Source organism: Nerophis lumbriciformis, linkage group LG30 (genome assembly GCF_033978685.3).
Source record: "Nerophis lumbriciformis linkage group LG30, RoL_Nlum_v2.1, whole genome shotgun sequence".
Taxonomy (NCBI): Eukaryota; Metazoa; Chordata; class Actinopteri; order Syngnathiformes; family Syngnathidae; genus Nerophis; species Nerophis lumbriciformis.
In genome coordinates, this window is record NC_084577.2 from 11365138 (window position 1) to 11437226 (window position 72089).

Here is a 72089-nt window from a genome sequence, read left to right on the forward strand (position 1 = left end):
GACAATATAACTGCCACATTCAAAATGACATTTATTTAAACATAACTCCTAAACCAAACATGCTCAAAGGCTAATAATGCCTGGAAAAATGTATATTTGTGAGTTTTACTGGAAAACAATAATTTGTAAGGTTTGTAAAGACACAAGTTAGTTTTTTTTTACTCAATATGATGGTATAATTGTCATACTAAAAATTAAAGTTATATAAACATGACTCCAAAACCAAACATGCCTTATATTTAAAAATGCGTAATTTTTGAATCCATGTGAATTTCACTAGAAACAGGTATTTTGGTAAAGTTTACAAATACAAAAAATAGGTTTTACTCATAATGACAGTATAACTGCCACATTCAAAATGACAGTTATTTAAAGATAACTCCTAAACAAAATATGCTAAATGGCTAATAATGCCTGTAGAAAAGTATCTTTGTCAGTTTTACTGGGGGGAAAAAAATTGTAAGGTTTTTAAATACACTAGTTAGTTGTTGTTTGTTTACTCTATTTGACAGTATAACTGTCATAATAAATGTAAAAGTTATATAAACATAACTCCAAAACCAAACATGCATTATGTCTAAAAATGCCTGTAATATTGTATCCATGTAAGTTTTACTAGAATCATATGTTTTTGTAACTTTTGCAAATACAAAATATTGGTTTTACTCACTAGGACAGTTTTAAAAATAACTGTCACATTCAATCTGACAGTTATCTCTCCTAATCCAAACAAGCTAAATGGCTAATAATGCCTGGAGAAATGAATCTTTGTGAGTTTTGCTGGAAAAAAAATATTTTGTAAGGTTTGTAAAGACACAAGTTTTATAACTGTCATACTAAATATGAAAGTTAAATAAACATAACTCCAAAACCAAACTCGCAATCCGTCTAAAAATGCCTGTGGTATTAAATCTATGTGAGTTTTACCAGAATCAGATATTTTGGTAAGGTTTACAAATACAAAACTTGGGTCATACTCATAATGACAGTATAACTTCAATATTTGATATGACAGTTATTTAAACATAACTCCTAAACCACACATGCAAAATGGCTAATAATGCCTGGAGAAATGTATCTTTGTGATTTTTATTGGGAAAAAAAATATTTTGTAAGGTTTGTAAAGACACAATTTCCTTTTTTTACCTCAACATGACAGTATAACCGTCATACTGAATTTGAAAGTTATATAAACATAACTCCAAAACCAAACATGCATTATGTCTAAAAATGCCTGTAATATTGTATCCATGTGAGTTTTACTAGAAACAGTTGTTTTTGTAAGGTTTGCAAATACAAAATATTGGCTTTACTCACTATGACAGCATACTGTCACATTCAATCTGACAGTTATTTAAACATAACTACTAAACCACACATGCAAAATGACAAAAAACGCCTGGAGAAATGTATCTATGTGAGTTTTACTGGAAAAAAAGAATTCGTAAGGTTTATAATGACACAATTTTTTTTCTTTTTACTCAATATGACAGTATTACTGTCATACTAAATGTAAAAGTAATGTAATTATAACTCCAAAACCAAACATGCATTATGTCTAAAAATGCCTGTAATATTGTATCCATGAGAATTGTACTAGAATCAGTTGTTTTTGTAAGGTTTGCAAATATTACATTTTGGTTTTACTCACTATGACAGTATACTGTCACATTCAATCTGACTGTTATTTAAACATAAATTCTAAACCACAGATGCAAAATGGCTATCATAACTGGAGAAATGTATTTTTGTGAGTTTTAATGGAAAAAAACATTTTTGTAAAGTTTGTATAGACACAAGTTAGTTTTTTTTACTCAATATGATGGAAAAATGCTTTATGTCTAAAAAAATCCTGCAATATTGTATCTATAGGAGTTTTATCAGAATCAGGTATTTTGGTTAGGTTTACAAATACAAAAAATAGGTTTTACTCATAATGACAGTATAACTGCCACACTCAATATGACAGTTATTTAAACATAACTCCTAAACCAAACATGATTAATGGCTAATAATGCCTGGAGAAATGTATCTTTGTGAGTTTTACTGGAAAAAAAACATTTTTTAAGGTTTAAAAAGACACAAGTTAGTTTTTTTTACTCAATATGATGGCATAACTGTCATACTAAATATGAAAGTTATATAAACATAACTCCAAAACCAAACATGCATTATGTCTAAAAATGCCTGTAATATTGTATCTATGTGAGTTTTACCAGAATCAGGTAAATTGGTAAGGTTTACAAATACAAAAAGTAGGTTTTACTCACTATGACAGTATACTGTCACATTCAATCTGACAGTTATTTAAACATAATGTAACTCCTAAACCACACATAAAAAATGGCTAATAATCCCTGGAGAAATGTATCTTTGTGAGTTTTCCTGAAAAAAAAAAACAATTTGTAAGGTTTGTAAAGACACAAGTTCGGTTTTTTTTTACTCAATATGATTGTATAACTGTCATACTAAATATGAAAGTTTTATAAACATAACCCTAAAACCAAACATGCATTATGTATAAAAATGCCTGTAAAATTCTATATTTGTGAGTTTTACCAAAATCATGTATTTTGGTAAGGTTTAAAAATACAAAAAATAGGTTTTATTCATAAAGACAGTGTAACTGCCACACTCAATACGACAGTTATTTAAACATAACCCTTAAACCTCACATGCAAAATGGCTAATAATGCCTGGAGAAATGTATCTTTGTAAGTTTTACTAGAAAAAAATATTTTGTAAGGTTTGTAAAGACAAAAGTTCGTTTTTTTTTACTCAATATGATGGTATGAATGTCATACTAAATATGAAAGTTATATAAACATAATTCCAAAACCAAACTCCTAAACCAAACTTGCAATATGTCTTAAACTGCCTGTAATTATGAATCTATGTGAGTTTTACCAGAATCAGGTATTTTGGTAAGGTTGACAAATACAAAGCCTGGGTTTTACTCATAATGACAGTATAACTGCAACATTTGATTTGACAGTTATTTAAACATAACTCCTAAACCACACATGCAAAATGGCTAATAATGCCTGGAGAAATGTATCTTTGTGAGTTTTACTGGGAAAAAAAAAATTGTAAGGTTTGTAAAGACACAAGTTAGTTTTTTTTACTCAATATGATTGTATAACTGTCATACTAAATATGAAAGTTATATAAACATAACTCCAAAACCAAACATGCAATCCGTATAAAAATGTCTGTAATATTGAATCTATGTGAGTTTAACTAGAATCAGGTATTTTGGTAAGGTTTACAAATACAAAAATTAGGTTTTACTTATAATGACAGTATAACTGCCACACTCAATTTGACAGTTATTTAAACATAACTCCTAAACCACACATGCAAAATGGCAAAAAAATGCCTGGAGAAATGTATCTTTGTGAGTTTTACTGGTAACAAATATTTTGTAAGGTTTGTAAAGACACAAATTAGTTGTTTGTTTTACTCAATATGATGGTATAACTGTCATACTAAATATGAAAGTTATATAAAAATAACTCCAAAACCAAACATGCAATTTGTATAAAAATGGCTGTAAAATTGAATTTATGTGAGTTTTACTAGAATCAGGTATTTTGGTAAGGTTTACAAATATAAACAATATTTTTTTACTTATATTGACAGTATAACTGCCACACTCATTATAACTTAACTCCAAAACCAAACAGGCATTATGTCTAAAAATGCCTGTAATATTGTATTCATGTGAGTTTAACTAGAATCAGTTGTTTTTGTAAGGTTTGCAAATACAAAATATTGGTTTTACTCACTATGACAGTATACTGTCACATTCAATCTGACAGTTATTTAAACAATAATCCTAAACCACAAATACAAATTGGTTATGAAATTTATCTTTGTGAGTTTTACTGGAAAAAAATATTTTGTAAGGTTTTTAAAGACACAAGTTAGTTTTTTTTTTACTTAATATGACAGTATAACTGTCATACTAAATATGAAAGTTATATAAACATAACTCCAAAACCAAGCATGCAATCTCTCTAAAAATGCCTGTATTATTGAATCTATGTGAGTTTTACTAGAATTAAGTATTTTGGTAAGGTTTACAAATACAAAAATTAGGTTTTACTCATAAATACAGTATAACTGCCACACTCAATATAACAGTTATTTAAACATAACTCCAAAACCAAACATGCATTATGTCTAAAATTCCTATAATATTGTATGTATTCATGTGAGTTTTTAGAATCAGTTGTTTTTGTAAGGTTTGTGAATACAACATTTTGGTTTTACTCACTATGACAGTATACTGTCACATTCAATCTGACTGTTATTTAAACATAAATTCTAAACCACAGATGCAAAATGGCTAATAATAACTGGAGAAATTTATTTTTGTGAGTTTTACTGGAAAAAAAAAATATTTTGTAAGGTTTGTATGGACACAAGTTAGTTGTTTTACTCAATATGATCGAAACATGCTTTATGTCTAAAGAATCCTGTAATATTGTATCTATGTGAGTTTAATCAGAATCAAGTATTTTGGTCAGGTTTACAAATACAAAAAATAGGTTTTACTCATAATGACAGTATATCTGCCACAGTCAATATGACAGTTATTTAAACATAACTCCTAAACCAAACATGATAAATGGCTAATAATGCCTGGGGAAATGTATCTTTGTGAGTTTAACTGGAAAAAAAAATTTTTTGTAAGGTTTGTAAAGACACAAGTTAGTTTTTTTTACTTATAATGACAGTATAACTGCCACATTCAAAATGACAGTTATACAAACATAACTCCAAAACCAAACATGCAATCCGTCTAAAAATGCCTGTATTATTGAATCTATGTGGGTTTTACTAGAATCAAGTATTTTGGTAAGGTTTACAAAAACAAAAATTTGGTTTTACTCATAAATACAGTATAACTGCCACACTCAATATAACAGTTATTTAACATAACATACCTCCTAAACCAAACATGCTAAATGGCTAATAATGCCTGGGGAAATGTATCTTTGTGAGATTTACTGGAAACAACTTACTAGAAAAATTATCTTTTGTAAGTTTTGCAAAGACGCAAGTTAGTTTTTTTAATTCAATATGACAGTATAACTGTCATACTAAATGTAAAAATTATATAAACATAACTCCAAAAATGAACATGCATTATGTCTAAAAATGTCTAAAATATTGTATCAATGTGAGTTTTACCAGAATCGGGTAATTTGGTAAGGTTTACAAATACAAAATTAGGTTTTACTCATACTGACATTATTACTGCTACATTTAGTTTACATTTACATTACTTCCTAACCACACATGCAAAAAGGCTAAAAAAGCCTAAAACAATGCATCCTTGTGAGTTTTACTCAAAACATATGCTTTTTTAAGGCTTGCAAACACAAAATGTAGTTTCTTACTCAATATGACAGTAATATTCTTAAAATCCTAAGGTAATGCGAAATAAGCAATAAAAATGTTTTTCAATATAATTCCTAAATTAAACATGCAACATGTCTAATAATGCCTAGAGACATGTATCTTTGTTGGTTTTACTAAAAAACATATATTTTGTAAGTTAGTTTTTTTAATTCAATATGACAGTGAAACTGTCATACTAAATATGAAAGTTATATCAACATAACTACAAAACTGACCATGCATTAACTTTCATATTTAGTATGACAGTTATACAATCATATTGAGTAAAAAAAACTAAATTGTGTCTTTACAAATCTTGCAAAATATTTGTTTCCAGTAAATCTCACAAAGATACATTTCCCCAGGCATTATTAGCCATTTAGCATGTTTGGTTTAGGAGTTAGGTTTAAATAACTATCAGATTGAATGTGGCAGTTATACTGTCATTATGAGTAAAACCAAATTTTTTTATATGTAAACCTTACCAAAATACTTGATTCTAGTAAAACTCACATAGATTCAATATTACAGGCAATTTTAGACGGGTTGCATGTTTGGTTTTGGAGTTATGTTTATAAAACTTTCATATTTAGTATGACAGTTATACTGTCATATTAAGTAAAAAAAACTAACTTGTGTCTTTAAAAACCTTACAAAATATTTTTTTCCAGTAAAACTCCTAAAGATACATTTCTCCAGGCATTATTAACCAATTTGCATTTGTGGTTTAGGAGTTATGTTTAAATAACTGTCAGATTGAATCTGACAGTATACTGTCATAGTGAGTAAAACCAATAGTTTGTATTTGCAAACCCTACAAAAACAACTGATTCTAGTTAAATTTACATGAATACAATATTACAGGCATTTTTAGACATAATGCATGTTTGGTTTTCGAGTATTGTTTATATAACTTTTACATTTAGTATGACAGTTATACTGTCTTTTTGATGTAAAAAAACGAACTTATGTCTTTACAAACCTTACAAAATATTTGTTTTCCCAGTAAAACTCACAAAGATACCTTTCTCCAGGCATTATTAGCCATATTGCATGTTTGGTTTAGGAGTTATGTTTAAAAAAACTGTCATTTGGAATGTGGCAGTTATACTGTCATTATGAGTAAAACCCAATTTTTGTATTTGTAAACCTTACCAAAATACCTGTTTCTAGTAAAACTCACATAGATTCAAAATTCAAGCATTTTTAGACATAAGGCATGTTTGGTTTTGGAGTTATGTTTATATAACTTTCATATTTAGTATGACAGTTATACAATCATATTGAGTAAAAAAATTGTGTCTTTACAAACCTTACAAAATATTTGTGTCCAGTACAACTCACAAAGATACATTTCCCCAGGCATTATTAGCCATTTAGCATATGTTGTTTAGGAGTTATGTTTAAATACATTTGTATTGCTTTTTTCGCTTCACACTCTGCTGCGAACCTGGGATGGGAATCAGCACCTCCAAGTCCGAGTCTATGGTTCTCTCCCGGAAAAGGGTGGAGTGCCATCTCCGGGTTGGGGGGGAGATCTTGCCCCAAGTGGAGGAGTTCAAGTACCTCGGAGTCTGTAGTAAAACTCACATGGATTCGATATAAAAGGCATTTTTAGACATTTTGCATGTTCGGTTTATATCAGGATTTTAAGAACATTACTGTTATATTGAGTAAAAAACTACTTTTTGTATTTGCAAGCCTTAAAAAATCTTATGTTTCGAGTAAATTTCACAAGTTTGCATTGTTTTAGGCATTATTAGCCTTTTTGCATGTGTGGTTTAGGAGTTCATTTTAAATAACTGCCAAATTGAATGTATCAGTTATACTGTCATTATAAGTAAAACCTAATTTTTGTATATGTACACCTTACCAAAATACCTGATTCTGGTAAAACTCACATAGATAGAACGTTACAGGCATTTTTAGACACAATGCATGTTTGATTTTGGAGTTATGTTTCTATAACTTTCATATTTAATATGACCGCTATACTGTCATATTGAGTAAAAAAAACTAACTTGTGTCTTTACAAACCTTACAAAATATTTTTTTCCAGTAATCTCACAAAGATACATTTCTCCAGGCATTATTAGCAATTTTGCATGTTTGGTTTAGTAGTTATGTTTAAATAACTGTCAGATTGAATGTGACAGTATACTGTCATAGTGAGTAAAACCAATATTTTGTATTTGCAAACCTTACAAAAACAACTGATTCTGGTAAAACTCACATAGATTCAATATCACAAGTATTTTTAGACCGATTGCATGTTTGGTTTTGGAGTTATGTTTATATAACTTTAATATTTAGTGTGACAGTTAAAATGGCATATTAAATAAAAAAAACTATCTTGTCTCTTTATAAACCTTACAAATTATTTTTTTCCAGTAAAACTCACAAAGATACATTTCTCTAGGCATTATTAGCCATTTATCATGTTTGGTTTAGGAGTCATGTTAAATAACTGTCATATCAAATGTTGCAGTTACTGTCATTATGAGTAAAACCCAATTTTTTATTTGTAAACCTTACCAAAATACCTGATTCTGGTAAAACTCACATAGATTCAATATTACAGGCATTTTTAAACGGATTGCAAGTTTGGTTTTGGTGTTATATTTATTCAACTTTTATATTTAGTATGACAGTTATACTGTCATATTGAGTACAAAAAAAGCGATCTTGTGTCTTTACAAACCTTACAAACTATTTTTTTCCAGTAAAACTTACAAAGATACATTTCTCCAAGCATTATTAGACATTTTGCAAGCATGGCTTAGGAGTTATGTTTAAATAACAGTCAGATTGAATGTGACAGTATACTGTTATAGTAGTTTTTTACTCAATATGCCAGTAATGTTCTTAAAATCCTGAGATAATGCGAAAAAAGTAATGAAAATGTTTTTCAACATAATTCCTACACCAAACATGCAACATGTCTAATAATAACTGGAGACATGTATATTTTGTTAGTTTTACTAGAAAATGTATCTTTTGTAAGTTTTGCAACGACGCAAGTTAGTTTTTTTAATTCAATATGACAGTATAACTGCCAAACTAAATGTAAAAGTTATATAAACATTACTCCAAAACTAAACATGCATTATGTCTAAAAATGCCGAAAATATTGTATCTATGTGAGTTTTACAAGAATCAGGTAATTTGGTAAGGTTTAAAAAAACAAAAATTGGGTTTTACTCATAATGACAGTATATCTGCTACATTCAATTTTGACAGTTATTTAAACATAATTTCCTAACCACACATGCAAATAGGCTAATAAAGGCTAAACCAATGCATCCTTGTGAGTTTTACTCGAAACAAATGCTATTTTAAGGCTTGCAAACACAAAAAGTAGATTTTTACTCAATATGACAGTAATGTTCTTAAAATCCTGGGATAATGTGAAATAAGCAATACAAATGTTTTTCAACTTAATTCCTACACCAAACATGCAACATGTCTAATAATAACTGGAGACATGTATATTTTGTTAGTTTTACTAGAAAATGTATCTTTTGTAAGTTTTGCAACAACGCAAGTTAGTTTTTTAATTCAATATGACAGTATAACTGTCAAACTAAATGTAAAAGTTATATAAACATTACTCCAAAAATGAACATGCATTTTATCTAAAAATGCCTAAAATTTTGTATCTATGTGAGTTTTACCAGAATCAGGTAATTTGGCAAGGTTTACCAATACAAAAATGGTGTTTTTCTCATAATGACAGTATAACTGCTACATTCAATTTGACAGTTTTTTAAACATAACTTCCTAACCAAACATGCAAATAAATGGGTTATACTTGTATAGTGCTTTTCTACCTTCAAGGTACTTAAAGCGCTTTGACAGTATTTCCACATTCATCCATTCACACACACATTCACACACTGATGGCGGGAGCTGCCATGCAAGGCGCTAACCAGCAGCCATCAGGAGCAAGGGGTGAAAAGTCTTGCCCAAGGACACAATGGACGTGACTAAGATGGTAGAAGGTGGGGATTGAACCCCAGTAACCAGCAACCCTCCGAATGCTGGCACGGCCACTCTACCAACTTCGCCACGCCTAATAAAGCCTAAAACAATGCATCCTTGTAAGTTTTACTCGAAACATATGCAATTATAAGGCTTGCAAACACAAAAAGTAGTTTTTTCCTCAATTTGACAGTAATCTTCTTAAAATCCTGAGATAATGCGAAAAAAGCAATAAAAATGTTTTTCAACATAATTCCTACACCAAACATGCAAAATGTCTAATAAAGCCTGGAGACATGTATCCTTGTTAGTTTTGCTAGAAATATAATCTTTTGTAAGTTTTCCAAAGACGCAAGTTAGTTTTTTTAATTCAATATGACAGTATAAAAGTCATACCAAATATGAAAGTTATATAAACATAACTCCAAAACTGAACATGCATTATGTCTTAAATGCCTGTAATATTGTATCTATGTGAGTTTAACCAGAATCAGGTAATTTGGAAAGGTTTACAAATGCAAAAATTGGGTTTTTGTCATAATGGCAGTATATCTGCTAAATTCAATTTGACAGTTATTTAAACATATCTTCATAATAACACATGCAAATAGGCCAATAAAGCCTAAAACAATGCATCTTTGTGAGTTTTACTCGAAACATATGCTATTTTAAGGCTTGCCAAAACAAAAAGTAGTTTTTTCCTCAAAATGACAGTAATATTCTTAAAATACTGAGATAATGCGAAAAAAGCAATAAAAATGTTTTTAACATCATTCCTACACCAAACATGCAAAATGTCTAATAATGCCTGGAGACATGTATCTTTGTTAGTTTAACTAGAAAAATAATCTTTTGTAAGTTTTGCAAAGACGCAAGTAAATTTTTTTAATTCAATATGTATAACTGTCATACCAAATATGAAAGTTATATAAACATAACTCCAAAAGTAAAGATGCATTTTGTCTAAAAATGCCTGTAATATTGTATCTATGTGAGTTTAACCAGAATCAGGTAATTTGGAAAGGTTTACAAATACAAAAATTGGGTTTTTGTCATAATGACAGTACATCTGCTAAATTCAATTTGACAGTTATTTAAACATATCTTCATAATAACACATGCAAATAGGCCAATAAAGCCTAAAACAATGCATCTTTGTGAGTTTTATTCGAAACATATGCTATTTTAAGGCTTGCCAAAACAAAAAGTAGTTTTTTCCTCAAAATGGCAGTAATGTTCTTAAAATACCGATATAATGCCAAAAAAGCAATAACAATGTTTTTCAACATAATTCCTACACCAAACATGCAAAATGTCTAATAATGCCTGAAGACATGTATCTTTGTTAGTGTTACTAGAAAAATAATCTTTTGTAAGTTTTGCAAAGACACAAGTTAGTTTTTTTAATTCAATATGAGAGTATAACCGTCATACCAAATATGAAAGTTATATGAACATAACTCCAAAAGTAAAGATGCATTAAGTCTAAAAATGCCTGTAATATTGTATCTATGTGAGTTTTACCACAATCAGGTAATTTGGTAAGGTTTTCAAAATACAAAAATTAAGTTTTTCTCATAATGACAGTAAAACTGCTACATTCAATTTGACAGTTATTTAAACATAACTTTCTAACCATACATGCAAAAAAGGCTAATAAAGCCTAAAACAATGCATCCTTGTGAGTGTTACTCGAAATATATGGTATTTTAAGGCTTGCAAACACAAAAAGTAGTTTTTTTACTCAATATGACAGTAATATTCTTAAAATCCTGAGATAATGCGAAAAAAGCAAAAAAAATGTTTTTTAACATAATTCCTACACCAAACATGTAATATGTCTAATAATGCCTGGATACATGTATCCTTGTTAGTTTTACTAGAAAAAGTATCTTTTGTAAGGTTTGCAAAGACACAAAATGTTTTTTATTTATTTAATATGACAGTATAGCTGTCATACTAAATATGAAAGTTATTTACACATAACTCCAAAATTAAACATGCATTATGTCTAAAAATGCATGTAATATTTTATATCCGTGAGTATTATCAATCCGTTATTTTGGTAAGGTTTACAAATACAAAAATTAAGGTTTTACTCATATTGACAATATAACTGCCACATTCAAAATGACAGTTATTTAAACATGACTCCTAAATCACATGCAAATTGGTTAATAATAACTGGAGGAATGTATTTTTGTGAGTTTTACTGGAAAGAAATAATTTGTAAGGTTTATAAAGACACAAGTTTTTTTTTTTTTTAATATGATGGTATAATTGTCATACTAAATATGAAAGTTATATAAACATAACTCCAAAACCAAACATGCAACCCGTCTAAAAATGCCTGTATTTTTGAATTTGTGTGAGTTTTACTAGAATCAAGTATTTTGGTAAGGTTTACAAATACAAAAATTAGGTTTTACTCATAATGACAGTATAACTGCCACATTCCAAATGACAGTTTTTTTAAACATAACTCCTATACCAAACATGCTAAAAGGCTAATAATGCCTGGAGAATTGTATATTTACTGGACAAAAAACATTTTGTAAGGTTTGTAAAGACACAAGTTAGTTTTTTTAACTCAAAAAGAAAGTATAACTTTCATACTAAATGTCAAAGTTATATAAACATAACTCCAAAACCAAACATGCATTATGTCTAAAAATACCTGCAATGATGTATCTATGTGAGTATTACTAGAATCAGTTGTTTTTGTATGTTTTGCAAATACAAAATATTGGTTTTACTCACTATGACAGTATACTGTCACATTCAATCTGACAGTTATTGAAACATAACTCCTAATACACAAATTCAAAATGACTAATAATGCCTCGAGAAATATATCTCTGTGTATTTTTCTGGAAAAAAATATTTTGTAAGGTTTGTAAAAACACAAGTTAGTTTTTTTTACTCAATATGACAGTATAACTGTCATACTAAATATGAAAATTATAAAAACATAACTCCAAGACCAAACTTGCAATCCGTCTAAAATTGCCTGTAATATTGAATTTTACCAGAATCAGTTGTTTTTGTAAGTTTTGCAAATACAAAATACTGGTTTTACTCACTATGACAATATACAGAAATGTGCCTTTGTGAATTTTACTGGAAAAAAAAATGTAATGTTTGTAAAGACACAAGTTAGTTTTTTTTACTCCATATGACAGTATAACTGTCATACTAAATGTAAAAGTTATATAAACATATCTCCAAAACCAAACATGCATTATGTCTAAAAATGCTTATAATATTGTGTCAATGTGAGTTTTAGTAGAAACTTTTTTTTAAAAGTTTGCAAATACAAAATTTTGGTTTTACTCACAATGACAGTATACTGTCACATTCAATCCTAATGTTATTTAAACATAAATTCGAAACCACAGATGCAAAATGGCTAATAATGCCTGGAGAAATGTATTTTTGTGAATTTTACTGGACAAAAATATTTTGTAAGGTTTGTAAAGACACAAGTTAGTTTTTTTTACTCAATATAATGGTATAACTGTCTTACTAAATTTGAAAGTTTATAAACAAATCTTCAAAACCAAACATGCAATCCGTCTACAAATGCCTGTAATATTGAATCTATGTGAGTTTTACTAGAATCAGGTATTTTGTTAAGGTTTACAAATACAAAAATTAGGTTTTACTCATAATGACAGTATAACTGCCACACTCAATATGACAGTTACTTAAATATGACTCCTAAACCACACATATTGGCTAATAATCCCTGGAAAAATGTATCTTTGTGAGTTTTACTGGAAAAAAAAATATTTTGTAAGGTTTGTAAAGACACAAGTTACTTTTTTTTTTACTCAATATGACAGTAAGCTCTCTTACTAAATATGAAAGTTATATAAACATAATTCCAAACTAAAACATGCATTATGTCTAAAAATGCCTGTAATATTTTTTATACATGAGTTTTACCTGAATTATGTATTTTGGTAAGGTTTACAAATACAAAAATTAGGTTTTACTCATAATGACAATATAACTGCCACATTCAAAATGACATTTATTTAAACATAACTCCTAAACCAAACATGCTCAAAGGCTAATAATGCCTGGACAAATGTATATGTGTGAGTTTTACTGGAAAACAATGCTTTGTAAGGTTTGTAAAGACACAAGTTAGTTTTTTTTTACTCAATATGATGGTATAACTGTCATACTAAATATGAAAGTTATATAAACATAACTCCAAAACCAAACATGCCTTATGTTTAAAAATGCATGAATTTTGAATCCATGTGAGTTTCCTTGAAACAGGTATTTTGGTAAGGTTTACAAATACAAAAAATAGGTTTTACTCATAATGACAGTATAACTGCCACATTCAAAATGACAGTTATTTAAACATAACTTCTAAACAAAATATGCTAAATGGCTAATAATGCCTGGAGAAAGGTATCTTTGTGAGTTTTACTGGAAAAAAAATATTTTGTAAGGTTTGTAAAGTCACTAGTTAGTTGTTTTTTTTAACTCAATTTGACAGTATAACTAACTGTCATATTAAATGTAAAAGTTATACAAACATAACTCCAAAACCAAACATGCATTATGTCTAAAAATGCCTGTAATATTGTGTCCATGTAAGTTTTACTAGAATCATATGTTTTTGTAACTTTTGCAAATAAAAATACTGGTTTTACTCACTAGGACAGTTTTAAAAATAACTGTCACATTCAATCTGACAGTTATCGCTCCTAATCCAAACATGCTAAATGGCTAGTAATGCCTGGAGAAATGAATCTTTGTGAGTTTTGCTGGGAAAAAAATATTTTGTAAGGTTTGTAAAGACACAAGTTTTATAACTGTCATAATAAATATGAAAGTTAAATAAACATAACTCCAAAACCAAACTTGCAATCGGTCTAAAAAAGCCTGTAGTATTGAATCTATGTGAGTTTAACCAGAATCAGATATTTTGGTAAGGTTTACAAATACAAAACTTGGGTCATACTCATAATGACAGTATAACTGCAACATTTGATATGACAGTTATTTAAACATAACTCCTAAACCACACATGCAAAATGGCTAATAATGCCTGGAGAAATGTATCTTTGTGAGTTTTACTGGGAAAAAAATATTTTGTAAGGTTTGTAAAGACACAAGTTACTTTTTTTTACTCAATATGACAGTATAACCGTCATACTAAATTTGAAAGTTATATAAACATAACTCCAAAACCAAACATGCATTATGTCTAAAAATGCCTGTAATATTGTATCCATGTGAGTTTTACTAGAAACAGTTGTTTTTGTAAGGTTTGCAAATACAAAATATTGGCTTTACTCACTTTGACAGTATACTGTCACATTCAATCTGACTGTTATTTAAACATAGCTACTAAACCAATGTAAAATGGCTAAAAACGCCTGGAGAAATATATCTATGTGAGTTTTACTGGAAAAAAAGAATTCGTAATGTTTATAAAGACACAAATTTGTTTTTTTTTACTCAATATGACAGTATCATACCAAATGTAAAAGTAATATAAGCATAACTCCAAAACCAAACATGCATTATGTCTAAAAATGCCTGTAATATTGTATCTATGTGAGTTTTACCAGAATCAGGTAATTTGGTATGGTTTACAAATACAAAAAGTAGGTTTTACTCACTATGACAGTATACTGTCACATTCAATCTGACAGTTATTTAAACATAATGTAACTCCTAAACCGCACATAAAAAATGGCTAATAATCCCTGGAGAAATGTATCTTTGTGAGTTTTCCTGAAAAAAAAAAAAAAAATTGTGATGTGTGTAAAGACACAAGTTAGTTTTTTTTACTCAATATGATTGTATAACTGTCATTCTAAATATGAAAGTTGTATAAACATAACCCTAAAACCAAACCTGCATTATGTTTAAAAATGCCTGTTTCTTCATCTTACTCGTCGTCGGCGTCGCCATGGCTGTATCTTCCGCTTTCTTCTGCTTTGTCTCCTTGTTGTGTGCGCAGTTGTGCACTGCACTCTCTAAAAGCCCTGGATGTTATTGGCACACATGCATGTACAGTAGATGGCAGTATTGCCCTGTTTAAAGAGTGTCACAACATTGCTGTTTACGGCAGACAAACTGCTTTACGGTAGACGAAAACGTGACTGCTGTTGTTTTGTGTTGTTACCGCGCTGGGAGGACGTTAATGAAACTACCTAACAATAAACCCACATAAGAAACCAAGAACTCGCCCTCGATCATTCTACAGTTATAACGTGATTGGGCAGGCATGCTGTTTATATCGTGGGAAAGCAGACGTGAATACAGGCTGTCCTCACTCAGATCAGCCTGAATTTCGGGAGATTTTCGGGAGAAAATTTGTCCCGGGAGGTTTTCGGGAGAGGCGCTGAATTTCGGGAGTCTCCTGGAAAATCCAGGAGTATTGGCAAGTATGCCTAAACTACACATACAAAATGGCTAATAATGCCTGAAATAAGGCATTCTTGTGAGTTTTACTCGAAACATATGCTTTTTTAAGGCTTGCAAACACAAAAAGTATTTGGCTTCCTCTATATGACAGTAAAGTTCTTAAAATCCTGAGATAATGCGAAATAAGCAAAAACAATGTATTCCATCATAATTCCTACACCAAATAAGCAAAATGTCTAAAAATGCCTGTAATATTGAATCTGTGTGAGTTTTACTAAAATCAGTTGTTTTGGTAAGGTTTACAAATACAAAAATGAGGTTTTACTCTTTATGACAGTTATTTAAACATAACTCCATCCATCCAGCCATCCATTTTCTTCCGCTTATCCGAGGTCGGGTTGCGGGGGCTGCAGCCTAAGCAGGGAAGCCCAGACTTTCCTCTCCCCAGCCACTTCGTCCAGCTCCTCCCGGGGGATCCTGGGGCGTTCCCAGGCCAGCCGGGAGAGATAAGCTTCCCGTTTCCTGGGTCTTCCTGGGCCTCCTACCGGTCGGACGTGCCCGAAACACCTCCCTAGGGAGGCGTTCGGGTGGCATCCTGACCAGATGCCCGAACCACCTCATCTGGCTCCTCTCGAAATGGAGGAGCAATGGCTTTACTTTGAGCTCCTCCCGGATGACAGAGCTTCTCACCCTATCTCTAAGGGAGAGCCCCGCCACCCGGCGGAGGAAACTCATTTCGGCCGCTTGTACCCATGATTTTGTCCTTTCGGCCATGACACAAAGCTCATGACCATAGGTGAGGATGGGAACGTAGATCAACCGGTAAATCGAGAGCTTTTCCTTCCGGCTCAGCTCCTTCTTCACCACAACGGATCAATACAGCGTCCGCATTACTGAAGACGCCGCACCGTTCCGCCTGTCGATCTCACGATCCACTCTTCCCTCACTCGTGAACAAGACTCTGAGGTCCTTGAACTCCTCCACTTGGGGCAAGATCTCCTCCCCAACCCGGAGATGGCACTCCACCCTTTTCCGGGCGAGAACCACGGACTCGGACTTGGAGGTGCTGATTCACATCCCAGTCACTTCACACTCGTCTGCGAACCGATCCAGTGAGGGCTGAAGATCTTGGCCAGATGAAGCCATCAGGACCACATCATCTGCAAATAGCAGAGACCTAATCCTGCAGACACGAAACCGGATCCCCTCAACGCCCTGACTGCGCCTAGAAATTCTGTCCATAAAGGTTATGAACAGAATCGGTGACAAAGGGCAGCCTTGGCGGAGTCCAACCCTCACTGGAAACGGGTTCGACTTACTGCCGGCAATGCGGACCAAGCTCTGACTCTTGCAAAGGGAGCGAACCGCCACAATAAGACAGTCCGTTACCCCATACTCTCTAAGCACTCCCCACAGGACTTCCAGGGGTAAATGGTCGAATGCCTTTTCCAAGTCCATAAAGCACATGTAGACTGGTTGGGCAAACTCCCATGCACCCTCAAGGACCCTGCCGAGAGTATAAAGCTGGTCCGCAGTTCCACGACCAGGACGTAAACCACACTGTTCCTCCTGAATCCGAGGTTCGACTATCCGGCGTAGCCTCTTCTCCAGTACACATGAATAGACCTTACCGGGAAGACTGAGGAGTGTGATCTCACGATAGTTGAAACACACCCTCTGGTTCCCCTTCTTAAAGAGAGGAACCACTACCCCGGTCTCCCAATCCAGAAGTACCGCCTCCGATGTCCACGCGATGTTGCAGAGTCTTGTCAACCAAGACAGCCCCACAGCATCCAGAGCCTTAAGGAACTCCGGACGGATCTCATCCACCCCCAGGGCGTTGCCATTGAGGAGCTTTTTAACTACCTTGGCATCCTCAGCCCCAGAAATAGGAGAGCCCATCACAGATTCCCCAGGCACTGCTTCCTCATAGGAAGACATGTTGGTGGGATTAAGGAGGTCTTCGAAGTATTCCCTCCACCGATCAATAACAGCTGCAGTAGAGGTCAGCAGCGCACCATCCTCACCATACACGTTGTTACAGTGCACTGCTGCCCCCACCCCCCCCCCTTGAGCCGGCGGATGGTGGTCCAGAATCGCTTCGAAGCCGTCTGGAAGTCGTTTTCCATGGTTTCTCCAAACTGCTCCCATGTCCGAGTTTTTGCCTCTGCGACCGCTGAAGCCGCACTTCGCTTGGCCTGTCGGCTGCCTCTGGAGTCCCATGAGCCAAAATGACCCGATAGGCTCTTTCTTCAGCTTGACGGCATCCCTCACTGCTGGTGTCCACCAGCGGGTTCTAGGATTACCGCCACGACAGGCACCAAACTCCTTGCGGCCACAGCTCCAATCAGCCGGCTCGACAAGAGAGGCACGGAACATGGTCCACTCAGACTCAATGTCCAGCGCCTCCCTCGTGACATGTTCAAAGTTCTTTCGGAGGCGTTCCCAGCAAACCCTCACAATGTGTTTGGGCCTGCCAGGTCTGTCAGGCATCCTCCCCCACCATCGCAGCCAACTCACCACCAGGTGGTGATCGGTAGAAAGCTCCGCCCCTCTCTTCACCCGAGTGTCCAAAACATGAGACCGCAAATCCGATGACACAACTACAAAATCGATCATGGAACTGCGGCCTAGGGTGTCCTGGTGCCAAGTGCACATATGGACACCCTTATGTTTGAACTTGGTGTTTGTTATTGACAATCTGTGACGAGCACAAAAATCCAATAACAAAACACCACTCGGGTTCAGATCCGGGCGGCCATTCTTCCCAATCACGCCTCTCCAGGTTTCACTGTTGTTGCCAAGATGAGCGTTGAAGGCCCCCAGTAGAACGAGGGAATCACCCGGTGGAGCACTTTCCAGTACTCCCTCGAGTGAATCCAAAAAGGGTGGGTACTCTGAGCTGCCGTTTGGCGCGTAAGGCCAAACAACAGTCAGGACCCGTCCCCCCACCCGAAGGCGGAGGAAAGCTACCCACTGGTCCACTGGGTTGAACTCCAACGTGCAGGCTTTGAGCCGGGGGGCAACAAGAATTGCCACCCGAGCCCGTCGCCTCTCAATGCAAGCATTATAACTCCAAAACAACAAATGCTAATAATGCTTGGAAAAATGTATCTTTGTTAATTTTACTAGAATAATAATCTTTTGTAAGGTTTGCGGACACAAGTTTTTTTTTTTTTACTCAATATGACAGTATAACTGTCATACTAAATATGAAAGTTGTATAAACATATCTCCAAAACCAAACAAGCAATCCATCTAAAGATGCCTGTATTATTGAATCTATGAAAAATAGTTTTTTTACTCAATATGACAGTATAACTGTCATACTAAATCCATCCATTTTCTTCCGCTTATCCGAGGTCGGGTTGCGGGGGCAGCAGCCTAAGCAGAGAAGCCCCAGCCACTTTGTCCAGCTCTTCTCGGGGGATCCCGAGGCGTTCCCAGGCCAGCCTGAGACATAGTCTTCCCAATGTGTCCTGGGTCTTCCCCGTGGCCTCCTGCCGATCGGACTTGCCCTAACGAAAAAAGCAATAAAAATGTATTCAAACATGTAAAATGTCTAAAAATGCCTGTAATATTGAATCTATGTGAGTTTTACTAGAATCAGTTGTTTATGTAAGGTTTGCAAATACAAAAATTTGGTTTTACACATAATAACAGTATAACTGCCACATTCAATATGACAGTTATTTAAACATATTTCCTAAACCACACGTGAAAAATGTCTAATAATGCCTGGAAAACATTATTTTTGTGAGTTTTACTGGAAAAACATAGTTTGTAATGTTTGTAAAGACACAAGTTAGTTTTACTCAAGATGACAGTATAACTGTCATAATACATATGAAAGTTATATAAACATAATTCCAAAACCAAACATGCATTATGTCTAAAAATACCTGTAAAATTGTATCCATGTGAGTTTTACTAGAATCATTTTTTTTTGTCGTTACTAAATCCATCCATTTTCTTCCGCTTAACCGAGGTCGGGTTTGGGGGGGCAGCAGCCTAAACAGAGAAGCCCAGACTTCCCTCTCCCCAGCCACTTCTTCCAGCTCTTCTCGGGGGATCCTGAGGCGTTCCCAGGCCAGCCGGGAGACATAATCTTCCCAATGTGTCCTGGGTCTTCCCCGTGGCCTCCTGCCGGTCGGACTTGCCCTAAACACCTCCCTCGGGAGGCGTTCGGGTGGCATCCTGAGCAGATGCCCGAACCACCTCATCTGGCTCCTCTCAATGTGGAGGAGCAGCGCTTTACTCTGAGTTCCTCCCGGATGACAGAGCTTCTTATCCTATCTCTAAGGGAGAGACCCGCCACCCGGCGGAGGAAACTCAATTTGGCCGCTTGTACCCGGGATCTTGTGTTTTCGGTCATAACCATGACCATGGGTGCAGGATGGGAATGTAGATCGACCGGTAAATTTAGAGCTTTTAATTCTGGCTCAGCTCCTTCTTCACCACAATGGATCGATATAGCGTCCTCATTACTGAAGACGCCGCACCGATCCGCCTGTGGATCTCATGATCCACTCTTCCCTCACTCGTGAACAAGACTCCTAGGTACTTGAACTCCTCCACTTGGGGCCATCTAGTATGTGCCATCGCCTCCTCAACCTGGAAATGGCACCCCACCTTTTACCGGGCGAGAACCATGGACTCGGACTTGGAGGTGCTGATTCTCATCCCAGTCGCTTCATACTCGGCCATCCAATGAGAGCTGGAGATCCTGGCCAGTTGAAGCCATCAGGACAACATCAACTGCAAAAAGCAGAGACCTAATCCTGCAACCACCAAACCGGATCCCCTCAACGCCATGACTGCAATTCTGTCCATAAAAGTTAACAACAGAATCGGTGACACTGATCATAACCGCCACAATCAGACAGTCCGATACCCCATACTCTTGTCTTTGAGCCGGGGGGACAACAAGAATTGCCACCCCAGCCTCTCATTGCTTGCAACGCCATAGTGGAAGACTGTCGAGGGAACAGGTTCCTGTACCTCGCACCTCGCACACCAGCTCAGGCTCCTTCCCTCCCAGCGAGGTGACATTTCACGTCAGAAGAGCTAGCTTATGTAGCCGATGATCGGACCGCCAAGTGCCCTGCCTTCGGCTGCCGCTCAGCTCACACTGCACCCGACCTCTATAACCCAGCCCATGAGTGGTGAGCCCATTGGAGGAGGGAACCACGTTGCTTCATTGAGCTGAGCCAGCCAACAGGCGCTCGCCATCGTGCCCCACCTCTGGGCCTGGCTCCACAGGGGAGCCACGGTGACCCGCGTCCGGGCGAGGAAAAATCTAGGACCTCGATTTGTACTTTTCATAAAGGTCTTTGAGCTGCTCTTTGGCTGATCCCTCACCAAGGACCTATTTGTCTTGGGAGAACCTACGAGGGGGCACAGAAGCCCACAGACAGCATAGCTCCTAGGATCAGTGGGACACGCAAACTCCTCTACCACGATAAGGTGGCGGCTCAGAAAGGAGGTTATATAAACATAACTCCAAAACCAAACATTCATTATGTCTAAAAATGCCTAAAATATTGTATCTGTGTGACTTTTACTAGAATGAGTTGTTTTTGTAAGGTTTGTAAATACAAACATTTGGTTTTACTCACTATGGTAAATGGGTTATACTTGTATAGCGCTTTTCTACCTTCAAGGTACACAAAGCGCTTTGACACTATTTTTCCATTCATCCATTCACACACACACACTGATGGCGGGAGCTGGCATGCAAGGCCCTAACCACAACCCATCAGGAGCAAGGGTAAAGTGTCTCCCTCAAGGACACAACGGACGTGACGAGGTTGGTAGAAGGTGGGGATCGAACCAAGAACCCTCAGGTTGCTGGAATGGCCACTCTCCCAACTGCGCCACGCCTTCCCCATGTATACTGTCTCTGTCTCTGTATCTGACAGTTATTTAAAAACCACACATGCAAAATGGCTAATAAGAGAAATGTATCTTTGTGAGTTTTACTGGAAAAAAATCTTTTGTAAGGTTTGCAAAGACACAAGTCTTTTTTTTTTTTTTTTTTACTTAATATGACAGTATAACTGTCATACTAAATATGAAAAGTTATAAACCTAACTCCAAGGTGAATTTTACTAGAATCAGGAGGTTTATAAGGTTTAAAAATACAAAAATTAGGTTTTACTCATAATGACAGTAAAACTGTCACACGCAATATGACAGTTATTTAAAAACTCCTAATCCACACAAGCAAAATGGCTATTGATGCCTGAAATAATGCATCCTTAGGAGTTTTCCTCGAAACATATGCTTTTTTAAATCTTGCAAACACAAAAAGTAGTTTTTTACACAATATAACAGTAATGTTCTTAAAATCCTGAGATAATACGAAAAAAGCAAAAAAAAAAAAATGTATTCCATTATAATTCCTAAAACAAACATGCAAAATGTGTAAAAATGCCAGTAATATTGAATCAATGTATGTCTTACTAGAATCAGTTGTGTTTGAAAGGTTTGCAATTAGAAAAATTAGGGTGACAGTAAATTAAACATAACTCCTAAACTACACAGAACAATGAGCTAATATCCATCCATCCATCCATCCATCTATCCATCCATCCATCTTCTTCCGCTTATCCGAGGTCGGGTCGCGGGGGCAGCAGCCTAAGCAGGGAAGCCCAGACTTCCCTCTCCCCAGCCCCTTCGTCCAGCTCCTCCCGGGAGATCCCGAGGCGTTCCCAGGCCAGCCGGGAGACATAGTCTTCCCAACGTGTCCTGGGTCTTCCCCGTGGCCTCCTACCGGTCGGACGTGCCCTAAACACCTCCCGAGGGAGGCGATCGGGTGGCATCATGACCAGATGCCCGAACCACCTCATCTGGCTCCTCTCGATGTGGAGGAGCAGCGGCTTTACTTTGAGCTCCCCCCAGATGACAGAGCTTCTCACCCTATCTCTAAGGGAGAGCCCCGCCACCCGGCGGAGCTAATATTGCATGAAATAATGCATTCTTGTGAGTTTTACTCGAAACATATGCTTTTTTAAGGCTTGCAAACACAAAAAGTAGTTTTTTACTCAATATGACAGTAATGTTCTTAAAATTCTGAGATAATGCGAAAAAAGCAATAAAAATGTATTCAATCATAATTTCTAAACTAAAAATTGCAAAATGTGTAAAAATGCCTGTATTATTGAATCCATGTGAGTTTAACTAGAATCAGTTGTTTTAGTAAGGTTTGCAAGAGCAAAAATTATGTTTTACTCTTTATGAAAGTAAACTGTCACACTCAATATGACATTTATTGAATCATAACTCCTAAACTACACATGCAAAATGTCTAATGATGCCTCAAATAATGCATTCTACGGAGTTTTACTCGAAACATATGTTTTTTCAAATCTTGCAAGCAAAAAGTAGTTTTTACTCAATATGACAGTAATGTTCTTAAAATTCTGAGATAATGCGAAAAAAGCAATAAAAATGTATTCCAACATAATTCCTAAACCAACAATGCAAAATGTCTAAAAATGCCAGTAATATTAAATCCATGTGAGTTTCACTAGAATCAGTTGTTTTAGTAAGGTTTGCAAGAGCAAAAATTATGTTTTACTCTTTATGAAAGTAAACTGTCACACTCAATATGACAATTTTTTAATCATAACTCCTAAACCACTCATGCAAAATGGCTAATAATGTTTGAAATAATGGATCCTTGGGAGTTTTCCTCGAAACATATGCTTTCTTAAGGCTTGCAAACACAAAAAGTATTTTTTACTCAATATGACAGTAATGTTCTTAAAATCCTGAGATAATGCGAAAAAAGCAATAAAAATGTATTCAATCATAATTTCTAAACTAAACATGCAAAATGTGTAAAAATGCCTGTATTATTGAATCCATGTGAGTTTTACTAGAATCAGTTGTTTTAGTGAAGTTTGCAAAAACAAAAATTAAGTTTTACTCTTTATGAAAGTAAACTGTCACACTCAATATGACAGTTTTTTAATCATAACTCCTAAACTACTCATGCAAAATGGCTAATAATGTTTGAAATAATGGATTCTTGGGAGTTTTCCTCGAAACATATGCTTTCTTAAGGCTTGCAAACACAAAAAGTATTTTTTTTACTCAATATGACAGTAATGTTCTTAAAATCCTGAGATAATGCGAAAAAAGCAATAAAAATGTATTCAATCATAATTTCTAAACTAAACATGCAAAATGTGTAAAAATGCCTGTATTATTGAATCCATGTGAGTTTAACTAGAATCAGTTGTTTTAGTAAGGTTTGCAAACACAAAAATTAGGTTTTACTCTTCATGAAAGTAAACTGTCACACTCAATATGACATTTATTGAATCATAACTCCTAAACTACACATGCAAAATGTCTAATGATGCCTCAAATAATGCATTCTACGGAGTTTTACTCGAAACATATGCTTTTTCAAATCTTGCAAGCAAAAAGTAGTTTTTACTCAATATGACAGTAATGTTCTTAAAATTCTGAGATAATGCGAAAAAAGCAATAAAAATGTATTCCAACATAATTCCTAAACCAACAATGCAAAATGTCTAAAAATGCCAGTAATATTAAATCCATGTGAGTTTCACTAGAATCAGTTGTTTTAGTAAGGTTTGCAAGAGCAAAAGTTATGTTTTACTCTTTATGAAAGTAAACTGTCACACTCAATATGACAATTTTTTAATCATAACTCCTAAACCACTCATGCAAAATGGCTAATAATGTTTGAAATAATGGATCCTTGGGAGTTTTCCTCGAAACATATGCTTTCTTAAGGCTTGCAAACACAGAAAGTATTTTTTACTCAATATGACAGTAATGTTCTTAAAATCCTGAGATAATGCAAAAAAAGCAATAAAAATGTATTCAATCATAATTTCTAACTTAAACATGCAAAATGTGTAAAAATGCCTATTATTGAATCCATGTGAGTTTTACTAGAATCAGTTGTTTTAGTAAGGTTTGCAAAAACAAAAATTAGGTTTTACTCTTTATGAAAGTAAACTGTCAATATGACAGTTTTTTAATCATAACTCCTAAACTACTCATGCAAAATGGCTAATATTGTTTGAAATATTGGATCCTTGGGAGTTTTCCTCGAAGCATATGCTTTCTTAAGGCTTGCAAACACAAAAAGTATTTTTTTACTCAATATGACAGTTATGTTCTTAAAGTCCTGAGAAAATGCGAAAAAGGCAATAAAAATGTATTCAATCATAATTTCTAAACTAAACATGCAAAATTTGTAAAGATGCCTGTAATATTGAATCCATGTGAGTTTTACTAGAACCGGTTGTGTTTGAAATTTTTGCAAATAAAAAAAATTAGGTTTTTTTCACCATGACAAGTACACTCAATATAACAGTAAATAAACATAACTCCTAAACTACACATAAAAATGAGCTATTATTGCCTGAAATAATGCATTATTGTGAGTTTTACTCGAAACATATGCTTTTTTTAAGGCTTGCAAACACAAAAAGTAGTTTTTTACTCAATATGACAGTAATGTTCTTAAAATCCTGAGATAATGCGAAAAAAGCAATAAAAATGTATTCCAACATAATTCCTAAACCAACAATGTAAAATGTCTAAAAATGCCTGTAATATTAAATCCATGTGAGTTTTACTAGAATCAGTTGTTTTTGTAAGGTTTGTAATTACAAAAAATAGGTTTTACTCTATATGAGAGTATACTGTTACATTTAATATGACAGTTATTTAAACATAACTCCTAAACTACAAATGCTAAATGGCTAATGATGCCTGAAATAATGCATCCTTAGGAGTTTTACTCGAAAAATATGCTTTTTTAATCCTTGCAAACACAGAAAGTAGTTTTTACTCAATGTGACAGTAATATTCTTATAATCCTGAGATAATGCGAAAAAAGCAATAAAAATGTGTTCCATCATAATTTCTAAACCAAACATGCAAAATGTGTAAAAATGCCTGTTATATTGAATCCATGTGAGTTTCACTAGTATCAGTTGTTTTTGTAAGGTTTTCAAATACAAAAAATAGGTTTTACTTACTATGACAGTTATTTAAACTCCATGTATCTTTGTGAGTTTTACTAGAAAAAATATATTTTGAATGTTTACAAAAACAAAAGTTAGTATTTTTTTACTCAATATGATAGTATAACTGTCATACTAAATCCATCCATTTTCTTCCGCTTATCCGAGGTCGTGTTGCGGGGGCTGCAGCCTAAGCAGAGAAGCCCAGACTTCCCTATCCCCAGCTACTTCGTCCAGCTCCTCTCGGGGGATCCCGAGGCGTTCCCAGGCCAGCCAGCTGATATAATCTTCCCAATGTGTCCTGTGTCTTCCCCGTGGCCTCCTGCCGTTTGGACTTGCCTTAACGAAAAAAGCAATACTAATGTATTCAAACACAACTCCTAAACAAAACATGTAAAATGTCTAAAATGCCTTTAATATTGAATCTATGTGAGTTTTACAAGAATCAGTTGTTTTTGTAAGGTTTGCAAATACAAAAATTAGGTTTTACACTTAACTTTATAACTCAATATGTGTGGCAGTTATACTACCACACTCAAAATGACAGTTATTTAAGCATAACTCCTAAACTACACATGACCATTTTCTAATAATGCATGAAGAAATGTATCTTTGTGAGTTTTACTAGTAACATTTTCTTTTGTAAGGTTTGCAAAGACACGAGTTAGTTTTTTTTTACTCACTTTGACAGTATACTGTCACACTCAATTTCAGTTATTTAAACATAACTCCTAAACCACACATACAAAATGGCTAATAATGTCTGTAGAAATGTATCTTTGTGAGTCTTACTGGGAAACAATATTTTGTAAGGTTTGTAAAGACACAAGTTACTTTTTTTTTACTCAATATAACAGTATAACTGTCATACTATATATGAAAGTTATATAAACATAACTTCAAAACTACACATGAACATTTTCTAATAATGCATGAAGAAATGTATCTTTGTGAGTTTTACTAGTAACATTTTCTTTTGTAAGGTTTGCAAAGACACAAGTTAGTTTTTTTTACTCAATATAACAGTATAACTGTCATACTATAAACACAAGTTATATAAACATATCTCCAAAACCAAACATGCATTATGTCTAAAAATTCAGCACTGCAACTACACATGCACCGGATTTAAACTAAATGTCCCTGCTGCTGAGATCCGAGTTGCAGGGCTGGCCACCACGCCAACATCATCCAGGGCTCCAGAAACATTTGTAGGTCAATGCCCCACAATACAAGTAGATGCTGGAGGCACTATTCTGCCAGGACTTTTAGACACCGGGTCCCAAGTGACGCTAATGTCCGAAAGCCTATTTAATGCTCACTTTACCGAAGCTAAGCTCTTAAGGACCCCTACCCTTTTTCGTCTAAGAGCAGCTAATGGCCTGGAAATCCCCTATATCGGCTATGCGGTTCTTGATTTTGAGGTAGAGGGTGTTAAAGTTCCCGAAAGAGGAGTAGTAATTGTTGCGGATCAAAACTGTACACACCCCTTCATAATAGGTATGAATCTAATCGTGGGTTGTTGGGATGCCGTTTTTAAATGTCCTAAGACCTCTACTCTTCGGCATCTTCAAAAGCAAAAGGTGTGGAGGGAAGCTTTTGCTACATGTTCCCGTATAGAAGCTGTTGCTGCTGAAGATGGCTTGCTAGGCCACGTGAGATTGGCCTCGAAGACTAGTATTACATATCCCCCAAAGGAGATGTTGGTGCAGGGCTAACTACTGCGCCCTGCCACGCCAACTGCCGGTGCAGTTGGCGTGGCAAAATCACTGGTCGTGGTGAACAGAGGTAGGCTGCCCCTCCGTGTTTATAACCCCCATTCCTACAGTATTTCCTTAAAACGATTTGAGAAGCTAGGGCAGCTGTTCTGTGTTGATGATAGTGATGTGCATGGAGCTGAGGATCTGTGTTTATCTCTAGTAGAGGAGGGTGTGGTAGAAGTGTCACTCATTGATGCCACAGCCCAAACCAATCCAGAACTGTCCCCAGATGTTAGGGATTTGAGTGATAAGCCGGATCTGTCTGAGCAGCAACAGGTGCAGCTACGCGCCCTGCTGGCGAAGTGGGAGAAGGTGTTTGCACAACATGAGGACTTTGGAAGGACCAGTGTTGTGCAACACAGGATACTGACTGGAGATTCCGCCCCTACCAGGGAGAGATACCGACCCATCCCGCCTCTGTTGCATAAGGAAGTGAAGACACTGCATGCTTTCAGGTATGCTTGAACAGAGAGTGATAAAAGAAAGCTGCAGTCCCTGGGCAGCGCCTATAGTGTTAGTCCGCAAAAAGGATGGGAGTTGGCGCTTTTGTGTAGACTACCGGAGGTTAAACTCAGTTACACATAAAGACGCCTTTCCGTTCCCCTGAATCGAAGAGACCCTAACTGGTCTGAGCAAATCTGAATGGTTTTCGACCTTAGACCTCGCTAGTGGGTATTGGCAAGTGGAGGTGCACCCGGACGATCGTGAAAAGACTGCATTTACAACTCTCCTCGGACTGTTCGAGTTTGAACGCATGCCATTTGGTCTATGCAATGCACCTGCCACTTTCCAACGGCTTATACATCATTGTTTGAATGGTCAAATAGCGGAATCATTGTTGGTTTATCTTGATGACATAATAATTTTTTCTGTTGATTTCACTGCCCATCTACAGCACCTGGACCAGGTGTTTGAACGGTTGCAGCGACATGGACTTAAACTCAAGCCCTCTAAGTGCAAGCTCTTTCAGCGTGAGGTGAAATTCTTGGGACACGTGGTGGATCGGGATGGAGTGAGACCGGACTCAGGTAAAATTAAGGCAGTACCGCTCCGACCACTGTCAAGGAAGTGAGAGCGTTTCTTGGATTGGCATGCTATTACCAACGTTTTGTGGCTGGGTTTGCTAAAATAGCCCGTCCCCTAAATAAATGTCGGTGGGACGTCCTCACTGGCCGTCCCACCGACAAGAAGGCACAGGCCCACAAAATAGTGTGGACACCAGAGTGTCAGACGTCCTTTGAAGAGCTAAAAAAGGCTTTGACCGACAGTTGCCTGCCCGCTATGCAGACGAGAGTTCCCCCCGTTGAGGGACTGACAACGATAATGTATGGGGGGGATGTGATGGGACACAAGTAGGGGATTTTATTTTTTTTGTTTCATTGTCATGCATGTCTGAGTGTTTTTATTGTTGTAGATTTTAATTGCATGTTTTTACATTTTACAATTTGATTGCATGTTTTGACACTTTGAGGACTTTGACTGTATTTTTAATTGCATAAATTTATTCCTTGTGGACTTTGCTGGCATTTTAAGACGTTGCCCCTTTTAGCTTGTTGCCCCTGACAACCAAAGTGCCCAATCGAACGGCACCTGAAATCAGACGCACCTGTGGAGCATTAGGGCTGCACACATTTAAAAAGGAGCGACCAGGAGGATCGTCAGGCTTGACAAGGAGGACCGGGTGAACGCGCGCAGGTTGAGAAGGAATCCCCAAGACTACCCAGCAGACCCGCAGGCTACCGAAAAGAACCCCCAGAATCCCACAATACGCAGGGGCAGAGGAAACTCTGACTCCAAAGTAAGTGTCGTGCCTTGTGGATTTGCAGGGGTATTTAACTGCCTTGGGCTGTGGGCTTGTGGCTCGTGTGTTGTGCGCTGGCTGTGTGGTTCTGTGAGCAGGAGCAATCGAACACGATTCATAAACCAAAGATGTATTATGTCTAAAAATGCCTGTAATATTTTATCCATGTGAGTTTTACTACAATCAGTTGTTTTTGTAAGGTTTGCAAATACAACAATTAGGTTTTACACATAATGACAGTATAACTGCCACACCCAATCAGTAGTTTTTTACTCGATTTGACTAATATTTTTACAATCCTGAGATAATGCAAAAAAAGCAATAAAAATGTATTGCAACATAATTCCTAAACCAACAATGCAAAATGTCTAAAAATACCTGTAATATTAAAACTATGTGACAATTACTGTAATCAGTTGTTTTTGAAAGATTTGCAAATACAAAAATTAGGTTTTACGCATAGACATATAACTGCCACCTAAATATGACAGTTGTTTAAAACATATCTCCTAAACCACACATGCAAAGTGGCTAATAATGCCTGGAGGAATGTATCTTTGTGAGTTTTACTAGAATAATGATCTTTTGTAAGGATTGCAAAGACACAAGTTAGTTTTTTTTACTCAATATGACAGTTTTACTGTCATACTAAATATGAAAGTTATATAAACATAACTCTAAAACCAAACATGCATTATGTCTAAAAATGCCTGTAATATTGTATCCATGTGAGTATTACTAGAATCAGTTGTTTTTGTAAGGTTTGCAAATACAAAAATTAAGTTTTACTCACTATGCCAGTTATTTAAACATAACTCCTAAACAACAAATGCAAAATGGCTAATAATGCCTGGAGATGTATCTTTGAGTTTTACTAAAATGTTCTTTTGTAAGGTTTGCAAAGACACAAGTTAGCTTTTTTTACTCAATATGATAGTATCACTGTCATACTAAATAAGAAAGTTGTATAAACATAATTTCAAAACTACACATGCAATCCGTCTAAAAATGCCTGTAATATTGAATCTATGTGAGTTTTACCAGAATCAGGTATTTTGGTAAGGTTTACAATTACAAAAATTAGGTTTTACTCATGACAGTATAACTGCCACATTCAATATGGCAGTTATTTAAACATAACCCCTAAACCACATGCAAAAAGGCTTATATTGCCTGGAGATGTATCTTTGTGAGTTTTACTAGAAAACATATAATTTGTAAGGTTTTTTAAAGACACAAGTTAGTTTTTTTTACTCAATATAATAGTATAACTGTCATACTAAATGTATCCATTTTCTTCCGCTTATCCGAGGTCGGGTTGCGGGGGCAGCAGCCTAAGCAGAGAAGCCCAGACTTCCCTCTCCCCAGCCACTTCGTCCAGCTCTTCTCGGGGGATCCCGAAGCGTTCCCAGGCCAGCCGGCTGACATAGTCTTCCCAATGTGTCCTGGGGCTTCCCTGTGGCCTCCTGCCGGTCGGACTTGCCCTAACGAAAAAAGCAATTAAAATGTATTCAAACACAACTCCTAAACCAAACATGTGAAATGTCTAAATGCCTGCAATATTGAATCTATATGAGTTTTACTAGAATCAGTTGTTTTTGTAAGGTTTGCAAATACAAAAATTAGGTTTAACACTTAATGACAGTATAACTGCCATACTCAATTTGACAGTTATTAAAACATAACTCCTAAACTACACATGAACATTTTCTAATAATGCATGAAGAAATGTATCTTTTGTGAGTTTTACTAGTAACATTTTCTTTTGTAAGCATTGCAAAGACACAAGTTAGTTTGTTTTACTCACTATGTCACACTCAATATGACAATTATTTAAACATAAATCCTAAACCGCACATGCAAAATGGCTAATAATGCCTGTAGAAATGTATCTTTGAGTTTTACTGGGAACAATATTTTGTAAGGTTTGTAAAGACACAAGTTAGTTGTTTTTTCTTTACTCAATATGACAGTATTACTGTAATACTAAATATGAAAGTTATATAAACACAACTCCAAAACCAAACATGCATTATGTCTAAAAATGCCTGTGATATTGTATCTGAGTTTTCCTCGAATCAATTGTTTTTGTAAGGTTTGCAAATACAAAATTTAGGTTTTACTCACTATGACAGTTATTTAAACATAAATCCTAAACAACAAATGCAAATAGCTAATAATGCTTGGAGAACTGTATCTTTGTTATAGAGAGCCTGCTGACCAACAGCATCTCTGTCTGGACTGGAGCCTGCAGTGCCTGATCAGACTGGAAGTATCTCCAGAGAGTGGTGAGGACCGCGGAAAAGATCTTCAGGAATCCTCTTCCTCTTATCCAGGAGATCGCAAAAAGCGCTGCCTGACCAGGGCTCAGAAAATTTGCAAAGACTCCTCCCACCCCCACCAAGGACTGTTTTCACTGCTGGACTCTAGAAAGAGGTTCCGCAGACTCCGATGCAGAACCTCCAGCTTCTTCACTCAGGCCGTAAGACTCTTGAACGCATTATAATTAAATTATCCCCTCAACTCCCCTCAAAATGGATTAACTCGCTGGAATAAACAAAAAACAATATAACATACACCCATAAACGTGGGCGCATGTGGAAAAAGTGCAATATATTTATCTGCACAGTAATCTTTTTATTTATTTATATATATTTAAGTATATTTATTTATTTTATATATATATTTATATATTATTTTTATTTATTTATAAATGCACCTTATTGCTTTTTTATCCTGCACTACCATGAGCTTATGTAACGAAATTGTGTTATCTATGCTGTAAAGTTCAAATTTGAATGACAATAAAAAGAAAGTCTAAGTCTTTACCAGAATAATGATCTTTTGTAAGGTTTGCAAAGACGCAAGTTATTTGTTTTTTTTACTCAATATGACAGTACAACTGTCATACTAAATATGAAAGTTGTAAAAACATAACTCCAAAACCAAACAAGCAATCCGTCTAAAAATGCATGTAATATTCAATCTATGTGAGTTTTACCAGAATCAGGTATTTTGGTAAGGTTTACAATTACAAAAATTAGGTTTTACTCATGACAGTATACCTGCCACATTCAATTTGACATTTATTTAAACATAACTCCTAAACCACACATGCACAATGGCTAATAATACCTGGGGAAATGTCTCTTTGTGAGTTTTACTAGAAAAAATATATTGTGTAAGGTTTGTAAAGACACAAGTTAGTTTTTTTTACTCAATATAACAGTATAGCTGTCATACTATATATAAATAAATAAATAAATGGGTTGTACTTGTACAGCGCTTTTCTACCTTCAAGGTACTCAAAGCGCTTTGACACTACTTCCACATTTACCCATTCACACACTGATGGAGGGAGCTGCCATGCAAGGCGCTAACCAGCACCCATCAGGAGCAAGGGTGAAGTGTCTTGTTCAGGACACAACGGACATGACGAGGTTGGTACTAGGTGGGGATTGAACCTGGGACCCTCGGGTCGCGCACGGCCATTCTTCCACTGCGCCAAACATTACTCCAAAACCAATGTCTAAAAATGCCTGTAATATTGTATCTGTGTGAGTTTTACTAGAATCAGTTGTTTTTGTAAGGTTTTCAAATACCAAAATTAGGTTTTATTTACTTTGACTGTTATTTAAACATAACTCCTAAACAACAAATGCAAAATAGCTAATAATGCTTGGAGAGATGTATCGTTGTTATAGCGAGCCTGCTGACCAACAGTATCTCTGTCTGGACTGGAGCCTGCAGTGCCTCAGACTGGAAGTATCTCCAGAGAGTGGTGAGGACGGCGGAAAAGATCATCAGGACTCCTCTTCCTCCTATCCAGGAGATCGCAAAAAGTGCTGCCTGACCAGGGCTCAGAAAATTTGCAAAGACTCCTCCCACCCCCACCAAGGACAGTTTTCACTGCTGGACTCTAGAAAGAGGTTCCGCAGCCTCCGAAGCAGAACCTCCAGCTTCTGTAGCAGCTTCTTCCCTCAGGCCGTAAGACTCTTGAACGCATCATAATTAAATTATCTCCTCAACTCCCCTCAAAATGAATTAACTCGCTGGAATGAAATAAACAATATAACATACACCCATAAACGTGGGCGCATGTGAAAAAAGTGCAATAAATTTATCTGCACAGTAATCTATTTATCTATTTATATATATTTATATATATTTATTTATTATATATATGTATATATATATATATATATATATATATATATATATATATAGTATTTATATATTATTTATATATATTTATTTATCGAAATATGCACCTTATTGCTTTTTTATCCTGCACTAAGACATTTCGTTCTTATCTGTGCTGTAAAGTTCAAATTTGAATGACAATAAAAAGAAAGTCTAAGTCTAAGTCTTTACTAGAATAACGATCTTTTGTAAGGTTTGCAAAGACACAAGTTAGGTTTTTTTTTACTCAATGGTAATATACAGTATAACTGTCATACTAAATATGAAAGTTGTATAATCAAAACTCCAAAACCAAACATGCAATCCGTCTAAAAATGCATGTAATATTGAATCTATGTGAGTTTTACCAGAATCAGGTATTTTGGTAAGGTTTACAATTACAAAAATTAGGTTTCACTCATAATGACAGTATAACTGCCACGTTCAATTTGACATCTACTTAAACATAACTCCTAAACCACAAATGCACAATGGCTATTAATGCCTGGAGAAATGTCTCTTTGTGAGTTTTACTGGAAAAAAATATTTCGTAATGTTTGTACCGACACAAGTTAGTTTTTTTTACTCAATATGACAGTGTTACTGTCATACTAAATATGGAAGTTATATAAACATAACTCCAAAACCAAACATGCATTATCTCTAAAAATGCCTGTAATTTTGTATCCATGTGAGTTTTACTAGAATCAGTTGTTTTTGTAAGGTTTGCAAATACAAAATATGGGTTTTACTCACAGTATACTGTCACACTCAATCTGACAGTTATTTAAACATAACTCCTAAACCACACATGCCAAATGGCTAATAATGCCTGGAGAAATGTCTCTTTGTGAGTTTTGCAGGAAAAAAAAAATTTTGTAAGGTTTGTAAAGACACAAGTTAGTTTTTATTACTCAATATGACAGTATTACTGTAATACTAAATATGAAAGTTATATAAACACAACTCCAAAATCAAACATGCATCATGTCTAAAAATGCCTGCAATATTGCATCCATGTGAGTTTTACTAGAATCAGTTGTTTTTGTAAGGTTTTTGCAAATACAAAAATTAGGTTTTACTCACTATGACAGTTATTTAAACATAACTCCTAAACAAATGCAAAATGACTAATAATGCTTGGAGAAATGTATCTTTGTTAGATTAACTAAAACAATGATCTTTTTTATGGTTTGCAAAGAAACACATTTTTGTTTTTTGTACTCAATATGATAGTATAACTGTTATACTAAATATGAAAGTTGTATAAACATAACCCCAAAACCAAACATGTAATCTGTCTAAAAATGCCTGTAATATTGAATCTTTGTGAGTTTTACCAGAATCAGGTATTTTGGTAAGGTTTACAATTACAAAAATTAGGTCATGATGACAGTATTACTGCCACATTCAATATGACAGTTATTTAAACATAACTCCTAAACCACACATGCAAAATGGCTACTAATGCCTGTAGATATGTATCTTTGTGAGTTTTACTAGAAAAAATATATTTTGTAAGTTAGTTTTTTTTACTTAATATGACAGTATAACTGTCATACTAAATCCATCCATTTTCTTCCGCTTATCCGAGGTCCGGTTGCAGGGGCAGCAGCCTAAGCAGAGAAGCCCGGACTTCCCTATCCCCAACCACTTCGTCCAGCTCATCTCGGGGGATCCCGAGGCGTTCGACAGCCCAGCCGGGAGACATAGTCTTCCCAATGTGTCCTGGGTCTTCCCCGCGGCCTCCTGCCCGTCGGACTTGCCCTAATGAAAAAAACAATACAAATGTATTCAAACACAACTCTAAACCAAACATGTAAAATGTCTAAAAATGCCTGTAATATTGAATCTATGTGAATTTTACCAGAATCAGGTATTGTGGTAAGGTTAACATTTACAAAAATTAGGTTTTACTCATAATAACAGTATAACTGCCACATTCAATTTGACAATTATTTAAACATAACTCCTAAACCACATGTGCACAATGGCTAATAATGCCTGGAGAAATGTCTCTTTGTGAGTTTTACTGGAAAAAAAAATATTTTTTAAGGTTTGTACAGATACAAGTTAGTTTTTTTTATTCAATATGACAGTATTACTGTCATACAAAATATGAAAAATATATAAACATTACTCCAAAACCAAACATGCATTATGTCTAAAAGTGCCCGTAATCAGGGCCGGCCCGTGGCATAGGCCGTATAGGCAAATGCTAAGGGCGCCGTCCATCAAGGGGCGCCACGCCAGTGCCACAAATGTTGGAGAAAAAAAAAGAAAAAAAAAAAGTTGATACTATTATTTCTAAATACAAAAAATAATCCCACGTTAATTAAAATGCAAATTAAAGCCTATTTAATAGAAATATTATTTGTTACAACATTACGCCCCCCCCCCCCTTCCCCCCGCACGGCCCCCCCCCCCCTTTCCCGTATCATGACTCTTTTTGGACATCACCACATCAAAAAATCAACACAAGATGTCAAAACGGCCAAAACTGTCACGTGCCCAGGGAAGAAAAAAGAGAAAAGAAGAGGAGGAGAAACGAGAAAAGACAGAGGTAGCAGGTAGGTAACGTTAGCCTACATGAAATTTTTTGTCTGTTACAGAATTAGATAGTAACCTGGCTTTTTAGCATTAAGCTAATGTTACATGATTCGGCAATTGCTAATCAATAAATAGCTAGTTCTGTTTTAACGTCGGGTTAATATTGTGGAGGGGGCTAAATTGTTATGGAAAATAATAATGTAACGTTAGGTAATTACAGTACTCCCACCTTACATTCCTCAGGGACATTTGTATTAGATCTTTTAAGCAGGTGTTTTTGTTTACATTGTTATTGCCTTCTGGTTAGCTAATGTTTGCCCTGCAGGTAATAGTCACTTTTCCACCCCTTTATATATTAGGTATAGTTGTAAGCAGAGGTGGCTAGAGTAGCCAGAAATTCTACTCAAGTAAGAGTACTGTTACTTTAGAGATTTATTACTCAAGTAAAAGTAAGGAGTAGTCACCCAAATATTTACTTGAGTAAAAGTAAAAAGTATGTTGTGAAAAAACTACTCAAGTACTGAGTAACTGATGAGTAACATACACATACACACACACATATATATATATATATATATATATATATATATATATATATATATATATATATATATATATACACACATACATATACATTGATATATACAGTATATAATTTATATGTATTTATTTTGCTGTTTTTGTTTACATGTTAAAGATGTTTTAATGAATATACATGCATGTTTAACATATAGATTATTTTCTTTCATGCAGACTAGAATATAAGTTGGTGTATTACCTGATTCTGATGACTTGCGTTGACTGTAATCAGACAGTAGTGATGATAACGTCCACGTTTTCAAATGGAGGAGAAGAAAAGTTCCTCCTTTCTGTCTAATACCACATGAAAGTGGTTGGTTTTTGGCACCTTGTTTGTCCAGCTTCCATATTCGTTTTTATACACTTTACAAGAAATATATTGGCGTCAAACTCCGTAGCTTGCTAGCTTGTTTGCGCTGGCTTTCGGAGACTCTTGTTTTGAAAGCGCAGGCGCGATGGAGCGGCACTTTTATTGTGAAGACAGGAACGTCCTCATGTGCGGTCAGTCTTGAGGCTTTTGACGGGATGTACGGTTGAAATAAAAAAAGTATATTTTTTCCTTCACACTTTTGATTGATTGATTGGAACTTTTATGATTAGATTGCACAGTACAATAAATATTCCGTACAATTGACCACTAAATGGTAACACCCCAATAAGTTTTTCAACTTGTTTAAGTCAGGTCATGTGACCACCTGGCTCTGTTTGATTGGTCCAACGTCACCAGTGACTGCATCTGATTGGTGGAACGAAGTGAAACGTCACCAGGAAGGCAGGCACTTTGAAGGTCTGTCTGACAGACCAAAACAAACAAAGCGTGCATTAACAGATCGATACAAATTAGTAGCGAGTAGCGAGCTGAATGTAGATAAAAGTAGCGGAGTAAAAGTAGCGTTCCTTCTCTATAAATATACTTAAGTAAAAGTAAAAGTATGTTGCATTAAAACTACTCTTGGAAGTACAATTTATCCCAAAATTTACTCAAGTAGATGTAACGGAGTAAATGTAGCGCGTTACTACCCACCTCTGGTTGTAAGTAAAAAAAAAAGGTCAAAGACAAAGCTATTCGGTTTCTTGTGAGTATATACACTTCCCTGCCGATGTGGGGGGGCGCCACCTAAAATCTTGCCTAGGGCGCCAGATTGGTTAGGGCCGGGCCTGCCCGTAATATTGTATCCATGTGAGTTTTAGTAGAATCATTTGTTTTCATAAGGTTTGCAATTACAAAATATGTGTTTTACTCACTATGACAGTATACTGTCACACTCAATTTGACGATTATTTAAACATAAGTCCTAAACCACACATGCAAAATGGCTAATAATGCCTTGAGTTATGTATCTTTGTGAGTTTTACTAGAAAAAATATATTTTGTAATGTTTGCAAATACCCAAGTTATTTTTTTACTTAATATGACAGTATAACTGTCATACTAAATCCATCCATTTTCTTCCTGCTTATCCGAGGTCAGGTTGCGGGGGCAGCAGCCTAAGCAGAGAAGCCCAGACTTTCCTCTCCCCAGCCACTTTGTCCAGCTCTTCTCGGGGGATCCCGAGGCATTTACAGGCCAGCCAGGAGACATAAATAGATAGATACATAGATAGTACTTGATTGATTCCTTCAGGAGAGTTCCCTCAGGAAAATTTAAATTCCAGCAGTAGTGTACAAAATTGTAAAAAGTGAAAAGTAAATAATGGGGGTATAAATTGAAACAAAATAGAAACATATTACAATAGAATAAAAATAAAAAGCAACAATGAGAATAAAAAATAAAAAATGTATTCAAACACAAGGACAGCCGCCTCAGGAAGTACAGCTCTGTCCTTTCCTGTACAAGTGGTCTGTGTTAACAGTCCAGTCCAGTTTATTGTCCACCCACACCCCAAGGTACTTGAATGATAGTCTTCCCAATGTGTCCTGGGTCTTCCCCGTGGCCTCCTGCCGGTCGGCCTTGCCCTAACGAAAATAGCAATAAAAAATGTATTCAAACACAACTCCTAAACCAAACATGTAAAATGTCTAAAAATGCCTGTAAAATTGAATCTATGTTTAACTAGAATCAGTTGTTTTTATAAGGTTTGCAAATACAAAATTAAGTTTTACACATAATGACAGTATAACTGCCACACTCAATATGACAGTTATTTAAACATAATTCCTAAACCACACATGAAAAATGTCTAATAATGCGTGAAGAAATGTATCTTTGTGATTTTTATTAGAAACGTTTTCTTTTGTGAGGTTTGCAAAGACAAAAGTTAGTTTTTTTACTCAATATGACAGTGTAACTGCCACACTCACTATGACAGTTATTTAAAAATAACTCCTAAACTCATACTTGCCAACATTGAGACCTCCGATTTCAGGAGGTGGGGGTGGGGAAGGCATGGTCGGGGGTGGGGTGGGGGCGTGGTTGGGGGTGTGGTTAAGAGGGGAGGAGTATATTTAGAGCTAGAATTCACCAAGTCAAGTATTTCATATATTTATATATACATATATATATATATATATATATATATATATATATATATATATATATATATATATATATATATATATATATATATTTATATATATATATATATATATGTATATATATATATATATATATATATATATATATATATATATATATATATATATATACATATATATATATATATATATATATATATATATATATATATATATATATATATATATATATATATATATATATATATATATATATATAAATATATATACACACATATATAAAAAAAACTTGACTTTCAGTGAATTCTAGCTATATATATATATATATATATATATGTATGTGTGGGGAAAAAAATCACAAGACTACTTCATCTCTACAGGCCTGTTTCATGAGGGGTTCCCTCAATCATCAGGAGATATAAGACATATATATATATATATATATAAAATAAATACTTGAATTTCAGTTTTCATTTATTTACACATATACACACACATAACACTCATCTACTCATTGTTGAGTTAAGGGTTGAATTGTCCATCCTTGTTCTATTCTCTGTCACTATTTTTATAACCATGCTGAACACCCTCTCTGATGGTGCATTGCTGTGTGGCACGCACAAAAGTGCTTTCATCAAATGCACGAGAGTCTGGAATTTTCCATCCCTCCCGAGCATGGCCAAAACCGGTCAATCTTTGCTTCCTGAGGAAGATCTTCACTGCCAAGCACTTGGTATTCCACTACTTCTTCTATCCAGGTCCAATCGCAGCTGCGGCTTGGAACTTATAAGCGTGTTTCTTCATCTTACTCGTCGTCGGCGTCGCCATGGCTGTATCTTCCGCGTTCTTCTGCTTTGTCTCCTTGTTGTGTGCGCAGTTGTGCACTGCATTCTCTAAAAGCCCTGGATGTTATTGTCACATATGCATGTACAGTAGATGGCAGTATTGCCCTGTTTAAAGAGTGTCACAACATTGCTGTTTACGGCAGACAAACTGCTTTACGGTAGACGAAAACGTGACTGCTGTTGTTTTGTGTTGTTACCGCGCTGGGAGGACGTTAATGAAACTACCTAACAATAAACCCACATAAGAAACCAAGAACTCGCCCTCGATCATTCTACAGTTATAACGTGATTGGGCAGGCATGCTGTTTATATCGTGGGAAAGCAGACGTGAATACAGGCTGTCCTCACTCAGATCAGCCTGAATTTCGGGAGATTTTCGGGAGAAAATTTGTCCCGGGAGGTTTTCGTGAGAGGCGCTGAATTTCGGGAGTCTCCTGGAAAATCCAGGAGTATTGGCAAGTATGCCTAAACTACACATAAAAAATGCCTAATAATGCCTGAAATAAGGCATTCTTGTGAGTTTTACTCGAAACATATGCTTTTTTTAAGGCTTGCAAACACAAAAAGTATTTGGTTTCCTCTATATGACAGTAAAGTTCTTAAAATCCTGAGATAATGCGAAATAAGCAAAAACAATGTATTCCATCATAATTCCTACACCAAATAAGCAAAATGTCTAAAAATGCCTGTAATATTGAATCTGTGTGAGTTTTACTAAAATCAGTTGTTTTGGTAAGGTTTACAAATACAAAAATGAGGTTTTACTCTTTATGACAGTTATTTAAACATAACTCCATCCATCCAGCCATCCATTTTCTTCCGCTTATCCGAGGTCGGGTTGCGGGGGCTGCAGCCTAAGCAGGGAAGCCCAGACTTTCCTCTCCCCAGCCACTTCGTCCAACTCATTTCCGCCGCTTGTAACCGTGATTTTGTCCTTTCGGCCATGACACAAAGCTCATGACCATAGGTCAGGATGGGAACGTAGATCGACCGGTAAATCGAGAGCTTTGCCTTCCGGCTCAGCTCCTTCTTCACCACAACGGATCAATACAGCGTCCGCATTACTGAAGACGCCGCACCGATCCGCCTGTCGATCTCACGATCCACTCTTCCCTCACTCGTGAACAAGACTCTGAGGTCCTTGAACTCCTCCACTTGGGGCAAGATCTCCTCCCCAACCCGGAGATGGCACTCCACCCTTTTCCGGGCGAGAACCATGGACTCGGACTTGGAGGTGCTGATTCACATCCCAGTCACTTCACACTCATCTGCGAACCGATCCAGTGAGGGTTGAAGATCTTGGCCAGATTAAGCCATCAGGACCACATCATCTGCAAATAGCAGAGACCTAATCCTGCAGACACCAAACCGGATCCTCTCAACGCCCTGACTGTGCCTAGAAATTCTGTCCATAAAGGTTATGAACAGAATCGGTGACAAATGGCAGCCTTGGCGGAGTCCAACCCTCACTGGAAACGGGTTCGACTTACTGCCGGCAATGCGGACCAAGCTCTGACTCTTGCAAAGTGAGCGAACCGCCACAATAAGACAGTCCGTTACCCCATACTCTCTAAGCACTCCCCACAGGACTTCCAGGGGTAGATGGTCGAATGCCTTCTCCAAGTCCATAAAGCACATGTAGACTGGTTGGGCAAACTCCCATGCACCCTCAAGGACCCTGTAGAGAGTATAAAGCTGGTCCGCAGTTCCACGACCAGGACGTAAACCACACTGTTCCTCCTGAATCCGAGGTTCGACTATCCGGCGTAGCCTCTTCTCCAGTACACATGAATAGACCTTACCGGGAAGACTGAGGAGTGTGATCTCACGATTGTTGAAACACACCCTCTGGTTCCCCTTCTTAAAGAGAGGAACCACCACCCCGGTCTCCCAATCCAGAAGTACCGCCCCCGATGTCCACGCGATGTTGCAGAGTCTTGTCAACCAAGACAGCCCCACAGCATCCAGAGCCTTAAGGAACTCCGGACGGATCTCATCCACCCCCAGGGCGTTGCCATTGAGGAGCTTTTTAACTACCTTGGCATCCTCAGCCCCAGAAATAGGAGAGCCCACCACAGATTCCCCAGGCAATGCTTCCGCATAGGAAGACATGTTGGTGGGATTAAGGAGGTCTTCGAAGTATTCCCTCCACCGATCAATAACAGCTGCAGTAGAGGTCAGCAGCGCACCATCCTCACCATACACGGTGTTACAGTGCACTGCTGCCCCCCCCTTGAGCCGGCGGATGGTGGTCCAGAATCGCTTCGAAGCCGTCTGGAAGTCGTTTTCCATGGCTTCTCCAAACTCCTCCCATGTCCGAGTTTTTGCCTCTGCGACCGCTGAAGCCGCACTTCGCTTGGCCTGTCGGCTGCCTCTGGAGTCCCATGAGCCAAAAGGACCCGATAGGCTCTTTCTTCAGCTTGACGGCATCCCTCACTGCTGGTGTCCACCAGCGGGTTCTAGAGTTTGGTGCCATGACAGGCACCAAACTCCTTGCGGCCACAGCTCCAATCAGCCGGCTCGACAAGAGAGGCACGGAACATGGTCCACTCAGACTCAATGTCCAGCGCCTCCCTCGTGACATATTCAAAGTTCTTCCGGAGGCGTTCCCAGCAAACCCTCACAATGCGTTTGGGCCTGCCAGGTCTGTCAGGCATCCTCCCCCACCATCGCAGCCAACTCACCACCAGGTGGTGATCGGTAGCAAGCTCCGCCCCTCTCTTCACCCGAGTGTCCAAAACATGAGACCGCAAATCCGATGACACAACTACAAAATCGATCATGGAACTGCGGCCTAGGGTGTCCTGGTGCCAAGTGCACATATGGACACCCTTATGTTTGAACTTGGTGTTTGTTATTGACAATGTGTGACGAGCACAAAAGTCCAATAACAAAACACCACTCGGGTTCAGATCCGGGCGGCCATTCTTCCCAATCACGCCTCTCCAGGTTTCACTGTTGTTGCCAAGATGAGCGTTGAAGGCCCCCAGTAGAACGAGGGAATCACCCGGTGGAGCACTTTCCAGTACTCCCTCGAGTGAATCCAAAAAGGGTGGGTACTCTGAGCTGCCGTTTGGCGCGTAAGGCTAAACAACAGTCAGGACCCGTCCCCCCACCCGAAGGCGGAGGAAAGCTACCCACTGGTCCACTGGGTTGAACTCCAACGTGCAGGCTTTGAGCCGGGGGGCAACAAGAATTGCCACCCGAGCCCGTCGCCTCTCAACGCAAGCATTATAACTCCAAAACAACAAATGCTAATAATGCTTGGAAAAATGTATCTTTGTTAGTTTTACTAGAATAATAATCTTTTGTAAGGTTTGCAGACACAAGTTGTTGTTTTTTTACTCAATATGACAGTATAACTGTCATACTAAATATGAAAGTTGTATAAACATATCTCCAAAACCAGTGTTGGGTTAGTTACTGAAAACCAGTAACTAGTTACAGTTACTAGTTACTTTATTTCAAAAGTAACTCAGTTACTAACTCAGTTACTTACACCAAAAAGTAATGCGTTACTGTGAAAAGTAACTATTTAGTTACTTCTTTTTTTCTTCTTTTTTTTTTTAAAGCTCCCATTAATGCCCTTTTTGCCTTCATTTCAGTACTGTTATTGCACTGGAGAATAATACAATCTGTTGATCAACTTGACATACATTTTTATTTTCCTTTTAACATAATTAATGAAAAACAGTGCAACATAAAAAGGCATTCCTCCTTTCTTTAAACTTGGACCAATGACCATGAATAAAAAAACAAGTTAAAGTGCAACATAAGAAGGCTCATCATCTTCCTTGAAACATAAAGCCTGACATCCGGAGTGATGCTGCTGTCTTCCACACTTGGAGCCATGGATTGTAGAATACTTGTTTTCAGTGGCAGGATCATTGACACAGATGGTGAAGTTTCAGTGCTCAGTAGAGATGGAACACTTTTGAGGGGTTTAAGCACCTGGAGGACCTCACTTGCCACTCTCACATCATCATCAGACAGGGTGACATTTGTCTTCAGGGTGTTGTGGGTCAATGCAGAGTATATAGCTGCCTGCTGCTCCAACATATCATAAGTGGAGTTCCACCTCGTTGGGACATCATGTATGAGCAGGCAGCTTTAGCATTTCTTGCTTTGTCTTAAGCACATGAGCAGCTGTTGTGCTTGGGTGGAAGTAAGAAACCTTCCTGATCCTCTCAAGGAGGCGCTCCATCCTATTGACTGAGATTCCCTTCTGTGATGCCAAATTCACTACATGTGCAAAGCACCTATCTGTGGTCCCAGTCCTGCCTCATTCTCTGTAATTATTTGATTTTTGGCATTATCACGTGTGACTGGGATATCTTTATCTTCCATTCCTCCACTGCTTGTGTCAGTACCTGCGCAAGGTGACTCTCGTAGAGGGGGCGTGTCTTCTCATCTCCCAGTCTGCTGTGATGAAGTGAGCGCTTATAGTTCCGCTGGACGTCCACCCGTCTGTCATGAGCGCAACAGCTGATGCTCGGGATAGTTCATCCACAACTTTTTTCTTCTCCTGCTCATAAAGATCTGGCACAATCTTATTGCTGAAGTGGGTGCGCGACGGGATGTCGTAACGTGGTTCAAGCACGTTCAGCATGTGTTTAAACCCCTCGTTTTGCACAACCGAGTCTGCACTTATAAACACACCGATTCAGTGGCGGGGGCGTTCAAGCTCCTCCGTTTCTCCGCTCGCCATGACCACGCTGTGTGTGGACTGAACGTGCCAACAACTTTTTTTTTTGTTTCATATATCAAACCGCGGATCACGTGCTTGTGTGCCTCATCCCCTCCCCACACCCACACACACACACACATAGACCGCGCCTCTTTTCTTCTCTCAGGCTTGTGACAGAGGAAGATTCAGAAGAACGACACCGCAGCGCTTCTGTTTCTAGCCGATACTACATCAAAAGTAACGTAAAATAACGCAGTAACGCATCATGTAGTAACGGTAACTAAATTACTGAATAAAAAAAAATAACGCGTTAGATTACTAGTTATCGCCGAAACTAACGGCGTTACAGTAACGCGTTACTTTGTAACGCGTTAGTCCCAACACTGTCCAAAGCCAAACATGCAATCCATCTAAAGATGCCTGTAATATTGAATCTATGAAAAATAGTTTTTTTACTCAATATGACAGTATAACTGCCATACTAAATCCAACCATTTTCTTCCGCTTATTGGAGGTCGGGTTGCGGGGGCAGCAGCCTAAGCAGAGAAGCCCCAGCCACTTTGTCCAACTCTTCTCGGGGGATCCCGAGGCGTTCCCAGGCCAGCCTGAGACATAGTCTTCCCAATGTGTCCTGGGTCTTCCCCGTGGCCGCCTGCCGATCGGACTTGCCCTAACGAAAAAAGCAAAAAAAATGTATTCAAACATGTGAAATGTCTAAAGATGCCTGTAATATTGAATCTATGTGAGTTTTACTAGAATCAGTTGTTTTTGTAAGGTTTGCAAATACAAAAATTTGGTTTTACACATAATAACAGTATAACTGCCACAGTCAATATGACAGTTATTTAAACATATTTCCTAAACCACACATTAAAAATGTCTAATAATGCCTGGAAAACATTATTTTTGTGAGTTTTACTGGAAAAACATAGTTTGTAATGTTTGTAAAGACACAAGTTAGTTTTACTCAAGATGACAGTATAACTGTCATAATACATATGAAAGTTATATAAACATAATTCCAAAACCAAACATGCATTATGTCTAAAAATACCTGTAAAATTGTATCCATGTGAGTTTTACTAGAATCCTTTTTTGCGATGAGGTGGCGACTTGTCCGGGGTGTACCCCGCCTTCCGCCCGATTGTAGCTGAGATAGGCTCCAGCGCCCCCTGCCACCCCAAAAGGGAATAAGCGGTAGAAAATTGGATGGATGGGCATTTTTTGTTGTCATTACTAAATCCATCCATTTTCTTCCGCTTAACCGAGGTCGGGTTGCGGGGGCAGCAGCCTAAACAGAGAAGCCCAGACTTCCCTCTCCCCAGCCACTTCTTCCAGCTCTTCTCGGGGGATCCTGAGGCGTTCCCAGGCCAGCCGGGAGACATAATCTTCCCAATGTGTCCTGGGTCTTCCCCGTGGCCTCCTGCCGGTCGGACTTGCCCTAAACACCTCCCTCGGGAGGCGTTCGGGTGGCATCCTGAGCAGATGCCCGAACCACCTCATCTGGCTCCTCTCAATGTGGAGGAGCAGCGCTTTACTCTGAGTTCCTCCCGGATGACAGAGCTTCGGGAGAGACCCGCCACCCGGCAGAGGAAACTCAATTTGGCCGCTTGTCTTTGATATTGTCTTTTCGGTCATAACCATGACCATGGGTGCAGGATGGGAATGTAGATCGACCGGTAAATTTAGAGCTTTTAATTCTGGCTCAGCTCCTTCTTCACCACAATGGATCGATATAGCGTCCTCATTACTGAAGACGCCGCACCGATCCGCCTGTGGATCTCATGATCCACTCTTCCCTCACTCGTGAACAAGACTCCTAGGTACTTGAACTCCTCCACTTGGGGCCATCTAGTATGTGCCATCGCCTCCTCAACCTGGAAATGGCACCCCACCCTTTACCGGGCGAGAACCATGGACTCGGACTTGGAGGTGCTGATTCTCATCCCAGTCGCTTCATACTCGGCCATCCAATGGAGATCCTGGCCAGTTGAAGCCATCAGAACCACATCAACTGCAAAAAGCAGAGACCTAATCCTGCAACCACCAAACCGGATCCCCTCAACGCCATGACTGCAATTCTGTCCATAAAAGTTAACAACAGAATCGGTTACAAAGGGCAGCCTTGGTGGACCAAGGCTGCCCTACACTGATCATACAGGGAGCGACCCGCCAAAATAAGACAGTCCGATACCCCATACTCTTGTCTTTGAGCCGGGGGGACAACAAGAATTGCCACCCCAGCCTCTCATTGCTTGCAACGCCATAGTGGAAGAGAGTCCAGCCCCTCTCGAGAGAACAGGTTCCTGTGCGTCGAAGTGAGTCCAACTATATCTAGCCGGAACTTATCCATCTCGCACACCAGCTCAGGCTCCTTCCCTCCCAGCGAGGTGACATTTCACGTCAGAAGAGCTAGCTTATGTAGCCGATGATCGGACCGCCAAGTGCCCTGCCTTTGGCTGCCGCTCAGCTCACACTGCACCCGACCTCTATAACCCAGCCCATGAGTGGTGAGCCCATTGGAGGAGGGAACCACGTTGCTTCATTGAGCTGAGCCACCCAACAGGCGCTCGCCATCGTGCCCCACCTCTGGGCCTGGCTCCACAGGGGAGCCACGGTGACCCGCATCCGGGCGAGGAAAAATCTAGGACCTCGATTTGTACTTTTCATAAAGGTCTTTGAGCTGCTCTTTGTCTGATCCCTCACCTAGGACCTATTTGTCTTGGGAGAGCCTACGAGGGGGCATAGAAGCCCACAGACAGCATAGCTCCTAGGATCAGTGGGCCCCGCAAACTCCTCTACCACGATAAGGTGGCGGCTCAGAAAGGAGGTTATGTAAACATAACTCCAAAACCAAACATGCATTATGTCTAAAAATGCCTAAAATATTGTACCTGTGTGACTTTTACTAGAATGGGTTGTTTTTGTAAGGTTTGTAAATACAAACATTTGGTTTTACTCACTATGGTAAATGGGCTATACTTGTATAGCGCTTTTCTACCTTCAAGGTACACAAAGCGCTTTGACACTATTTTTACATTCATCCATTCACACACACATTCACACACTGATGGCGGAAGCTGGCATGCAAGGCCCTAACCACAACCCATCAGGAGCAAGGGTAAAGTGTCTCCCTCAAGGACACAACGGACGTGACGAGGTTGGTAGAAGGTGGGGATCGAACCAAGAACCCTCAGGTTGCTGGAACGGCCACTCTCCCAACTGCGCCACGCCTTCCCCATGTATACTGTCTCTGTCTCTGTATCTGACAGTTATTTAAACATAATTCCGAAACCACACATGCAAAATGGCTAATAAGAGAAATGTATCTTTGTGAGTTTTACTGGAAAAAAATATTTTGTAAGGTTTGCAAAGACACGTCTTTTTTTTTTTTTTTTTACTTAATATGACAGTATAACTGTCATACTAAATATGAAAAGTTATAAACCTAACTCCAAAACCAAACCTGCATTATGTCTAAAAATGCCTGTAATATTGTATATTTGTGAATTTTACTAGAATCAGGAGGTTTTAAGGTTTAAAAATACAAAAATTAGGTTTTACTCATAATGACAGTATAAATGCCACACGCAATATGACAGTTATTTAAAAACTCCTAATCCACACAAGCAAAATGGCTATTGATGCCTGAAATAATGCATCCTTAGGAGTTTTCCTCGAAACATAAGCTTTTTTAAATCTTGCAAACACAAAAAGTAGTTTTTTACTCAGTATGACAGTAATGTTCTTAAAATCCTGAGATAATGCGAAAAAAGCCATACAAATGTATTCAATCATAATTTCTAAACTAAACATGCAAAATGTGTAAAAATGCCTGTATTATTGAATCCATGTGAGTTTTACTAGAATCAGTTGTTTTAGTGAAGTTTGCAAAAACAAAAATGAGGTTTTACTCTTTATGAAAGTAAACTGTCACACTCAATATGACAGTTTTTTAATCATAACTCCTAAACTACTCATGCAAAAGGGCTAATAATGTTTGAAATAATGGATTCTTGGGAGTTTTCCTCGAAACATATTCTTTCTTAAGGCTTGCAAACACAAAAAGTATTTTTTTACTCAATATGACAGTAATGTTCTTAAAATCCTGAGATAATGCGAAAAAAGCCATAAAAATGTATTCAATCATAATTTCTAAACTAAACATGCAAAATGTGTAAAAATGCCTGTATTATTGAATCCATGTGAGTTTTACTAGAATCAGTTGTTTTAGTGAAGTTTGCAAAAACAAAAATTAGGTTTTACTCTTTATGAAAGTAAACTGTCACACTCAATATGACAGTTTTTTAATCATAACTCCTAAACTACTCATGCAAAAGGGCTAATAATGTTTGAAATAATGGATTCTTGGGAGTTTTCCTCGAAACATATTCTTTCTTAAGGCTTGCAAACACAAAAAGTATTTTTTTACTCAATATGACAGTAATGTTCTTAAAATCCTGAGATAATGCGAAAAAAGCCATAAAAATGTATTCAATCATAATTTCTAAACTAAACATGCAAAATGTGTAAAAATGCCTGTATTATTGAATCCATGTGAGTTTTACTAGAATCAGTTGTTTTAGTGAAGTTTGCAAAAACAAAAATTAGGTTTTACTCTTTATGAAAGTAAACTGTCACACTCAATATGACATGTATTTAATCATAACTCCTAAACTACACATGCAAAAGTCTAATGATGCCTCAAATAATGCATTCTACGGAGTTTTACTCGAAACATATGCTTTTTCAAATCTTGCAAACAAAAAGTAGCTTTTTACTCAATATGACAGTAATATTCCTAAAATACTGAGATAATGCGGAAAAAAGCAATGAAAATATATTCAATCATATTTCCTAAACCAAACATGCAAAATGTGTAAAAATGCCTGTAATATTGAATCCATGTGAGTTTTACTAGATTAGGTTGTATTTGAAATTTTTGCAAATACAAAAATTAGGTTTTTTTCACCATGACAATGTACACTCATATGACAGTAAATTAAACATAACTCCTAAACTACACTTAAAAATGAGCTAATGTTGCCTGAAATAATGGATCCTTGGGAGTTTTACTCGAAACATATGCTTTTTTTAAGGTTTGTAAACACAAAAAGTAGTTTTTACTCAATATGACAGTAATGTTCTTAAAATTCTGAGATAATGCGAAAAAAACAATAAAAATGTATTCCAACATAATTCCTAAACCAACATTGCAAAACGTCTAAAAATGCCTGTAATATTAAATCCATGTGAGTTTTACTAGAATCAGTTGTTTTAGTAAGGTTTGCAAAAACAAAAATTTGGTTTTACTCTTTATGAAAGTAAACTGTCACACTCAATATGACAAGTTTTTAATCATAACTCCTAAACCACTCATGCAAAATGGCTAATAATGTTTGAAATAATGGATTCTTGGGAGTTTTCCTCGAAACATATGCTTTCTTAAGGCTTGCAAACACAAAAAGTATTTTTTTTACTCAATATGACAGTAATGTTCTTAAAATCCTGATATAATGCGAAAAAAGCCATAAAAATGTATTCAATCATAATTTCTAAACTAAACATGCAAAATGTGTAAAAATGCCTGTATTATTGAATCCATGTGAGTTTTACTAGAATCAGTTGTTTTAGTAAAGTTTGCAAAAACAAAAATTAGGTTTTACTCTTTATGAAAGTAAACTGTCACACTCAATATGACAGTTTTTTAATCATAACTCCTAAACCACTCATGCAAAATGGCTAATAATGTTTGAAATAATGGATTCTTGGGAGTTTTCCTCGAAACATATGCTTTCTTAAGGCTTGCAAACACAAAAAGTATTTTTTTTACTCAATATGACAGTAATGTTCTTAAAATCCTGAGATAATGCGAAAAAAGCCATAAAAATGTATTCAATCATAATTTCTAAACTAAACATGCAAAATGTGTAAAAATGCCTGTATTATTGAATCCATGTGAGTTTTACTAGAATCAGTTGTTTTAGTAAAGTTTGCAAAAACAAAAATTAGGTTTTACTCTTTATGAAAGTAAACTGTCACACTCAATATGACAGTTTTTTAATCATAACTCCTAAACTACTCATGCAAAATGGCTAATAATGTTTGAAATAATGGATCCTTGGGAGTTTTCCTTGAAACATATGCTTTCTTAAGGCTTGCAAATACAAAAAGTATTTTTTGTACTCAATATGACAGTAATGTTCTTTAAATTCTGAGATAATGCGAAAAAAGCAATAAAAATGTATTCCAACATAATTCCTAAACCAACAATGCAAAATGTCTAAAAATGCCAGTAATATTAAATCCATGTGAGTTTCACTAGAATCAGTTGTTTTAGTAAGGTTTGCAAAAGCAAAAATTAGGTTTTACTCTTCATAAAAGTAAACTGTCACACTCAATATGACAATTTTTTAATCATAACTCCTAAACCACTCATGCAAAATGGCTAATAATGTTTGAAATAATGGATCCTTGGGAGTTTACCTCGAAACATATGCTTTTTTAAGGCTTGCAAACACAAAAAGTATTATTTTACTCAATATGACAGTAATGTTCTTAAAATCCTGAGATAATGCGAAAAAAGCCATAAAAATGTATTCAATCATAATTTCTAAACTAAACATGCAAAATGTGTAAAAATGCCTGTATTATTGAATCCATGTGAGTTTTACTAGAACCAGTTGTTTTAGTGAAGTTTGCAAAAACAAAAATTAGGTTTTACTCTTTATGAAAGTAAACTGTCACACTCAATATGACAGTTTTTTTAATCATAACTCCTAAACTACTCATGCAAAATGGCTAATAATGTTTGAAATAATGGATCCTTGGGAGTTTTCCTTGAAACATATGCTTTCTTAAGGCTTGCAAACACAAAAAGTATTTTTTGTACTCAATATGACAGTAATGTTCTTAAAATTCTGAGATAATGCGAAAAAAGCAATAAAAATGTATTCCAACATAATTCCTAAACCAACAATGCAAAATGTCTAAAAATGCCAGTAATATTAAATCCATGTGAGTTTCACTAGAATCAGTTGTTTTAGTAAGGTTTGCAAAAGCAAAAATTAGGTTTTACTCTTTATGAATGTAAACTGTCACACTCAATATGACAAGTTTTTAATCATAACTCCTAAACCACTCATGCAAAATGGCTAATAATGTTTGAAATAATGGATTCTTGGGAGTTTTCCTCGAAACATATGCTTTCTTAAGGCTTGCAAACACAAAAAGTATTTTTTTTACTCAATATGACAGTAATGTTCTTAAAATCCTGAGATAATGCGAAAAAAGCCATAAAAATGTATTCAATCATAATTTCTAAACAAAACATGCAAAATGTGTAAAAATGCCTGTATTATTGAATCCATGTGAGTTTTACTAGAATCAGTTGTTTTAGTAAAGTTTGCAAAAACAAAAATTAGGTTTTACTCTTTATGAAAGTAAACTGTCACACTCAATATGACAGTTTTTTAATCATAACTCCTAAACTACTCATGCAAAATGGCTAATAATGTTTGAAATAATGGATCCTTGGGAGTTTTCCTTGAAACATATGCTTTCTTAAGGCTTGCAAATACAAAAAGTTTTTTTTGTACTCAATATGACAATAATGTTCTTAAAATTCTGAGATAATGTAAAAAAAAGCAATAAAAATGTATTCCAACATAATTCCTAAAGCAACAATGCAAAATGTCTAAAAATGCCAGTAATATTAAATCCATGTGAGTGTCACTAGAATCAGTTGTTTTAGTAAGGTTTGCAAAAGCAAAAATTAGGTTTTACTCTTCATGAAAGTAAACTGTCACACTCAATATGACAATTTTTTAATCATAACTCCTAAACCACTCATGCAAAATGGCTAATAATGTTTGAAATAATGGATCTTTGGGAGTTTACCTCGAAACATATGCTTTTTTAAGGCTTGCAAACACAAAAAGTATTTTTTACTCAATATGACAGTAATGTTCTTAAAATCCTAAGATAATGCGAAAAAAGCCATAAAAATGTATTCAATCATAATTTCTAAACTAAACATGCAAAATGTGTAAAAATGCCTGTATTATTGAATCCATGTGAGTTTTACTAGAACCAGTTGTTTTAGTGAAGTTTGCAAAAACAAAAATTAGGTTTTACTCTTTATGAAAGTAAACTGTCACACTCAATATGACAATTTTTTAATCATAACTCCTAAACTACTCATGCAAAATGGCTAATAATGTTTGAAATAATGGATCCTTGGGAGTTTTCCTCGAAACATATGCTTTCTTAAGGCTTGCAAACACAAAAAGTATTTTTTGTACTCAATATGACAGTAATGTTCTTAAAATTCTGAGATAATGCGAAAAAAGCAATAAAAATGTATTCCAACATAATTCCTAAACCAACATAGTAAAATGTCTAAAAATGCCAGTAATATTAAATCCATGTGAGTTTCACTAGAATCAGTTGTTTTAGTAAGGTTTGCTAAAGCAAAAATTAGGTTTTACTCTTTATGAAAGTAAACTCAATATGACAATTTTTTAATCATAACTCCTAAACCACTCATGCAAAATGGCTAATAAAGTTTAAAATAATAGTTCCTTGGGAGTTTACCTCGAAACATATGCTTTCTTAAGGCTTGCAAACACAAAAAGTATTTTTTTACTGAATATGACAGTAATGTTCCTAAAATCCTGAGATAATGCGAAAAAAGCCATAAAAATGTATTCAATCATAATTTCTAAACTAAACATGCAAAATGTGTAAAAATGCCTGTATTATTGATTCCATGTGAGTTTTACTAGAATCAGTTGTTTTAGTGAAGTTTGCAAAAACAAAAATGAGGTTTTACTCTTTATGAAAGTAAACTGTCACACTCAATATGACAGTTTTTTAATCATAACTCCTAAACTACTCATGCAAAATGGCTAATAATGTTTGAAATAATGGATCCTTGGGAGTTTTCCTTGAAACATATGCTTTCTTAAGGCTTGCAAACACAAAAAGTATTTTTTTACTCCATATGACAGTAATGTTCTTGAAATCCTGAGATAATGCGAAAAAAGCCATAAAAATGTAATCAATCATAATTTCTAAACTAAAGATGCAAAATGTGTAAAAATGCCTGTATTATTGAATCCATGTGAGTTTTACTAGAATCAGTTGTTTTAGTGAAGTTTGCAAAAACAAAAATTAGGTTTTACTCTTAATGAAAGTAAACTGTCACACTCAATATGACAATTTTTTAATCATAACTCCTAAACCACTCATGCAAAATGGCTAATAATGTTTAAAATAATAGTTCCTTGGGAGTTTACCTCGAAACATATGCTTTCTTAAGGCTTGCAAACACAAAAAGTATTTTTTTACTCAATATGACAGTAATGTTCTTAAAATCCTGAGATAATGCGAAAAAAGCCATAAAAATGTATTCAATCATAATTTCTCAAATAAACATGCAAAATGTGTAAAAATGCCTGTATTATTGAATCCATGTGAGTTTTACTAGAATCAGTTGTTTTAGTGAAGTTTGGAAAAACAAAAATTAGGTTTTACTCTTTATGAAAGTAAACTGTCACACTCAATATGACAGTTTTTTAATCATAACTCCTAAACTATTCATGCAAAATGGCTAATAATGTTTGAAATAATGGATTCTTGGGTGTTTTCCTCGAAACATATGCTTTTTTAAGGCTTGCAAACACAAAAAGTATTTTTTTTACTCAATATGACAGTATACTGTCACATTCAATCTGACAGTTATTTAAACATAACTTCTAAACCACACATGCAAATATATTAATAATGTCTGGAGAAATGTATTTTTGTGAGTTTACTGGGGAAAATAATATTTTGTAAGGTTTTTAAAGACACAAGTTAGATTTTTTTACTCAATATGACAGAATAACTGTCATACTAAATATGAAAGTTATATAAACATACTTTCAAAACCAAACATGCATTATAATAAATAAATGATAAATGGGTTATACTTGTGTAGCGCTTTTCTACCTTCAAGGTACTCAAAGCGCTTTGACAGTATTACCACATTCACCCATTCACACACACATTCAGACACTGATGGCGGGAGCTGCCATGCAAGGGGTGAAGTGTCTTGCCCAAGGACACAACGGACGTGACTAGGATGGTAGAAGGTGGGGATTGAACCCCAGTAACCAGCAACCCTCTGATTGCTGGAACAGCCACTCTACCAACTTCACCACGCCGTCCCATTATATCTAAAAAAGGCCTGTAATATTGTAACTAAGTGAGTTTTACTACAATCAGGTACTTTGGTAAGGTTTACAAATACAAAAACTAAGTTTTACTCATAATGACAGTATAACTGCCACACGCAATATGACAGTTATTTAAACATAAATCCTAAACCACAAATGCTGAATGGCTATTTAAGCCTGGCGAAATGTGCCTTTGTGAGTTTTACTGGAAACAAAAAAAATTGTAATGTTTGTAAAGACACAAGTTAGTCTTTTTTTACTCAATATGACAGTATAGCTGTCTTACTAAATATGAAAGTTATATAAACATGCATTATGTCTAAAAATGCCTGTAATATATTTCACCTGAATTATGTATTTTGGTAAGGTTTACAAATAAACAAATTAGGTTTTACTCATAATGACAATATAACTGCCACAATCAAGATGACATTTATTTAAACAAAACTCCTAAAACAAACACGCTCAAAGACTAATAATGCCTGGACAAATGTATATTTGTGAGTTTTACTGGAAAACAATAATTTGTAATGTTTGTAAAGACACAAGTTAGTTTTTTTTTTACTCAATATGATGGTATAACTGTCATACTAAATATGAAAGTTATATAAACATAACTCCAAAACCAAACATGCCTTATGTTTAAAAATGCTTGAATTTTGAATCCATGTGAGTTTCACTAGAAACAGGTATTTTGGTAAGGTTTACAAATACAAAAAATAGGTTTTACTCATAATGACAGTATAACTGCCACATTCAAAATGACAGTTATTATAACATAACTCCTAAACAAAATATGCTAAATGGCTAATAATGCCTGGAGAAAGGTATCTTTGTGAGTTTTACTGGAAAAAATATATTTTGTAAGGTTTGTATAGACACAAGTTAGTTTTTTTTACTCATTATGATGGAAAAATTCTTTATGTCTAAATCCTGCAATATTGTATCCATGTGAGTTTTATCAGAATCAGGTATTTTGGTAAGGTTTACAAATACAAAAAATAGGTTTTACTCATAATGACAGTATAACTGCCACACTCAATATGACAGTTATTTAAACATAACTCCTAAACCAAACATTATTAATGGCTAATAATGCCTGGAGAAATGTATCTTTGTGAGTTTTACTGGAAAAAAATATTTTTTAAGGTTTATAAAGACATAAGTTAGTTTTTTTTACTCAATATGATGGCATAACTGTCATACTAAAAATGAAAGTTATATAAACATAACTCCAAAACCAAACATGCATTATTTCTAAAAATGCCTGTAATTATGTACCCATGTGAGTTTTACTAGAATCAGTTGTTTTTGTAAGGTTTGCAAATATTACATTTTGGTTTTACTCACTATGACAGTATACTGTCACATTCAATCTGACTGTTATTTAGACATAAATTCTAGACCACAGATGCAAAATGGCTAATAATAACTGGAGAAATGTATTTGTGTGAGTTTTTTTTGAAAAAAAAAAAACTTTGTAAGGTTTGTTTAGACACAAGTTAGTTTTTTTTACTCAATATGATGGAAATATGCTTTATGTCTAAAAAATACCTGATTCTGATAAAACTCACATAGATATATGTGAGTTTTATCAGAATCAGGTATTTTGGTAAGGTTTACAAATACAAAAAATAGATTTTACTCATAATGACAGTATAACTGCCACACTCAATATGACAGTTATTTAAACATAACTCCTAAACCACACATGCAAAATGGCTAATAATGCCTGGAGACATGTATCTTTGTAAAATGTACTGGAAAAAAATAGTTTGTTAGGGTTGTAAAGACACAAAATAGTTTTTTTTTACTCAATATGACAGTATAACTGTCGTACTAAATATGCAAGTTAAATAAACATAACTCCAAAACCAAACTTGCAGTCCGTCTAAAAATGCCTGTAATATTGAATCTATGTGAGTTTTACCAGAATCAGGTATTTTGGTAAGGTTTACAAATACAAAAATTGGGTTTTACTCATAATGACAGTATAACTGCCATGTTCAATATGACAGTTATGTAAACATAACTCCTAAACCACACATGCAAAATGGTTAATAATGCCTGGAGAAATGTATCCTTGTGAGTTTCACTGGAAAAAAAATATTTTGTAAGGTTTGTAAAGACACAAGTTAGTTTTCTTTACTCAATATGACAGTTTAACTGTCATACTAAATATGAAAATTGTATTAACAAAACTCCAAAACCAAACGTGCAATCCGTCTAAAAATATCTGTAGAATTGAATTAATGTGAGTTTTACTAGATTAAGGTATTTTGGTAAGATTTACAAATACAAAAATTAGGTTTTACTAATAATGACAGTATAACTGCCACGCTTAATATGACAGTTATTTAAACGACACATGCGAAATGGTAAATAATGCCTGGATAAATGTATATTTGTGAGTTTCACTGGAAAAAAATAAATTGTAAGGTTTGTAAAGACACAAGTTGTTTTTTTTACTCAATATGACGGTATACTGTCCTACTAAATGTGAAAGTTATATAGACATAACTTCAAAACCAAAATTTCATTTTGTCTAAAAATGCTTATAATATTGTATCTATGTGAGTTTTAGTAGAATCAGTTGTTTTTGTAAGGTTTGCAAATACAAAATTTTGGTTTTACTCACTATGACAGTATATTGTCACATTCAATCTGATTGTTAATTAAACATAAATCCTAAACCACAAATGCTAAATGGCTATTAATGCCTGGAGAAATGTGCCTTTGTGAGTTTTACTGGAAAAAATAAAACATTGTAAGGTTTGTAAAGACACAAGTTACTTTTTTTTACTCAATATGACAGTATTACTGTCATACTAAATTTGAAAGTTATATAAACATAACTCCAAAACCAAACATGCATTATGTCTAAAAATGCTTATAATATTGTGTCCATGTGAATTTTAGTAAAATCAGTTTTTTTTAAAGTTTGCAAATACAACATTTTGGTTTTACTCACAATGACAGTATACTGTCACATTCAATCCGACTGTTATTTAAACTTAAATTCGAAACCACACATGCAAAATGGCTAATAATGCCTGGAGAAATGTATCTTTGTAAAATGTACTGGAAAAAAAATAGTTTGTATGGTTTGTAAAGACACAAAATAGTTTTTTTACTCAATATAATGGTATAACTGTCTTACTAAATTTGAAAGTTTATAAACAAATCTTCAAAAACAAACATGCAATCCGTCTACAAATGCCTGTAATATTGAATCTATGTGAGTTTTACTAGAATCAGGTATTTTGTTAAGGTTTACAAATACAAAAATTAGGTTTTACTCATAATGACAGTATAACTGCCACACTCAATATAATAAATGATAAATGGGTTGTACTTGTATAGCGCTTTTCTACCTTCAAGGTACTCAAAGCGCTTTGACACTACTTCCACATTTATCCATTATCACACACAGTCACACACTGATGGAGGGAGCTGCCATGCAAGGCGCTAACCAGCACCCGTCAGGAGCAAGGGTGAAGTGTCTTGCTCAGGACACAACGGACATGACGAGGTTGGTACTAGGTGGGGATTGAACCAGGGACCCTCGGGTCGCGCACGGCCATTCTTCCACTGCGTATGACAGTTATTTAAATATAACTCCTAAACCACACATGCAAAATGGCTAATAATGCTTGGAAAAATGTATTCTTGTGAGTTTTACCGGAAAAAAAAAAATATTTTGTAAGGTTTGTAAAGACACAAGTTACTTTTTTTTTACTCAATATGACAGTATAGCTGTCTTACTAAATATGAAAGTTATATAAACATAACTCCAAACTAAAACATGTATTATGTCTAAAAATGCCTGTAATATTTTTTATACATGAGTTTTACCTGAATTATGTATTTTGGTAAGGTTTACAAATACAAAAATTAGGTTTTACTCATAATGACAATATAACTGCCACATTCAAAATGATATTTATTTAAACATAACTCCTAAACCAAACATGCTCAAAGGCTAATAATGCCTGGAAAAATGTATATTTGTGAGTTTTACTGGAAAACAATAATTTGTAAGGTTTGTAAAGACACAAGTTAGTTTTTTTTACTCAATATGATGGTATAATTGTCATACTAAATATGAAAGTTATATAAACATGACTCCAAAACCAAACATGCCTTATATTTAAAAATGCGTAATTTTTGAATCCATGTGAATTTCACTAGTAACAGGTATTTTGGTAAAGTTTACAAATACAAAAAATAGGTTTTACTCATAATGACAGTATAACTGCCACATTCAAAATGACAGTTATTTAAAGATAACTCCTAAACAAAATATGCTAAATGGCTAATAATGCCTGTAGAAAAGTATCTTTGTCAGTTTTACTGGGGAAAAAATTTTTTTTTAAGGTTTTTAAATACACTAGTTAGTTGTTGTTTTTTTACTCTATTTGACAGTATAACTGTCATAATAAATGTAAAAGTTATATAAACATAACTCCAAAACCAAACATGCATTATGTCTAAAAATGCCTGTAATATTGTATCCATGTAAGTTTTACTAGAATCATATGTTTTTGTAACTTTTGCAAATACAAAATATTGGTTTTACTCACTAGGACAGTTTTAAAAATAACTGTCACATTCAATCTGACAGTTATCTCTCCTAATCCAAACAAGCTAAATGGCTAATAATGCCTGGAGAAATGAATCTTTGTGAGTTTTGCTGGAAAAAAAATATTTTGTAAGGTTTGTAAAGACACAAGTTTTATAACTGTCATACTAAATATGAAAGTTAAATAAACATAACTCCAAAACCAAACTCGCAATCCGTCTAAAAATGCCCGTAGTATTAAATCTATGTGAGTTTTACCAGAATCAGATATTTTGGTAAGGTTTACAAATACAAAACTTGGGTCATACTCATAATGACAGTATAACTTCAATATTTGATATGACAGTTATTTAAACATAACTCCTAAACCACACATGCAAAATGGCTAATAATGCCTGGAGAAATGTATCTTTGTGAATTTTAATGGGAAAAAAAATATTTTGTAAGGTTTGTAAAGACACAATTTCCTTTTTTTAACTCAACATGACAGTATAACCGTCATACTGAATTTGAAAGTTATATAAACATAACTCCAAAACCAAACATGCATTATGTCTAAAAATGCCTGTAATATTGTATCCATGTGAGTTTTACTAGAAACAGTTGTTTTTGTAAGGTTTGCAAATACAAAATATTGGCTTTACTCACTATGACAGCATACTGTCACATTCAATCTGACAGTTATTTAAACATAACTACTAAACCACACATGCAAAATGACTAAAAACGCCTGGAGAAATGTATCTATGTGAGTTTTACTGGAAAAAAAGAATTCGTAAGGTTTATAATGACACAATTTTTTTTCTTTTTACTCAATATGACAGTATTACTGTCATACTAAATGTAAAAGTAATATAATTATAACTCCAAAACCAAACATGCATTATGTCTAAAAATGCCTGTAATATTGTATCCATGAGAATTTTACTAGAATCAGTTGTTTTTGTAAGGTTTGCAAATATTACATTTTGGTTTTACTCACTATGACAGTATACTGTCACATTCAATCTGACTGTTATTTAAACATAAATTCTAAACCACAGATGCAAAATGGCTATCATAACTGGAGAAATGTATTTTTGTGAGTTTTAATGGAAAAAAACATTTTTGTAAAGTTTGTATAGACACAAGTTAGTTTTTTTTACTCAATATGATGGAAATATGCTTTATGTCTAAAAAAATCCTGCAATATTGTATCTATAGGAGTTTTATCAGAATCAGGTATTTTGGTTAGGTTTACAAATACAAAAAATAGGTTTTACTCATAATGACAGTATAACTGCCACACTCAATATGACAGTTATTTAAACATAACTCCTAAACCAAACATGATTAATGGCTAATAATGCCTGGAGAAATGTATCTTTGTGAGTTTTACTGGAAAAAAATATTTTTTGAGGTTTAAAAAGACACAAGTTAGTTTTTTTTTACTCAATATGATGGCATAACTGTCATACTAAATATGAAAGTTATATAAACATAACTCCAAAACCAAACATGCATTATGTCTAAAAATGCCTGTAATATTGTATCTATGTGAGTTTTACCAGAATCAGGTAAATTGGTAAGGTTTACAAATACAAAAAGTAGGTTTTACTCACTATGACAGTATACTGTCACATTCAATCTGACAGTTATTTAAACATAATGTAACTCCTAAACCACACATAAAAAATGGCTAATAATCCCTGGAGAAATGTATCTTTGTGAGTTTTCCTGAAAAAAAAACAATTTGTAAGGTTTGTAAAGACACGAGTTCGTTTTTTTTTTACTCAATATGATTGTATAACTGTCATACTAAATATGAAAGTTTTATAAACATAACCCTAAAACCAAACATGCATTATGTATAAAAATGCCTGTAAAATTCTATATATGTGAGTTTTACCAAAATCATGTATTTTGGTAAGGTTTACAAATACACAAAATAGGTTTTATTCATAAAGACAGTGTAACTGCCACACTCAATACGACAGTTATTTAAACATAACCCTTAAACCTCACATGCAAAATGGCTAATAATGCCTGGAGAAATGTATCTTTGTAAGTTTTACTAGAAAAAAATATTTTGTAAGGTTTGTAAAGACAATAGTTCGTTTTTTTTTACTCAATATGATGGTATGAATGTCATACTAAATATGAAAGTTATATAAACATAATTCCAAAACCAAACTCCTAAACCAAACTTGCAATATGTCTTAAACTGCCTGTAATTATGAATCTATGTGAGTTTTACCAGAATCAGGTATTTTGGTAAGGTTGACAAATACAAAGCCTGGGTTTTACTCATAATGACAGTATAACTGCAACATTTGATTTGACAGTTATTTAAACATAACTCCTAAACCACACATGCAAAATGGCTAATAATGCCTGGAGAAATGTATCTTTGTGAGTTTTACTGGGGAAAAAAAAATTGTAAGGTTTGTAAAGACACAAGTTAGTTTTTTTTACTCAATATGATTGTATAACTGTCATACTAAATATGAAAGTTATATAAACATAACTCCAAAACCAAACATGCAATCCGTATAAAAATGTCTGTAATATTGAATCTATGTGAGTTTAACTAGAATCAGGTATTTTGGTAAGGTTTACAAATACAAAAATTAGGTTTTACTTATAATGACAGTATAACTGCCACACTCAATTTGACAGTTATTTAAACATAACTCCTAAACCACACATGCAAAATGGCAAAAAATGCCTGGAGAAATGTATCTTTGTGAGTTTTACTGGTAACAAATATTTTGTAAGGTTTGTAAAGACACAAATTAGTTGTTTGTTTTACTCAATATGATGGTATAACTGTCATACTAAATATGAAAGTTATATAAAAATAACTCCAAAACCAAACATGCAATTCGTATAAAAAGGCCTGTAATATTGTAACTAAGTGAGTTTTACTACAATCAGGTACTTTGGTAAGGTTTACAAATACAAAAACTAAGTTTTACTCATAATGACAGTATAACTGCCACACGCAATATGACAGTTATTTAAACATAAATCCTAAACCACAAATGCTGAATGGCTATTTAAGCCTGGCGAAATGTGCCTTTGTGAGTTTTACTGGAAACAAAAAAAATTGTAATGTTTGTAAAGACACAAGTTAGTCTTTTTTTACTCAATATGACAGTATAGCTGTCTTACTAAATATGAAAGTTATATAAACATGCATTATGTCTAAAAATGCCTGTAATATATTTCACCTGAATTATGTATTTTGGTAAGGTTTACAAATAAACAAATTAGGTTTTACTCATAATGACAATATAACTGCCACAATCAAAATGACATTTATTTAAACAAAACTCCTAAAACAAACACGCTCAAAGACTAATAATGCCTGGACAAATGTATATTTGTGAGTTTTACTGGAAAACAATAATTTGTAATGTTTGTAAAGACACAAGTTAGTTTTTTTTTTACTCAATATGATGGTATAACTGTCATACTAAATATGAAAGTTATATAAACATAACTCCAAAACCAAACATGCCTTATGTTTAAAAATGCTTGAATTTTGAATCCATGTGAGTTTCACTAGAAACAGGTATTTTGGTAAGGTTTACAAATACAAAAAATAGGTTTTACTCATAATGACAGTATAACTGCCACATTCAAAATGACAGTTATTATAACATAACTCCTAAACAAAATATGCTAAATGGCTAATAATGCCTGGAGAAAGGTATCTTTGTGAGTTTTACTGGAAAAAATATATTTTGTAAGGTTTGTATAGACACAAGTTAGTTTTTTTTACTCATCATGATGGAAATATTCTTTATGTCTAAATCCTGCAATATTGTATCTATGTGAGTTTTATCAGAATCAGGTATTTTGGTAAGGTTTACAAATACAAAAAATAGGTTTTACTCATAATGACAGTATAACTGCCACACTCAATATGACAGTTATTTAAACATAACTCCTAAACCAAACATTATTAATGGCTAATAATGCCTGGAGAAATGTATCTTTGTGAGTTTTACTGGAAAAAAATATTTTTTAAGGTTTATAAAGACATAAGTTAGTTTTTTTTACTCAATATGATGGCATAACTGTCATACTAAAAATGAAAGTTATAAAAACATAACTCCAAAACCAAACATGCATTATGTCTAAAAATGCCTGTAATTATGTACCCATGTGAGTTTTACTAGAATCAGTTGTTTTTGTAAGGTTTGCAAATATTACATTTTGGTTTTACTCACTATGACAGTATACTGTCACATTCAATCTGACTGTTATTTAGACATAAATTCTAGACCACAGATGCAAAATGGCTTATAATAACTGGAGAAATGTATTTGTGTGAGTTTTTTTTGAAAAAAAAAAAAACTTTGTAAGGTTTGTTTAGACACAAGTTAGTTTTTTTTACTCAATATGATGGAAATATGCTTTATGTCTAAAAAATCCTGTAATATTGTATCTATGTGAGTTTTATCAGAATCAGGTATTTTGGTAAGGTTTACAAATACAAAAAATAGATTTTACTCATAATGACAGTATAACTGCCACACTCAATATGACAGTTATTTAAACATAACTCCTAAACCACACATGCAAAATGGCTAATAATGCCTGGAGACATGTATCTTTGTAAAATGTACTGGAAAAAAAATAGTTTGTTAGGGTTGTAAAGACACAAAATAGTTTTTTTTTTACTCAATATGACAGTATAACTGTCGTACTAAATATGCAAGTTAAATAAACATAACTCCAAAACCAAACTTGCAGTCCGTCTAAAAATGCCTGTAATATTGAATCTATGTGAGTTTTACCAGAATCAGGTATTTTGGTAAGGTTTACAAATACAAAAATTGGGTTTTACTCATAATGACAGTATAACTGCCATGTTCAATATGACAGTAACATAACTCCTAAACCACACATGCAAAATGGTTAATAATGCCTGGAGAAATGTATCCTTGTGAGTTTCACTGGAAAAAAAATATTTTGTAAGGTTTGTAAAGACACAAGTTAGTTTTCTTTACTCAATATGACAGTTTAACTGTCATACGAAATATGAAAATTGTATTAACAAAACTCCAAAACCAAACGTGCAATCCGTCTAAAAATATCTGTAGTATTGAATTAATGTGAGTTTTACTAGATTAAGGTATTTTGGTAAGGTTTACAAATACAAAAATTAGGTTTTACTAATAATGACAGTATAACTGCCACACTTAATATGACAGTTATTTAAACGACACATGCGAAATGGTAAATAATGCCTGGATAAATGTATATTTGTGAGTTTCACTGGAAAAAAATAAATTGTAAGGTTTGTAAATACACAAGTTTTTTTTTTTACTCAATATGACGGTATACTGTCCTACTAAATGTGAAAGTTATATAGACATAACTTCAAAACCAAAATTTCATTTTGTCTAAAAATGCTTATAATATTGTATCTATGTGAGTTTTAGTAGAATCAGTTGTTTTTGTAAGGTTTGCAAATACAAAATGTTGGTTTTACTCACTATGACAGTATATTGTCACATTCAAGCTGACTGTTAATTAAACATAAATCCTAAACCACAAATGCTAAATGGCTATTAATGCCTGGAGAAATGTGCCTTTGTGAGTTTTACTGGAAAAAATAAAACATTGTAAGGTTTGTAAAGACACAAGTTACTTTTTTTTTACTCAATATGACAGTATTACTGTCATACTAAATTTGAAAGTTATATAAACATAACTCCAAAACCAAACATGCATTATGTCTAAAAATGCTTATAATATTGTGTCCATGTGAATTTTAGTAAAATCAGTTTTTTTTTAAGTTTGCAAATACAACATTTTGGTTTTACTCACAATGACAGTATACTGTCACATTCAATCCGACTGTTATTTAAACTTAAATTCGAAACCACACATGCAAAATGGCTAATAATGCCTGGAGAAATGTATCTTTGTAAAATGTACTGGAAAAAAAATAGTTTGTATGGTTTGTAAAGACACAAAATAGTTTTTTTACTCAATATAATGGTATAACTATCTTACTAAATTTGAAAGTTTATAAACAAATCTTCAAAAACAAACATGCAATCCGTCTACAAATGCCTGTAATATTGAATCTATGTGAGTTTTACTAGAATCAGGTATTTTGTTAAGGTTTACAAATACAAAAATTAGGTTTTACTCATAATGACAGTATAACTGCCACACTCAATATAATAAATGATAAATGGGTTGTACTTGTATAGCGCTTTTCTACCTTCAAGGTACTCAAAGCGCTTTGACACTACTTCCACATTTATCCATTATCACACACAGTCACACACTGATGGAGGGAGCTGCCATGCAAGGCGCTAACCAGCACCCGTCAGGAGCAAGGGTGAAGTGTCTTGCTCAGGACACAACGGACATGACGAGGTTGGTACTAGGTGGGGATTGAACCAGGGACCCTCGGGTCGCGCACGGCCATTCTTCCACTGCGTATGACAGTTATTTAAATATAACTCCTAAACCACACATGCAAAATGGCTAATAATGCTTGGAAAAATGTATTCTTGTGAGTTTTACCGGAAAAAAAAAAATATTTTGTAAGGTTTGTAAAGACACAAGTTACTTTTTTTTTACTCAATATGACAGTATAGCTGTCTTGCTAAATATGAAAGTTATATAAACATAACTCCAAACTAAAACATGTATTATGTCTAAAAATGCCTGTAATATTTTTTATACATGAGTTTTACCTGAATTATGTATTTTGGTAAGGTTTACAAATACAAAAATTAGGTTTTACTCATAATGACAATATAACTGCCACATTCAAAATGACATTTATTTAAACATAACTCCTAAACCAAACATGCTCAAAGGCTAATAATGCCTGGAAAAATGTATATTTGTGAGTTTTACTGGAAAACAATAATTTGTAAGGTTTGTAAAGACACAAGTTAGTTTTTTTTTACTCAATATGATGGTATAATTGTCATACTAAATATGAAAGTTATATAAACATGACTCCAAAACCAAACATGCCTTATATTTAAAAATGCGTAATTTTTGAATCCATGTGAATTTCACTAGAAACAGGTATTTTGGTAAAGTTTACAAATACAAAAAATAGGTTTTACTCATAATGACAGTATAACTGCCACATTCAAAATGACAGTTATTTAAAGATAACTCCTAAACAAAATATGCTAAATGGCTAATAATGCCTGTAGAAAAGTATCTTTGTCAGTTTTACTGGGGGGAAAAAAAATTGTAAGGTTTTTAAATACACTAGTTAGTTGTTGTTTGTTTACTCTATTTGACAGTATAACTGTCATAATAAATGTAAAAGTTATATAAACATAACTCCAAAACCAAACATGCATTATGTCTAAAAATGCCTGTAATATTGTATCCATGTAAGTTTTACTAGAATCATATGTTTTTGTAACTTTTGCAAATACAAAATATTGGTTTTACTCACTAGGACAGTTTTAAAAATAACTGTCACATTCAATCTGACAGTTATCTCTCCTAATCCAAACAAGCTAAATGGCTAATAATGCCTGGAGAAATGAATCTTTGTGAGTTTTGCTGGAAAAAAAATATTTTGTAAGGTTTGTAAAGACACAAGTTTTATAACTGTCATACTAAATATGAAAGTTAAATAAACATAACTCCAAAACCAAACTCGCAATCCGTCTAAAAATGCCTGTGGTATTAAATCTATGTGAGTTTTACCAGAATCAGATATTTTGGTAAGGTTTACAAATACAAAACTTGGGTCATACTCATAATGACAGTATAACTTCAATATTTGATATGACAGTTATTTAAACATAACTCCTAAACCACACATGCAAAATGGCTAATAATGCCTGGAGAAATGTATCTTTGTGATTTTTATTGGGGAAAAAAATATTTTGTAAGGTTTGTAAAGACACAATTTCCTTTTTTTAACTCAACATGACAGTATAACCGTCATACTGAATTTGAAAGTTATATAAACATAACTCCAAAACCAAACATGCATTATGTCTAAAAATGCCTGTAATATTGTATCCATGTGAGTTTTACTAGAAACAGTTGTTTTTGTAAGGTTTGCAAATACAAAATATTGGCTTTACTCACTATGACAGCATACTGTCACATTCAATCTGACAGTTATTTAAACATAACTACTAAACCACACATGCAAAATGACTAAAAACGCCTGGAGAAATGTATCTATGTGAGTTTTACTGGAAAAAAAGAATTCGTAAGGTTTATAAAGACACAATTTTTTTTCTTTTTACTCAATATGACAGTATTACTGTCATACTAAATGTAAAAGTAATGTAATTATAACTCCAAAACCAAACATGCATTATGTCTAAAAATGCCTGTAATATTGTATCCATGAGAATTGTACTAGAATCAGTTGTTTTTGTAAGGTTTGCAAATATTACATTTTGGTTTTACTCACTATGACAGTATACTGTCACATTCAATCTGACTGTTATTTAAACATAAATTCTAAACCACACATGCAAAATGGCTATCATAACTGGAGAAATGTATTTTTGTGAGTTTTAATGGAAAAAAACATTTTTGTAAAGTTTGTATAGACACAAGTTAGTTTTTTTTACTCAATATGATGGAAAAATGCTTTATGTCTAAAAAAATCCTGCAATATTGTATCTATAGGAGTTTTATCAGAATCAGGTATTTTGGTTAGGTTTACAAATACAAAAAATAGGTTTTACTCATAATGACAGTATAACTGCCACACTCAATATGACAGTTATTTAAACATAACTCCTAAACCAAACATGATTAATGGCTAATAATGCCTGGAGAAATGTATCTTTGTGAGTTTTACTGGAAAAAAAATATTTTTTAAGGTTTAAAAAGACACAAGTTAGTTTTTTTTACTCAATATGATGGCATAACTGTCATACTAAATATGAAAGTTATATAAACATAACTCCAAAACCAAACATGCATTATGTCTAAAAATGCCTGTAATATTGTATCTATGTGAGTTTTACCAGAATCAGGTAAATTGGTAAGGTTTACAAATACAAAAAGTAGGTTTTACTCACTATGACAGTATACTGTCACATTCAATCTGACAGTTATTTAAACATAATGTAACTCCTAAACCACACATAAAAAATGGCTAATAATCCCTGGAGAAATGTATCTTTGTGAGTTTTCCTGAAAAAACAAAACAATTTGTAAGGTTTGTAAAGACACAAGTTCGGTTTTTTTTTACTCAATATGATTGTATAACTGTCATACTAAATATGAAAGTTTTATAAACATAACCCTAAAACCAAACATGCATTATGTATAAAAATGCCTGTAAAATTCTATATTTGTGAGTTTTACCAAAATCATGTATTTTGGTAAGGTTTACAAATACAAAAAATAGGTTTTATTCATAAAGACAGTGTAACTGCCACACTCAATACGACAGTTATTTAAACATAACCCTTAAACCTCACATGCAAAATGGCTAATAATGCCTGGAGAAATGTATCTTTGTAAGTTTTACTAGAAAAAAATATTTTGTAAGGTTTGTAAAGACAAAAGTTCGTTTTTTTTTACTCAATATGATGGTATGAATGTCATACTAAATATGAAAGTTATATAAACATAATTCCAAAACCAAACTCCTAAACCAAACTTGCAATATGTCTTAAACTGCCTGTAATTATGAATCTATGTGAGTTTTACCAGAATCAGGTATTTTGGTAAGGTTGACAAATACAAAGCCTGGGTTTTACTCATAATGACAGTATAACTGCAACATTTGATTTGACAGTTATTTAAACATAACTCCTAAACCACACATGCAAAATGGCTAATAATGCCTGGAGAAATGTATCTTTGTGAGTTTTACTGGGGAAAAAAAAATTGTAAGGTTTGTAAAGACACAAGTTAGTTTTTTTTACTCAATATGATTGTATAACTGTCATACTAAATATGAAAGTTATATAAACATAACTCCAAAACCAAACATGCAATCCGTATAAAAATGTCTGTAATATTGAATCTATGTGAGTTTAACTAGAATCAGGTATTTTGGTAAGGTTTACAAATACAAAAATTAGGTTTTACTTATAATGACAGTATAACTGCCACACTCAATTTGACAGTTATTTAAACATAACTCCTAAACCACACATGCAAAATGGCAAAAAAATGCCTGGAGAAATGTATCTTTGTGAGTTTTACTGGTAACAAATATTTTGTAAGGTTTGTAAAGACACAAATTAGTTGTTTGTTTTACTCAATATGATGGTATAACTGTCATACTAAATATGAAAGTTATATAAAAATAACTCCAAAACCAAACATGCAATTTGTATAAAAATGGCTGTAAAATTGAATTTATGTGAGTTTTACTAGAATCAGGTATTTTGGTAAGGTTTACAAATATAAACAATATTTTTTTACTTATATTGACAGTATAACTGCCACACTCATTATAACTTAACTCCAAAACCAAACAGGCATTATGTCTAAAAATGCCTGTAATATTGTATTCATGTGAGTTTAACTAGAATCAGTTGTTTTTGTAAGGTTTGCAAATACAAAATATTGGTTTTACTCACTATGACAGTATACTGTCACATTCAATCTGACAGTTATTTAAACAATAATCCTAAACCACAAATACAAATTGGTTATGAAATTTATCTTTGTGAGTTTTACTGGAAAAAAATATTTTGTAAGGTTTTTAAAGACACAAGTTAGTTTTTTTTTTACTTAATATGACAGTATAACTGTCATACTAAATATGAAAGTTATATAAACATAACTCCAAAACCAAGCATGCAATCTCTCTAAAAATGCCTGTATTATTGAATCTATGTGAGTTTTACTAGAATTAAGTATTTTGGTAAGGTTTACAAATACAAAAATTAGGTTTTACTCATAAATACAGTATAACTGCCACACTCAATATAACAGTTATTTAAACATAACTCCAAAACCAAACATGCATTATGTCTAAAATTCCTATAATATTGTATGTATTCATGTGAGTTTTTAGAATCAGTTGTTTTTGTAAGGTTTGTGAATACAACATTTTGGTTTTACTCACTATGACAGTATACTGTCACATTCAATCTGACTGTTATTTAAACATAAATTCTAAACCACAGATGCAAAATGGCTAATAATAACTGGAGAAATCTATTTTTGTGAGTTTTACTGGAAAAAAAAATATTTTGTAAGGTTTGTATGGACACAAGTTAGTTGTTTTACTCAATATGATCGAAACATGCTTTATGTCTAAAGAATCCTGTAATATTGTATCTATGTGAGTTTAATCAGAATCAAGTATTTTGGTCAGGTTTACAAATACAAAAAATAGGTTTTACTCATAATGACAGTATATCTGCCACAGTCAATATGACAGTTATTTAAACATAACTCCTAAACCAAACATGATAAATGGCTAATAATGCCTGGGGAAATGTATCTTTGTGAGTTTAACTGGAAAAAAAAATATTTTGTACGGTTTGTAAAGACACAAGTTAGTTTTTTTTACTTATAATGACAGTATAACTGCCACATTCAAAATGACAGTTATACAAACATAACTCCAAAACCAAACATGCAATCCGTCTAAAAATGCCTGTATTATTGAATCTATGTGGGTTTTACTAGAATCAAGTATTTTGGTAAGGTTTACAAAAACAAAAATTTGGTTTTACTCATAAATACAGTATAACTGCCACACTCAATATAACAGTTATTTAACATAACATACCTCCTAAACCAAACATGCTAAATGGCTAATAATGCCTGGGGAAATGTATCTTTGTGAGATTTACTGGAAACAACTTACTAGAAAAATTATCTTTTGTAAGTTTTGCAAAGACGCAAGTTAGTTTTTTTAATTCAATATGACAGTATAACTGTCATACTAAATGTAAAAATTATATAAACATAACTCCAAAAATGAACATGCATTATGTCTAAAAATGTCTAAAATATTGTATCAATGTGAGTTTTACCAGAATCGGGTAATTTGGTAAGGTTTACAAATACAAAATTAGGTTTTAGTCATACTGACATTATTACTGCTACATTTAGTTTACATTTACATTACTTCCTAACCACACATGCAAAAAGGCTAAAAAAGCCTAAAACAATGCATCCTTGTGAGTTTTACTCAAAACATATGCTTTTTTAAGGCTTGCAAACACAAAATGTAGTTTCTTACTCAATATGACAGTAATATTCTTAAAATCCTAAGGTAATGCGAAATAAGCAATAAAAATGTTTTTCAATATAATTCCTAAATTAAACATGCAACATGTCTAATAATGCCTAGAGACATGTATCTTTGTTGGTTTTACTAAAAAACATATATTTTGTAAGTTTTGCAACGACGCAAGTTAGTTTTTTTAATTCAATATGACAGTGAAACTGTCATACTAAATATGAAAGTTATATCAACATAACTACAAAACTGACCATGCATTAACTTTCATATTTAGTATGACAGTTATACAATCATATTGAGTAAAAAAAACTAAATTGTGTCTTTACAAATCTTGCAAAATATTTGTTTCCAGTAAATCTCACAAAGATACATTTCCCCAGGCATTATTAGCCATTTAGCATGTTTGGTTTAGGAGTTAGGTTTAAATA